The sequence below is a fragment of the Rhinolophus hipposideros genome, assembly GCF_964194185.1.
Source record: "Rhinolophus hipposideros genome assembly, chromosome: 2".
Classification (NCBI taxonomy): Eukaryota; Metazoa; Chordata; class Mammalia; order Chiroptera; family Rhinolophidae; genus Rhinolophus; species Rhinolophus hipposideros.
This window is the reverse complement of record NC_138048.1, coordinates 8,527,494-8,599,582: the sequence shown is the minus strand read 5'-3', so window position 1 is coordinate 8,599,582 and position 72,089 is coordinate 8,527,494. Positions and strand designations below refer to the sequence as shown.

At 40.2% G+C, this 72,089-nt stretch overlaps 1 pseudogene across 1 annotated transcript; it reads right to left on the bottom strand.

Annotated features, from left to right (window-relative positions):
- Positions 1-35,939: 35,939 nt before the first annotated feature.
- Positions 35,940-43,676, bottom strand: LOC308506436 (olfactory receptor 5AC1-like; annotated as a pseudogene). Its single transcript has 3 exons — positions 43,535-43,676; positions 37,179-37,887; positions 35,940-36,079 (listed from the first exon to the last, which is right to left on the bottom strand). The product of its transcript is annotated as an olfactory receptor 5AC1-like (transcript).
- Between the last annotated feature and the right edge of the window lie 28,413 nt (positions 43,677-72,089).

Here is a 72,089-nt window from a genome sequence, read left to right as displayed (position 1 = left end):
GGATTGATGTTAAACACTCAAAATGGCTGTGAGATGCCAACAGAGGGAAACTCTAAGATGAAGGGGGCAGGGTGAGGGCACCCTAATTCTATTGCTCTGTCCCTCTGGGGTGATGTGTCCTAGAGTATGCCACATCTGTGCCCTGAGACTCTTTTTCCGTCTCTTTACAGTCGTCAGTAGTGTCCTTCTTGAAGGTGCCTCAGGGAGGATGAGGAAGGGGACGGGGGAGCAAAGTAGTTGGGGTTCGCTAGGGGTTCCCACTCCTGTTTCAACCTGAGCAGTGCAGTTTTATTCTATTTTATGTGTTCGATTTCACGGTAAGATCTTATTTGAAGAAAGAATAGATCTTGTTTGATCATGCAAAATAAAACAACACAAAAAAAGCCTTTTGAAAATCATTAGACTAGATTTCTAAATTTCCTGGTAGCTGTACAATTGTACAGCAGTCAGAATAGTGGTATTTGTTGCTTTCCTGCCCAGCATGCATGATGAATTGCTTCTGATTCTCCTGCAATCATCTTGTGATTATTACAAGAAAGCCTGAAGTTGCCGAAGGCTTGACCTTAGGCATCAAGCCAGTGCAAAGGCAGCTAAACAGAGGTGGGTCTGGTGGCAGCCTTTAATTTCAGGATGAAGCCTCACCTGTGGATACACTGTCTTCCAGGCTTTTCAATCATGTGTCACTAAATTTAACCCCTCTCCTCACCCCCCCCTTTTTTTTCTGAAGCCATTTAGAGTTGAATTTTCTGTCATTTTGCAACCAAAGTTTCTAATCAAATCAGGTAGTGTTAAAAAGACAGTCAACAAATGTTTTATTGAGATGTCATAGAATACAAAATAGTATATCCCTGAGATACCGATCAAGGAACTCTGTCTGTCAGCAAAAACTTAATTTTAATATGGTGTCCTTTGTGTATGGAAATCACTCCTGGTTTACTATCAATAGGACATTCCCTTTGATTTGTTTACTTAACTAGTGATACAACTCTTACTTTGTGAAGCTTTTTCTCACTAACATGTTGGGACCATCTGAATTTACATGGAAATAGATAAACCTGAGAAATGTAAAAATCTATAAAAACAGAGAATTGCAAAATTACAAAGCACACTAAAGGAAACAGGGCTAAAATCACCCTTCTATATTGTTTGGTGAGCGTGTACATTGTAACAAGTCTTTAAGGGCAATTTGACAATATTACCCAAAGCCTTAGAACTGTGATCCCACTTTGATTTAGCAATCTCACCTGTAGAAATTTATCCTAAGGAAATAACTATGGATGTACACAAAATCTTAGATACAGAGTTGTTCATCATAGCATTGATTATAAACACACATACACACAAAGGAAAACATTCTAAATGAGGAGCAACAGGGGATGAGTTCACTACGTATGGCTCATCTGCACAATAGAACCCCACTCATACGTTTAAAGTAATATAGATGAATACTGTCATGGAAAGCTGTTGTCGATATATGAGGTCTGACAATTAAGTTCGTGAACTTGTTGCAACGATGTTGCTAACCTTTTTGGATATCAGAGTGATTATTCATTATGAATTTGTACCAATTGGGCAGTTAACCAAGTTTACTATTTGGAAGTGCTGAAAAGGCTGTGTGGAAAAGTTAGATGACCTGAACTTTTCACCAACAATTCATGGCTCTTGCATCACGACAATGCACCAGCTCACACAACACTGTCTGTGAGGAAGTTTTTAGCCAGTAAACAAATAACCGTATTGAAACACCCTCACTACTCACCTGATCTGCCCCCATGACTTATTTCTTTACCTGAAGATAAAGGAAATATTGAAAGGAAGACATTTTGATGACATTCAGGACATCAAGGGTAATATGACAACAGCTCTGATGGCCATTCCAGAAAAAGAGTTCCAAAATTGCTTTGAAGGGTGGATTAGGCTCTGGTGTCGGTGCACAGTTTCCCCAGGGGAGTACTTCGAAGGTGACTGTAGTGATATTCAGTAAGAGGTATGCAGCACTTTTTCTAGGATGAGTTCATGAACTTAACTGTCAAATCATTAGGTAAAGTAGATTATCAAACAGTATGTATAATCCTATGTGTGTAAAGTATTTATGTGTGTGTATACATGTTTCATGGATATTTATTTGATCTAAGAGATGATACATCCCTTTGCTTAGGAACTTAAAAAGTGGCACTGCTTGTAGCTGGTTCCAAGTGAACATTAAAAATCTCCACAGAACATACACAACGCTCAGATACAAACAACGCTCAGAAACAATGCTCAGTCAAGGCCATTCTGACCATGTTTGGAACAAGATGAAGACAAACGCATTCTACAACCACAGAAATGACTAAATATCTTCTAACACAGGTGACTGGTACTTTTTTTTTGGGGGGGGGGAGATACTGGCGAACAGTGTGTTTCTCCAGGACCCATCAGCTCCAAATTGTTGTCCTTCAACCTAGTTGTGGAGGGCGCAGCTCAGCTCAAAGTCCAGTCTCCATTTTCAATCTTAGTTGCAGGGGGTGCAGCCCACCATCCCATGCAGGAATTGAATCAGCAACTTTGTAGTTGAGAGCTCATGCTCTAACCACCTGAGCCATCCGCCTGTCCCCAAGTGACTGGTATTTTCTTTGTTTTGAAACTGATGATAACTTTCACCCAAGGAAAGGTCTTTCCTTGCAAGATAAAAAATTAAGATATTCATCACCAAATTGTGCTTTCTCGACAGAATCCAATCCAGATTTGATCCCTGTGGCCCTAACTTCTCCTTAAAAGCATCCATAAAAAGCCCAAATCCTATAAGAAGCCCCTCCCACTCTTTCTTCCTGAGAAGTCCCACAGGTGTCTTTCTGGTCATTTTGGTCAATGGGCTTTAACACTTTTAATGAAATAAATTTGGCCCCCTACCACCTGCCCGAACTGGCTGGAAATTCCATCTCAGTTGAATTTTACATGGTATGTAGCAAAGAGAGAAAAGACAACAATTGTGCAGGTCCCTGTGGGAGCCACGTAGGTGCTTGCTGTCGTTTCCTCTGTGCCAGGCTGGGTAGAGACATCTCAGGCTGCAGGATAAGCCAAAGATTTTCGGTTCAGTCCCTTTTCCCCAGATGCCAGGCCACTACTCCAGTGCTCTCTGAGGCTGGGTCACTGCCACAGGCCTCCTCCTCCCTGACGAAACTTCTGTCCTCCTGGTTCAGGCGTCCACTCTCAGCACCAGCCTCCTTCTAAGTGGTTGAGGCATTAGCCTTCTCGAGTCTCCGAGCTTCTATTTCCAGCTCTGCAACTATTAACACGTATTAAGCCCCTGAGGCTGAAGCTCAGGCTCTGAACACAAAGTGCGTTTGGAAATAAGAGAAAAAGAATTTCTCATTCCTTTACAGCAGTGAGCTCAGCACACATCGATCTGTGGCACACACTTGACAAAGGGTTCTTCATGTATATCCTGACGTGTTAAAAGTGGTTGTCTCTCCACGGTTGTATTATGGACCTTTAAAAATGTTTATGTGTATTACTTATATTTACTTTCTGATTTTTCTTACATTGAATATGTACTTTCAGAATAAGAAAAAAGCACATCATTTATTTTTAACTAGTGAAAGGGAAAAACAGAAACTAAGAAGAAAGAATGAAAGAAGAAACCAGGACCTTCTATAGTGGGTGTATATGGATATTGGTATAGTACGGGTTTAGCACAGCCCTGGAGGTTGGCAGTCCCTGGAATTGTGGAGTCTAGACATCAGCTTTTTGGCTTCAGTCTGTACTTGTGAAAATACTTTAATAAGCTGAGTGTCTTTTTCATCCCCTATCAGTGAATACGAGGAGGTTATAGGGGACAGTGGGGATTCCTAATTGGGGAGAAATGTCTTTTGAAAGGGAAATGACATGATGGTTTTACCCAGGTGTCATATTAGAATTGCTGGATACTCAGGCCCCACCCCAGTGATTTAGTTTATTATTTATTTAAAAGATTTTTTTTTATTAAACTATCGCTAACATACAGTATTATATTAGTTTCAGATATACGCCATTGTTGTTCAACATTTATATACCTAAAGAAGTGATCACCATGATAAGTCCAGCAACCATCTGACACCGTACCATGCTATCAGAATATTATTAACTATATTCCCCATGCTGTACATTACATCCCTGTGACTTATATTTTATTCCTAGAAATTTGGACCTCTTATTCCCCTTCACCTCCCTCCCCTCTTTTTAAAATTTTCAGTAACAATTGACATTCAGTACCATTTTATGTTATCTTCAGGTGTACAGAATAGTGGTTAGACATTTATATAATTTAAGAAGTGATCCTCCTGACTAGTTTAGTACCCACCTGGCACTATACATAGTTATTACTATATTATTGATTATATTCCCTATGCTTTACTTTACATCCCCATGACTGTTTTGTAACTATCAATTTGTACTTCTTACTCCCTTCACTTTTTTCACCCTGTTCCGTATCCCCTCTCCCATCTATCATCCCAATAAATCTAATACCCCTCTGACACCATACATATAGTTATTACAACATTATTGACTATATTCCTTATACTATTCCCTACATCCACATAACTACTTTGTAACAACTAATTTGTACTTCTTAATCCCTTCCCCCTTTTCACCCATTTCCAACCCCCCTCCCATCTGGCAATCATCAAAATGTTCTCTGTATTTTTTGATTTTGCTTGTTGTTAATTTTGTTCTTTAGATTCCACATATAAGTGAAATCACATTGCATCTGTCTTTCTCCATCTGACATACTCCACTCAGCACAATGCCCTCCAGGTCCATCCACGCTGCTGCAGATGAAAAGAGCCCATTCCCTTCCCTGGCCAAGCAATATTCCACTGTATATACGTACCACCTCCTCTTTATCTATTCATCCATTGACAGACACCCAGGCTGCCTCATTTTGGCCATTGTAAACAATGCTACAATGAACATATGGCTGCACGCATCCCCTTGAAGTAGTGTTTTCGGTTTCTTTGGGTAATTACCCAGAAGTTGGATTACTGGGTCTTTTTTTGTCACTTGTTATAGCCTTTGTTTTAAAATCCATTTTGTCTGGTATAAATATTGCTACCTCAGCTTTTTTGTTTTGTTTCCATTTTCATAAAATATCTTTTTCCTATCCCTTTATTTTCAGTCTGTGTGTGTCTTTCGATCTGAAGTGAGTCTCTTGTAGATTGCATCTGTAAGGGTCTTATTTTCTTGTCCATTCAGCTACCCTATGTTTTGATTGGAGCATTTAATCCATTTACATTTAAAATTATTATCGATAGATGTGTAGTTATTGCTATTTTGTTATTCATATTATTTATTTATTTGTTGTTTGTCTTAAAGAAGTCCCTCTAACATTCCCTGTAATACTGGTTTGGTTGAGGAACTCTTTTAGCTTTGTCTTGTCTGGGAAGCGCTTTATCTGCCCTTCAATTTTAAATGATAGTTTTGCTAGGTAGAGTAATCTTGGTTGTAGATCCTTGTTTTTCATCATTTTGAATATTTTGTGCCAATCTCTTCTGGCCTGTTGAGAAATCAGCTGATAGTCTTATGGGAGCTCCCTTGTAGGCAACTAATTGCTTTTCTCTTGCTGCTTTTAAGATTCTCTCTTTGTCTTTAACCTTTGCCATTTTAATTATGATGTGTCTTGGTGTGAGCCTATTTAGGTTCATCTTGCTTGGGACTCTTATGTGCTTCCTGACCTTGTATGTCTATTTCCTTCTCCAGGTTAGGAAAGTTGTCAGTCATTATTTCTTCAAATAGGTTTTCAATTCCTCGCTTTCTCTCTTTTCCTTCTGGTACCTGTATGATATGAATATTGGTACACTTGATGTTGTCCCAGAGGGTCCTTAAATTATCCCCGTGTTTTTTTTTTTTTTTTTTTTTTTTTGATTTTCTTTTTGCTGTTCTGATTGGGTGTTTTCTAAATTGCTGATTTGATCCTCTGCTTCAGCTAATCAGCTGTTGATTCCCTCTAATGTATTCTTCATTTTGGTTATTGTAATCTTTATTTCTAACTGCTTCTTTTTTATGCTTTCTATCCCAATTTTTATGTTTCCTATCTCTTTGTTGAAGTTCTCCCTGAGATCATTGAGTATCTTTATAACCAGTATTTGGAACTCTGCTTCTGGCAGATTGCTTGTCTCTGTTTTGTTTAAGTTCTTTTTCTGGAGCTTTGTTCTGTTCTTTTATTTAGGACATGTTTCTTTGTGTCCCCATTTTGGCTACCTCCCTGTGTTTATTTTTATGTAGGGCTGCTATGCCTCCTGGTCTTAGAAGAGTGGTTGTATGTAGTAGGAGTCCTGTGGGACCCAGTGGCACAGTCTCCCTGGTCACCAGAGCCAGGTGCTCCAGTGTGTCCCTTGTGTGGGTTGTGTGTGTTGCTTGCACATCAGTGGGAGAGATGAACCCTCAGGCTGGTTGTGAGGACTGGCTGTGACTACAGTGGAGGAGCTATTGTGCATGGGCTGACTCTGTAGTGAACAGTTTGCTCTAGCAGGGCTCTAGTGCCTGCCCAATCTGCCCTTTGTGTATGTTGTCCTTGGAGGTGGCAGGTGATGCTCTGGCCAGTCTGAAGATGGCCACTGGGTCTACCAGCCCTGGGGCCTCCTGGGAGGGAACCCACTGCAGGCCAAGTTCAGACATCTCAAATGAGCCACAGAGCAATCCAGAGATGGTTGCCACCTGCCCTGTGGTTGGAGCTGCCTTGAGAGGCCAAGCCGTGAACAAAGGCTGGCTGTCACTGGTGCTGGGCTTAGGGCTGCTCGGGCTGAGGTATGGGACAAACTAAAGCCAGATGCTGCTTAGTTGGGTTTTGTGAACCTTTGAGAGATTTTAGGAAAGTCTGCAGCATGAGCCAAGGCAGACCGTTTATATGGAAAAGCCACTGCATTGTGAGTGTGCCGGAAAGTTGGGTGGGGTGTGGTCTCAGGAAATCACGAGAGAAGGGCAGACGAAAGGTGATATCCAGTTGGATGGAAACTCTGATATGGCGGCCACCTGTGTCTGCATGCAGGGATGGGGAGGGCTCAACAAAGAAACAAAACGGCTTCTGCCAGCTCCTGTGTTCGGGAGAAAGGGGCTCCTCCAGTCCTCACCCTGAAGATAGACAATTCAGTTCCTCCCTCTATGTCCCTGGTGCCTTTTGAGCTGCTGCCCCAGCACTGGAGCTCAGAAAGGAGTGAGTCTATCAGCAAGTAAGTCCATGTGTGGTCCTTTTGAGAGCTCCCAGGAGTGCAGCTGCCCTCCGTCTCACTCAGCCACAATCTCTGCTGGTTTTCAAAGCCAGAAATTATGGGAACTTCTCTCCCTGGCACTGAAACTCTAGGCTGAGAAAGGGCTGGGACCCTTCATTCCTTAGGAGGTGACCTCTGCCAAGATATCCCTCTCGATTTTTAATGGTCACACACAGGTATGGGACCAGCCCATTCTTCATCTCTGCCCCTCTTCCCAGTCTCGAGGTGGCTTCTTCTGCAAGTCCTTAGTTCAGTTAGACTTCAGGCAATTCCCAATGATGGTTTTATTGTAGTTTAGTTGTAATTGATGTGGTTCTAAGAGGAGGTGAGCACAGTGTTTACCTACTTCACCATCTTGACCAGAAATCCTAAATTGAGTTGATTATTGATTAAAGGAAGGATGGGATGCATAAAGAATGGAGACTCCAATTTTTGTACAATTGAGCCAATTGCCTGAGGCCAGCCCACTCATCAGAGGTAGTGGCCACTTGTTTTTACCTGCTTCCAATCTGAAAAATTCTACTTACAGATTCCTAGTCAAATTCTGAGAATTGAACTCCCCAGTACAAAATTCTTCTATTCACAATTTCCCTTAGGGCCATCTTTGGAAGGGGAGGTAAGATCAGATATTATTTTCTTGTTAAGATTTCTCAAGTATTGTAGGTGTACCCCACTGGTATAGAAACTATGCTTATTGTTACAGTGAAAAGCTTTTAAAAACAATATTTAATGGTGTGTATTTGTTGTATTGAGTATTAGACAAAATATAACATATATCAAAACTGATTTCACAGTAGTGGTATAATTAAAAAAAAACAAATTTCATTTATGCAAAAAAGCAAGCCAATTAAAGCATTCCTTAGGTAAATTGCAGTGCAGGTGGTACATAATATGACAAAAATCATGATGACATGTATGACTTTAGGCTGGGAAACACTGGCAAAAGGTACTTTATCAGACCTTTCTGAAAGAGGTGAGGTTTAAGCTGCAATTCAGAGCAGTTCTTCAAACATTGGGCTGAAAATACACAGGGCTGGCTGAGAAGTTGTGGAAAATAGAGATTCCTGGTTCCTGCCTAGAGATTTTAGTTCAGGAAATCTGGAATGGGGTTCAGGGTTGTTTTTTTTCATGATGCTTTCCTGGTGATCCTGGTGCAGCCAGGTTTGGGAAACTTGAAAAAGGGGACAATACCTCCTTGGGCTTAGAAGATCAATAGTTCTTGGTAACTAAACTATTTTAAGTATTTACTGGCTGTGAAGTCTATTAACTGTTGTTGACTATCATCAGCATGGCTTTGAAAACTTTTAATTTTTAAACTGTGCCTTCAGGTCTCAGCATTGGGGGTGTGTGTGTGCATGTGTAAATTAAAAATACACACCAATGAGCATACTATAGTCTGACCCAAAACACATTTTAATCTTATTTAACCAATTAAACAAACAGGAGTGAATTATGCCATTAGGCTCAACAGGGCTTCCAGGGCAAACCCACAGCGTGGTGCAAACGAGGCTTGGGAGTTATAAAGTGCATGTTTCTAAGAAAGGAGATGCTGGAGTGGGAGCTGTTTCATGGCGAAATTCATGTTTACTTAGTGAGTTTCAGAAGAATCATTGCGAGGCAGCTGGGAGGGAGGCTCTGGGTAGGAAGACTCTGGGTTGGAAACCCTGGTTGGGGCTGCAAAAGTCCTGTGAGAAGGCAGTCAAGAGGAGTGTGGATGAGGAGGGTCGGGAAACAGAAAGCTGCAATCATGCCAGGCAGGGACGAAAGAGTAATAGAAGCTGGTAGCACCAGAGAGGCATCGGGACTTTACTGAGGGGCTGGTGAAATCCTCCTCCTGAGTAACAACAAACGGTTGCTCCTGGGGGGTGGGTTGGGGTGGGGGAGGGAGCAAAATGTTATCCCAGAGGACATTAAGAAACAAAATGGATTCTTTATGAAAATCAAACAGGACAAATATGATTTATGTAGTTACAGCAAGTGAGTAGCTTGAATTTCCTGAGTTCAATGGCTCTGTTTTATATAGTCTCACTGGGTGTTGGGTTATATGCTCTGATTGTAGGGTCATAAAAAATGATAAAAGTATCTGGGGTTAGAAGCGCAAAGTGGCATCCAGACGGCTCTGCTCCATGTAAGCTGGGACATATAAAGTGCAGCACCTCACAGATTCAAGGCAAGAGCAGAGTCCTGGAACCCAAAAGGCAAAGGGGCCAATTGCTTCAGGCCAGGCCATTCAGAGTTTCCAGAGGTAGGGGCCACTGTTTTACACTTGCTTCCAATTCGAAAAGTCCTACTCACAAATTCACATTAATATACACCTGAAGTATATTCAAGAGAACAAAATTCAAATTGTTCTCTTTCTATCTGATGGAAAATTTTTATACCATGCTAATTTTTATACCATGCTAAAGAAACTTGGGACAAAGACTTGTTTCCTTATCAGTTTCTTCATATACATATATATTTTAAAACTAGTTCCGTTCTGTCAGTCCCCTTTTGCTGTTTCTGTTATACAGATTGAAATTACAGGATTTTTGGTTCAATTTTCAAAGACATTGACTTTATGACCGCTTGGCTATACTGTGGAATAATTTTATAAAATGAATTTTATTTTTGGAGGGGGACAGAAATAGAGTTTAGCCAATTTTGTCCACTAGGTGTCACTCTTGATTCAATTAAACCTGGCTAGCGATTTTTCTTTTTCTTTTTTTTCTTCTCTTGCCACTTTTATCTTTTTTAATTTTTAATTTATTGGTAAATTTAATTTAATTTAATTTAATTTTAATTTATTAGTAAAATTACATAGATTTCAGGTGTACAATTCTGTATTACATCATCTATAAATCCCATTGTGTGTTCACCACCCAGAGTCAGTTCTCCTTCCATCACCATATATTTGATCTCCCTTACCCTCATCTCCCACCCTCTCCACCCCCTTACCCTCTGGTGCGATTTTTCAATAGAAGTACATCTACAAATATTTCCTTGGTTACGTAAACATGAATAACAAAATGTCCCCACCTGTTAAGTCTCTTCCTGGTGATCTCTGTCATAAAAGGCGACCGACAATACATCAGTTCTGTGGAGGACTAATTCCTATCACAGAGCCACTTCTATTATGAGACCTCTTCCGTGGTTCAGGCTGGCCGCCTGATTCCGAGCCTCCTCGATTCACTTATTGCTTTGTGTGACTCAGGGCCCTCCCGACCCCTTCGGAGATCACACTGGACTCTCCTGTGATTAGAGCGAACGCTTCCAAATGTCCCATTTCTGCTTGCTGCTCCCTGAAGTGCTGTCTCCGGGTCTTTCCAGGCGGCACTTTCACCTGCTCCCACGGCCCGCAGCCTGCCCAAAGCCGCTTCCACCTAACGCCTAATAGGGAGGGCGGGATGGAGGGCGACTTCCAGGGACTCTCAGCTGGGGCGAGGGTGGGTGGAGGAAGACTCCACGCTGAGGCAGTGCAGGCAAAATCGCAGCTAGCAGTTTTGAATTTCGGAATATGGAATTATTTGGTACAAGAATTGGCAAATTCTGTTGGTTTCTCTTTTGCACTGCCTTCAGGGATAAAAATGGACGTACAATTTGGAGTCTATAAGAAAGCAACAATCTTATTCAGAGAGATTGCCTGTGATTCTGATTAAAAACAGATTTTATTATTATTTTCTTAAAAAGTCTATCTCTAAAATAGAAGGAGTTCATCTTCAGAGAAGAAATAGGGCAATAATAACTAATGTTTACATAGCACTTTCCAGTTCAGAAAGCTGTCTCAAATCCATTGCTTGGAGTTATGGTCAGCACAACCTTGGGAGATGGGTGTTATCACTATCATGTTTCTGACTAAGCCCACAGCTGTAATGCCCCATGCTTACCAAACTGGAATTTTAATCCAGGTGATCTAATTCCAAAAGTGATAATATCTATAAAACCAGTGGTTCTTAACCAGGGTGTGCATCAGATGTCCTGGTGAGCTTTTCAATAGAAGTACTCCCAGACAGACCCACCCTGAACCTTTATCGTTAGAATTCCCTGAGTGATACTGGGTTCATTCAATAAAGAAACACAAAGTAGGTGAGGGACTGATGTTTCAGGAAGAAGATACAAAGCAGAGTGAGGTAGTACAGAGTGATAGGAGGTGCTATTTTAGAAAGGGTAAGTGACGGAAAACCACTCTCTCCAAGGAGGGAACATTTGAACTCAGACCCTAATGAAGTGGAGTAGTGACCTTTGCATATGTAGGTGGGAAGGGTATTCTAGCAGAGGGAATAGCAGATACAAAGGCCCTGAATCAGGACAGTGCCTGGTGTGGAGAAATAGCAAGGGGACCAGTGTGGCTGGAGTGGAGCTGATGAGGAGAGAGTACTCAGGGACAGGTCAGAAAGCAGTCTGGATGGAGCCAGGTGTTAGCTCTGCAACTGCTATTGCACATTTTTGGTTTTTCTGCATGCTCATTTTATTTATTTTTATTTTAAAAAGATTTCTTACTAAAAATGTAGTTAGCATACAATATTACATTAGTTTCAGGTATACACATTAGTTATTCGACTTTTATATACCTAAAAAAGTGATCACCATAAGTCCAGCAACCATCTGACACTGTACCACACTATCACAATGTTATTGACTATCTTCCCCGGGCTGTACATTACATCCCCGTGACTTATTTGTTTTATACCTGGAAATTTGGACCTCTTATTGCCCTTCACCGTTTCTCTCCTTTTTTAATTTTTCCATTATAATTGACATTTAATATTATTTTATATTAATTTCAGGTGTATATGGTTAGACATTTACATAATTTAAGAAGTGATCCTCCTGACTAGACTAGCCCACTAGGGCCAGACTATCCACCTGGCACTATACATAGTATAATATTATCGAATATGTTCCCTATGCTTTACTTTACACTTCCATGATTATTTTGTAACTACCAATTTGTACTTCTTAATCCATTCACCTTTTTCCCCTTTCCCCTTAACCCCTCTCCCGTCTATCAGCCCGATAAATCTAGTCCCCATCTGACACCATACATAGTTATTACAACATTATTGACTCTATTCTTATACTATACCCTACATCCCCATGACTACTTTGTAACAACCAATTTGTACTTTTTTTTTTAATTAAATTTATTGGCGTGACAATTGTTAGTAAATTTACATAGATTTCAGGTGTACAATTCTGTATTACATCGTCTATAAATCCCATTGTGTGTTCACCACCCAGAGTCAGTTCTCCTTCCATCACCATATATTTGATCCCCTTTACCCTCATCTTCCACCCCCCACCCCCTTACCCTCTGGTAACCACTAAATTATGGTCTGTGTCTATGCGTTTTTGTTTCTCATTTGTTTGTCTTGTTCTTTTTGGTTTATATACCACATATCAGTGAAATCATAGGGTTCTCTGCTTTTTCTGTCTGACTTATTTCACTTAGCATTATACTCTCAAGATCCATCCATGTTGTCACAAATGCTCCTATATCATCTTTCCTTAACGCCGAATAGTATTCCATTGTGTATATGTACCACACCAATTTGTACTTCTTAATCCCTTTCCCTTTTTCATCTACCCCCTTAACCCCCTCCCATCTGGTGACTATCAAAATATTCTCTGTATCTATGAGTTTGTTTCTGTTGTGTTTGTTTATTTTCTTCTTTAGATTCCGCATATAAGTGAAATCACATTGCATCTGTCTTTCTCTGTCTGACATATACCACTAAGCACAATACCTTCCAGGTCCTTCCATGCAGCTGCAGATGGCCAGAACCCACTCCCTTCCACGGACAAGCAATATTCCATTGTACATATGTACCACCTCCTCTTTATTCATTCATCCATTGACTGACACCCAGGCTGCCTCCACATTTTGGCCATTGTAAACAATTTTGCAATGAACCTGTGGGTGCACATATCCCCTTGAAGTAGTGTTTTGGGCTTCTATGGATAAATACCCTAAAGTGGGATTACTGGGTGCTTCTTTGTCTCTCGTTATAGCCTTTTAAAATGGCATTCATTTTATTGTATTAATTCTTTTTTTTAAATTTTATTGGGAAAGGGGAACAGGACTTTATTGGGGAACAGCGTGTACTTCCAGGACTTTTTTCCAAGTCAAGTTGTTGTCCTTTCAGTCTTAGTTGTGGAGGGCGAAGCTCAGCTCCAGGTCCAGTTGCCGTTGTTAGTTATGGGGACATAGCCACCATCCCTTGGGGGACTCAAATCAGCAACCTTGTGGTTGAGAGGACGCGCTCCAACCAACTGAACCATCCAGGAGCTCAGCAGCAGCTCAGCTTAAGATGTTGTGTTCAATCTTAGTTGCAGGGGACAGAGCCCACCATCCCTTGTGGGATTCAAGGAGTGAACCAGCAAACTTGTGGTTGAGAGCCCACTGGCCCATGTGGGAATCGAACCAGCAGCCTTTGGAGTTAGGAGCATGGAGCTCCAACCGCCTGAGCCACCGGGCCAGCCTAGCCTTTGTTTTAAAGTCTGTTTTGTCTAGTATAGGAATTGCTACACCAGCTTTTTTTTTTTTTTTTTTTTTTTTTTTTGGTTTGTTTCCATTTTCATGAAATAACTTTTTCCATCGCTTTATTTTCAGTCTGTGTGTGTCTTTCAATCTGAAGTGATTCTCTTGAAGGGAGCATATGTAAGGGTTTTATTTTCTTATCCATTCAGCCCTCCTATGGTTTTGATTGGAGCATTTAATCCACTTACATTGAAAGCAATTGTTGACAGATGTGTAGGTGTTTCCACTTTATTATTCATATTTTTAATCTTTTCCCCCATCTCAAAAAAGTCCTTCTAACATTTCTTGTAATACTGATTTGGTGGTGAGAAATTCCTTTAGCTTTTTCTTGTCTGGGAAGCTCCTATCTGTCCTTTGATTTTAAATAATAGCCTTGCTGGGTAGAGTACCCTTGGTTGTAGGTCCTTGTTTTTCATCACATTGAATATTTCCTGCCAATCCCTCTGGCCTGTAAAGTTTATTTTGAGAAATCAGCTGCCAATCTTATGGGAACTCCCTTATAAGTTACTAACTGCTTTTCTCTTGCTGCTTTTAGGATTTTCTCTTTGTCTTTCACCTTTGCCATTTTAATTATGTGAGCCTGTGTGGGTTCATTTTTGGAGGGACTCTGCCCTTCCTGGGCTTGCATGTCTATTTCCTTCACCAGGTTAGGAAATGTTTCAATCATTACTTCTTCAAATAGATTCTTAGTCCCTTGCTTTCTTTCTTCTGATACCCTCATGATGTGAATGTTGTTATGCTTGATGTTGTGCCATCATTTTTTTTTTCTGTTCTGATTGGGTGTGTGTTCTGCTACCTTGTCTTCCAAATCATTGATTTGATCCTCTGCTCCATCTAGTTTGCTGTTGATTCCTTCTAGTACATTCTTCATTTCAGTTATTGTATTCTTCACTTCTGACTGCTTCTTTGTATGGTTTCTATGTCCTTTTTATGCTTGCTACCTTTTTGTTGAAGTTTTCTAAGTTCCTTGTGCATCTTTATAACCAATGTTTTGAACTCTGTATCTGGTAGGGTGTTTGCCTCCATTTTTTAAAAATTATTTTTCTATAGTTTTCTCCTGTTCTTTCATTTGGGATGTATTTATTTGTTTCCTCATTGTGGCTGCTTCTCTGTGTTTGTTTCCATGTATTAATCAGATCTGCTACATCTCCCAGTCTTGCCAGGTGGCCTTATGTAGTAGGTGCCCTATGGGTCCCAGTGGCACAGTCTCCCTGGTCACCTGCTCTGGGTGCTCCAGAGTGTCCCCTGTGTGGTTTGTGTGTGCCTTCTGTTATAGTTGAGTCTTGATTGCTGTTGCCATGTCAATGGATGGTATTGACCCTCTGGCTTACTGGCTGTGGGGTTTGGTCACATCCATAGCTTATGGGCAGCTCTGTGGGGGGTCTTACCCCGCAAAGTGGGATTTGCTGAAGTGGGCTCTGGTGCCTGTTGAGACTGCTTTTTGTGTGTGCCACTTGTAGGGCTAATTGGGTTGTGCTTTGCTGTGGTCTGAAGCCAACCTCCAAGTATGTTGGTTCTGGGGTCTCTTGAGAGGGGCTCTGGTGTAGGCCCAGGTCAGCCACTGCTTGTGAAGGGCTGGGGAGTACCTGGTAGGAGCTACAAAGTGATCCAGCATTGGTCATTGCCTGCGCTGACCCTGGAGGCGTGTGGGAGAGGACATGCTGCAAGCCTAGCATCCCTCCCGCCAGTACTGAGTCTGGGGTAGCTCCACAGAAAGCCAGGATAGTCCAAGGCCTGCTGCCACCTGCGGGCTCCCATAAGTGTCAGCCACTGATAAAGCCTCCTCCCCCATGCAAAGTTGGGGGAGGCAGGGTCTCAGTGAGTCATCAGGGTGGAGCAGCTGAGCTCACCAGGCCAACCAGATTCAGATTTGTTCTGTGGGGGTGGTTTCAACACAGGAAAGATGGCGCTAGCCTGCCAGCTGCATGGGAGAATGACCCTACACAGGAAAAATGGAGACTGTCCCTCTAGTCTTCTCCCTGAGGTTACACAACTCAGTCTCTCCCCATATGTCTCTAATGTCCCCAGAATCACGATCCCTCCTCCAGAGCCCATGGTGTGTCTTTGTAGGCCCTTTAAGAGGATGTCTGGGTTACCTGCAGTCTTCTGTCCCACCCAGATGGTCGGGATCCCCACTGTTTCTCACAGCCAGAAGTTGTGGGGGCTTCTCTTCCCAGCATCAGTACTCTGGGCTAAGGATTCTGGGGTCCTTCACTCCTTCATGGGGAACCTCTGTGGTTGAGCTATCTCTCCCAATTTTCAACCGCCACACATAGGTGTGGGACCATACCAGTTTGCATCTCTAGCCCTCTAGCAGTCTCAACATGGCTTTTTTATATCCTTAGTTATGAAATTTCTGTTCAGCTAGACTTCAGATGATTCTCCAGGTTGATCTATAATTTAGTTGTAATTTTGATGTGTTCATCAGATGAAGCAAGCACAGTGTTTGTCTACTCTACCATCTAGGATTTCCTCTGTGGTGTTACACAATTTTTAAAACAGGTTCAGGCACAAGTTCTTACTCCTCAAATATTTTTCTTCTTTTTCTTTTACCTTGCCAAGCAATGAAAAGGAAAAACAGAGAAGATAAAAACACAGCTAAAATACAGCCGTGATGAGCTGCCACCATCGCAATCATCATGAAACTGCAGTTCAGGGCTGTTTGAGAGACCAGGAAGACTGAAAATGGTTAGTGGTGAATGAGTAGCTGCTAATTTGATAATCACCGTGAATCCGAGTGAAACAGATTTGTTCGCCTCACTGTCTACAATTTACTTTTATTTGTGATTGAATTGTAATTTCCATTTAAAATCATTATAAGGAAACAATACGTTCCCATCACGCTCACTTAAGTACCATCCTGGAGTTTTTAGTTTTGCTTTAACATTAAATCTGGTCATGGTGTCTTTCATTCCTACCATCAAGGCTTTCTGTTAAGTAGATGCTGTTCTTTTCCTTGTTGTGTTTATAACATGGGGACAAACTACACAGGCCTGGAGAAATGAGTGTGTTTTGTTTATAAGAGAAGTGCAGATTGGTTACATTTGAAATTTTCTCTCAAGAAAGTTAAATATCTCCCATAATTTTAGGGAAAAATCTTTCATATAGATATAATTTAAAAATACATTTATTAAAGCAGAAACAGAATATCATATCCACAAAATTGAAATCCAGTACTGTAGTGGATCTTAAACAATTAAACAACTCACCCTGATAAATATATTTGCATTAGACAACATTAATATTAATTTCTTTTCCATAGGCTCAGAATTATTTGTTTTAAATATCATATGGCAAATAAAATGATATGCTATGATTGGTCACTTGCAAGCCCGCTGGAAAAGTCAGATGAGAGAGGGCTCCAGACAAAAATGCAGGTAACATTGCCTGTCCCAGTAGTCACAAGCCTGCATTCTGAGTGACTGAGACACATAGGTGAGGAGTGACTTCAGAAAACATGTACCCTGTCATGACCTTAGTGAGGTACCAGGTTGTGAAACTGGACGCAAAATGCGATCCTCTATTTGTTAAAACAAAATCCTGTACTTACCGATGTCTTCCACAATGTCTAGGATGGTATATTCACAACATTGCCAGTGGTATTCCTTTGATGGAGGGTCGTTTCTGGGTGATTTCATTTTTATTTTGTGCTTATCTGTACTTCTTAAGATGGACACATACTTGTGTAATGAAGAAAAACTCAGACAATAAAGTTTTATACTTTTATATTATAGAAAAAAAAATCACTAAAAGTTATTTTTTCAAAATTACATGTTTGTTGCATGATGTGAAGACCAGTTTCTGGTTTCCTCCCAGCCTTGTTGGTTGCTTTATATCTCACCAATGAATTACTGACTCCTTCCTACTTATTTCACTTCAACACAAACTTTGCCTTCTGCACTAGAAAAACATAGCTTTGTTCCTCTGTAGTTTCTCCTATTATTATTATAATCATTCCAACTCAACATCACAGAGGAAGGGACGATTTTTTTTTGTGGCTGTTAACTGTTAACTGTTTTCTGGAGTTGGGCCTCAGGGAGCTCTGGATTCTGGACCACACTGACCACTCTACCCTTTCTGTCCACTAGAGGGCAGCGGATGATAGGACTCAAGGGCCATTATAACTTCCCGTGTTGACAGCTTTTGGGGAGACAAGAGAGAGATGGTTCAGGCATAGCTGGCTGGGAGTCACAGTGACTCTGTCATTCAGAAAGCCATAGAGTTTATTTGCATCAGTGCAAATTAATAACAGAATGTTTCCCTGTCCTCTGAACTATGGGGATGCAGAATATTAACGCCTGCCGCATCGTTAGGCGTTTCTGAAGGTGCCAATGACACAAATCTACATGCAAGGAATGGGACTTACACTAAATAAGAGTTATTTTATAAGACTTGGGAACTATACACTGTGTATTCTTGGAGGTTCTGGTGAACTAAATTTGAGATAGGGGCTGATATAATGTTGGGATATAAAACATAGGTAAGTTGTTCTTGCCTTCAAGGCATATAAAATACAAAAGCCAGATAATATGGTACAAATTCTACATGCAATTAAGGGGATATAAAGGAATGGTGATTAGTAAAGAAAATACTAGGGAAAGAAATTTGACATTGTGAGGATTTGACGAAAGTAATGTCTACCGATCAGAATTGATAGTACTTTGTTTGATCAGTGGCATGCTTTAATTTTTTAAAATTTGAATTTATTTAGGTGGGACATGCACTTTTTAGTTTGCTGCACTCCACACCATTCCCTATCATTGTGTACCCAGCCCTTTACATATTTGTTTTACCTTCAGAGCCCCAGAAGACATTTAAATTGCAGCCCCTGGCTTAGAGGAACTGGGGAAATGGGGACACGAGAGGGAGAAGGCAGAGAGGCATGACTACTGGGCCAGAACTGGGAGCACTAAGTTAGGGGGGAGGGTGTGTGTGGGGGTTCAGCTGCTATATTTAGACTGGATTGACTCAGACCAAGCGGCTATGTTGGCAGATAGGTTACCAGGAGTTGAGGGTGGTGATTTGAGGAGTAGTTTAGGTCTGATACCGCTACAGAGAGCTCTGTGAGTGCTCAAGGATAAGAGAACCAGAAAGTCCTGGAAGAAGATGCAGAAATCCAACTGGAAAAGTGCTGGAGATTATATTTCCTGTTCACTCTCATATCTCTTTTTGCTGTGGGTTTTGATGACTAAAACTGCTCTGCTGAAAAAACCAAACAGTGAACTCTGGAGTCAAGCATAATTGAAATGTAGGGGTGCTACCCCTCACCACCCCTTCAGACCTCACCTACCTGTGTGTCCCCAGAAAAGTTGGGGGCTTGAGAGAATCAGCTCCCTACATGCGGGACACGAGTCTCTCCTTGCACGAATTTGGTAGCACCAGGACGTGCCAACACCCTGCACTGGAGTCAGTGCTGGTCCTGCTCCTGACATTCACTCCATGACTCGCTAGGGGCACAGTTACTTCATCACCGCACTTTAGTTTTCTCATAATAATTTAAAGGAATTGCATGAGATAGCCTCAGAAGATTCATTCAACGTTAGTTTCCCATGACTGGAGCTCAGAAAAGAAATGGAGACCCAGCTCCTATAAATACTCCAAGCTGTTAACCAGGCACGCGGGCTCTTGACAAGAGCACCACTCGCATTGCATTGTGGGAGGAAACAGTCGGGGGAGGGGTGAAGGGGGACAGAGTGTGAAGTCTACTAAGATTAGACCGGGGTTCCAATTCTAACTCCACCTTTTCCTAACTGAGTGACCTCAGGAAAGCCATTGAACTTCTGTGAGCATCTGTTTCATTTGGAAAATGATGACGCTGAGATGTATCTGGCAGGGTATTTTTTTGGAAATTAAATGAGACTGTGTAAATGCCTGGCACATCTTTATTCCTACTTCATTCCATGTGGAAGTCACATCCTACGTGGAATCCTGGAGTCCTGTGTGGGAGAGGCACTCTCAGTGAGAAGGAGTGGTGTCTCAAGGACACCCACCATTAAGAGTTCATCTGTATGTACAGAGAGAACATGTGCTGACGTTTTCTTGATGAACTCAGTTAAAACTCTGACCAGTTAAGATGCTGTTTTCAGGCAGTTTTGATTACCCACAGCATTTTTCTGTTGCTCTCTTATCAAAAATAATCAAAGGAAGAATAGCATTCGGGATCCAGAGGCTGCTTCTAGAGGAAGTGGGTAAAGTGCTGTCTGCCCACTCTGGAGATCTGGTGGGTGCTGAAAAGGAGCCTCTGATCAAGAAACAGCTTGGCCTACGTGTCGCGGAAGCCTGCAGGACTTCACTGGAGCCTTGTTGCTTTGATGTAAGTCATTTTGCTACTCCCAGAATTGTTTGGCCACCTCCAGCAAAAGCCATGCTTTTCAACACACCTGAGGGATAGGATACACCCTTCTGCTGAACATTGCAGTTGTTTGTCTGTAGGGAAGGAAGAAAGCTGAGGGGGGAGATGGGATGGCTTTGGATGGTTGAAGCAAACCCCCAGCAGGTGCCTTGGTGATATCACAATTTCCTCTAGGAAACCTCAGTCAGGAATCTAAACTAATAATCTAATCAATAACTAATTAGAAAGGCCCATGTTAGATTTTAGCTCATCTCTAGATAAAAATCTGTTTTGGATAGAACTTTGGATGGTTTGTAAGACATGATGTCACTAAATGTGGTTTCATAGTATAACAAAGAAAATTTCTTTGACTGATTGTTTTTTTTTTTTCTTGAAATGAGGCCTAGCACTACTCATTAACCTCTAAAATTCTTGGTGGCCTGTTCAAAACTCAGCCATAAATTCCTAAGGACAGAAGCAGCTTGGTTGAGGGAGGTGAGGGCAAAGCTTGGGGTGGTGTGGGAAGGAGTGGAGGTGTAGGGTGGAGATTCAGAAGGGAAAGAAGCCACAGAGCCTGGCTTTCAGGTGGAAGTAGAAGTAGGGGGAAGAGCACAGAGATTACTGCCAGGGTGGAAAAGCACCAGTCCTGCGAGCTGGGGGCCGGGCTGGGGACTAGGCTGAGGTTGTTGAAGCACCCAGGTGCTAAATTTAAGGAGGCACTTGCTGTCCGGGTCATGTGAGTGCACGGCGGGTGCTTGAGAGTGAGCATCTCCGTAAATTTTGCATCATAGATGCTTGGTTTGCTCATCCTAGTCTAGGCCCTGGACTGAAATAAAAGACATTTTGGTTTCTCCAAGACAGTTTCAAATTTACTTCCTGTTTTGATTACCCAGAGGTTCTGATAAAAATCTAAATAGCACAATTTTGGGGAAGAAAGTCTCAGATGATTATAAAGCTTATACTGTAGTAGTAAACAGAGCGCAGCTTCACAGATGTAAACATTTGTCATTTAAGGTAAAAAATTAAAAAAAAAATCTTTCTCCCTATTAGGGTCCGTTTATATTCCAGGTATAGGCATACCTTGTTTTATTGCTTCACTTCATTGTACTTCACAGATGTGTTTTCTGCTAACAGAAGGCAAGACCCTCACCAGCAAAACGACTATGACTGGCTTTATTGTGATGCTTGCTTTACTGAGGTTGTCTCAGTAAAAGACAACCCCCTCGGTCTGGAAGGGAACCTATGACGTCTCAGAGTCATGCCTGGATATGGCTGGGAGCTGAGATGTTCTTCCTTCTTTTCCTTCACCTTCTTTTCTCTTTCAGGTCTTTCCTTCTATTCCTTTCTCCTCTTTTCCTTCTGCTCTGTGTGATACTACTGAAGTGACTGCCCTTCTTTTTTTTTTCCTTCCTCCTTCCTTCGCTTTTGTTGCTTATAACAGATTCTGAGGGAATAAAAGAATCAAATATCTGTTTCACAGCCATTTCATAAACAATACAGGCTCCTTTCTTTCCATACCACCAGGCAATGAAAAGCACTGTAGGAGGACATTTGTGACAGTAGAGTGATGAATTCATGATGACTTAGAAGCGTAGACTTGGAACGGGTCCACTGTGTTTCTCTGCATTTAGCCGAGACCAAACCAGAATGAATGCTCATGGGTGCTCAGCTGGATACATGAAACAAAGAGGTTTTCTATTTTGTGATGAAAGGAAAATAATTTGGGGGCGGAAAAAAAAACCTACTCCAACCAGAAATTTAGTTTGTGTTTGTTTCAGCCAAATCGCTGTAAGCCCTGTCATATATTCCTGTGGCCCTCAATTGTTGAGGAAATGTTTTCAAAGCCTTTCGGGTGTTGTTAAACCTCTCCAGAAATTTATTTCAAAATGAGGGAGTTACTAACACAGCTTTTCCAACATTAGATCACAGTCAGCATCTTTTACTTTTAAACAACTTCAACTTTTTGGACTAAGTTCCTTTCTTTTTTCAAATTCCGTTTTGAAGTAGTCACATCTCGTGTGAAATAGATTTCAGAAATTTATTTTAAACTCTGACAAGGATTGAAATATTCTAATCTGCCACAACAGGAGGAAGGATTAACATGCCTTATGCCATTCTCCTTATTGCTGTTGAAAACTTTTCATGATAAAGAACACGCAACATATTACCTAAAGACGAGAAAACCAGCTTTCAGCCAGAGCTGGAGGCCTGATACGTGCAGTTTTGTAGGAAGCACACTGCACCATCCTGGAGACTCCCTTCACATCACAGCCATTGTAATTTCCTAGCAAATCACTTAGAATTGTTTTGAGGAAGGAGCTCCTACTTTGCCTCCCAATTTGAAAAGGTGCTATCTGGGAAAGCAGTGGCCTTGATGCTGAGTTAATATTTAAAAGGTTTAGTTTGCTCCTTTGGTCCTAGGCCTCCAGCTGAATTGAAATGATTAATCTGGATTGGTTGTATCCTGCTGTGCTTAAACTTAGGATGTTCTCCCAACTTGATCATTCCAAAAGTAAGAAACAGACAGACAGAAAGACAGACAGACAGACAAAACATGGAGTATTTGCATTCTTCAGTTCCCCTTGTTTTTACTTTCTTCCTCTTGGGCCTGTTTCTTGCTGGTTCTTCTCCTTAGTCCTTCCTTTATGTCGGATGCTGTTCTAAGCTCTTGGTGCATGGTGGCTCACATAGTCATGTGTTGTTAAACTTTTTTGAAGGATGAGGAAGCTGAGACCCAGAAAGGACAAGTAGTTTGCCTGTGGTCACACAGCCAGTTAGTGGCAGAACTAGGATTCGAACCCAGGCAACGCGGCATCAAAGTCCCTACTCATAACACTCTGTTCTTCTGCGTCTCCTGCGTTGGTCTTTTCCCCTGAAACTGGCGCCACTGTCTGAAGTCCTATTTTAAATAGCTCTGACCACCCACTGTCTGTCAGCGGATATCCCCCTCCTTCACTGTGCCATTCAATCAGATCTCCTCTAGGTACTGTCATTTGGTGCCTCACCAGAGCTCCTTGAGGACCATCCCTAATCTGGATCAACTCCCTTAGCTCTTTTTCCCTCCAATTCCAATCTTTTGCCATTCTCTACTGATCCACAACTGAGGTGCCATCATGCCGTGTGACCCCATCCACCCTGTGACAGGTGAGGACAGAAATGGGCAATTGCTATTGAGGGCTATGTGATTTGGGTCGTTCTTTACCTATCAGTGTGACAGAAACCTCAGGAGTTTGATAGTATGCTGCCTTGGCCAGGGTGTGGGGAAATGGGAAGTCTTCTTTGTTGGTGGGAAGATATATTGATGCAATCACTTTGGAGGGCAATTTGACAACCTTTAGCATTTAAAACATAGCTAGACTCTGACCTCTTTTTAGTACCTCTGTTACTGCCATCCAGGTCTGAGCCTCCACATTTTTCACCATCTCAATGGTCTCCCTGCTTCCACTTTTGCCCCCTCTGCCACCACCCCCAAAGTCTATTCTTAAGACACAGTCAAAACATTTTAAAACAAAAAGCAGATCAAGTCACACGTCTTTCTTAAATCCCTCCATTGGTTTCCCATTTTATTAATAGCAAAAGCCAGAATTCCCACAGTGGGCTATAGGACCTTATATAACTTGGGTTGGGCACTTCTTTGCTCATCTTTTATTCTGTCTTTCTGCTTCCTCTCTCCAGCCACACTGGCCTACTTGCTTTCCCTTGAACACGTCAGTGATCCTTCCGTTCCAGAGCCTTTGCTGGCATGTTCCCACTGCCTGGAACAGTCTCCCCTACATAGCTGCAGGGCGGAGTCCCCTAGCTCCTTCGGTCTTTGAGGAAACATCACCTTCTCCACGGGGCCTCCATTGATCACTTGACTTAAAATTGCAACCTCTTGATCCCATTCTCATTTACTCTTCTCTACTTAATTTTATAGCTGTTACCATGTTTCCCCCAAAATAAGACCTAACTAGAAAATAAGCCCTAGCATGATTTTTCAGGATGACATCCCCTGAACATAAACCCTAATGCATCTTTTGGAGCAAAAATTAATATAAGACCTGGTCTTATTTCGGGGGAAACATGGTATCTTCAACATGCTGTATGGCTGACTTATTTATTATAGTTTTTTCTGTTTCTTTTTGTGACAATGGAAGATCCACATGGGCAGAAATGTATTTTTTCTGTTTCGTTTATTGACAGTGCCTGGCAAGCTGTCAAATAAATATTTATTTATAAATGTATTTCTAGAATATTAAATGTTTTTTGAATTTAATAAATGGCATTTGACTCAGGAATTCCACTTCTAGGAATTTATTTTATGCCACACTTATCCAGGTACGCAATGCAACATAAACATGGGTAGTCATTGAACATCGTTTATTGTGGCAAAAGTCTGAGCAGTTATCCCAAAATATTAAGCATTACCTGAAGGGGCTACTTACGGGATTGACCAATGTCTCAAGCCAGATAGTAATAAAAATGGATTTGTGTTCCACTACTTCCTAGAAAGTGGGGACTGACATTGAAGACCAGATCAGTTATAGTCACAACTTCATTTTCTTTGCACCTCTGAGTAAAAACTTGAAATATTTACATATGTGGAGCTGTACTTTTCCCATTACTCCCAAATTGGTAAATAAATTTCAAAGTTGAGAACAAAGAGGTGTTCAGTTCCCACATACTAAAGAGAAGTGCCAACAATTAAGGTGAGACACTTCCCTTTGGGCTTACCAAGAGGTGCTAAACTGGTGCTGTCCCCTCAGTCACCTCTTCTGCCTCCGTATGCTTATATAAAAAGGTTATGGAAGTCCAGTGGTCAAGGGTCAGGCTCCCAAGATATAGTGGGAGGTGCTCCAGAAGACTCACTCTTAGGAATAGGGGCTCCTGTGAGAAGTTGGGGGTGGGTTGGCATTTCCTCTCCTGGCTGGATGCAGTTCCATTTGGAGGCACACTGTGGTATTGTCAATCGAGTGGAGTTTACTTCTTGGGAAGCTTGACAGGTGCTCCTGGGGTTTGGAGGTAATCTGAGCCCAGGGACTACTTCTTATCTTGGGATTTCTGCAAGTAGGAGGCCAGCAGGGGTCACCCACTGCAGAGAAGAGATGGGGAGGCAGTTTGTGCAGGAAGAGGAAGGGGGCAGCCCCACCTGTAACTCCCCATGTCCTTCAGGAAAGTGAAAGATTTAATCTGCAGGATACGGGATCTATCTTGATATAAAAAAAGAATGAGGGAGAGAGTTGAGAGTATAGCCCTGAGGTTATCCAGGCAGCCTCTGGCCCAAGTGAGTGTATAGGTTTTGGGATCTGTATTAGTTTGCTAGGACTGCCATAACAAAATACCGCAGACTAGGAGGCTTAAGCAGGAGAAATTTATTTTCTTACAGTGATGAAGGCTAGAAGACCAAGGGTGTTGGCAAGCTTGTTTTCTTCTGAGGACTCACTCCTTGCCTTGCAGACGACTGGTTCCCACTGTGCCCTCACACGGCCTCTACTGTGTGTGTGTGTGCAGCCCAGGCATCTCGTTGTGTGCCTCAATTTCCTCATTTTAAAAAGACACTAGTCAGATTGAATTAGGGCCCGCCTTAAGAGCTTCATTTTAACTTAATCACCTCTTTAAAGACCCTATCTCCAAATATGGTCACATTCAATATATGAAGTCTGGAGGCCCATAACAGGGACCTAGACATTTAATGGGACTGATGGGAGACAGAGCTGCCACTTTCTGAGATGGTTCTCAACAACGGAGGAAGACCTGGTGAAACTGAGTACCATTCCAAGAAAATAACCCCACCCATGAGGAGACCGCTCCATCAGCAGAGGCTCCCAGTAGCAGGTACAACTAGATTGAGAACTAGATTGTTCTTTTATTTGGTTCTTTTATTTGGACAACCAACCCACTTTGGTTGTCTCCCTGTGTTTGTTTCTATGTATTAGGTAGGGCTGCTATGTTTTCCAGTCTTAGCAGAGTGGTCTTATGCAGTAGGTGTGCTATGGGATTCAGTGGCACAGTCTTTCTGGTCACCTGAGCAGAAAGTGCTCCAGGTGTGTCCCTTGTGTGTGTTGTGTGTGCCCTCCTCTTGAAGTTGAGCTTTGGTTGATAACTGCACATAAAGGGGAGGGACTGACCCTTGGGCTCACTGGTTGTGAGGACTGGCCTTGACTGCAGTGGAAGAGGAGTTGTGCAGGGGCTGACCCTACAGAGCAGGATCTGCCTCAGCAGGACTCTGGTGCCGCTCAATCTGCCCCTTGGGTGTGTCATGCTTGGAGCTGGCTGGATAATGCTCCAGCTTGTTTTGAAGCTGGCAACTGGGGGACGCCAGCCCCAGGACCCCCTTGGAGGGGATCCGCTGTAGGTCTACTTCAGCCACAGCCTGTGCCCCATCCAGGGCCACATAGCGGGAGCCAGAAAGAAATCTGCAGATGGTTGCCACCTGTGCTGTGCTTGGAAGGGCCTTGAGAGGCCAAGCCATGAACCGAGGCTGGCTGCCTCTAGTGACAGCTTAGGGCTGCTCAGCCAGAGGTACAGGCCACACTCAAGCCAGATGCTGCTTGTCTGGGTTCTGTGAACCTTTGAGAGGCCCTAGGAAAGTCTGCAGCTTGAGCCAAGGCAGGTGGTCTGCACAAAAATGTCACTGAAAGCAGCCTGGGTGTGCCTGAAAGTTGGGAGGGGCCAGGTCTTGAATTGCTAGGGTGTGGCAATCGAACTGAGGAGACTCAAATGGAGTCTCAGATATGGTGCCCACCTGCGTCTGCACGTGGGGAATGGGGAGAGCTCAACAGAGAAACAATCTCCCCATCTAGGAGAAAGCTGCCTCTCCAGCCCCCATCCCAAGTCAGACAACCCAATTCCCCACCATGTGGCCCTGCAGCCTTTCCAGCCGCTGCCCCAGAACTGGAGCTCACAGTAGGTGATTTCATTGGTGAGTAAGTCTGCCCACAATCCCTTTAAGAGGAATGCCTGTGAGTGCAGCTTCACTCAGTTTCACTCAGTCACAATCTCCACTGTTTTTCACAACCGCAAATAATGGGGACCTCTCTCTTCAGCAATAGAACCCTGGACTGGGATGGGGCTGGGATTCCTCATTCCTTTAGGGGATGGGAGGACCCTCACAGCAGAAATAGCCCTCCTGATCTTTAATGGTCACACGTGGGTGTGGGACCAGCCTGTTCCATATCTCTGACCTTCCTACCAGTCTGGAGGTGGCTTCTTCTGTAAGTCCTTAGTTTAAAGGCTTTGGTTCAGCTTGATTTTAGGCGATTGTCAGTAATGGTTGTTTTGTAGCTTAGTTGTACTTTTGATGTGATTGTGAGAGAAGGTAAACACAGCGTTTACCCGCTGTGCCATCTTGGTTGTCTCTATCCTTTGCTTTAAAGTCTATTTTGTCTGGTGTAAGTATTGCTACCCCAGCTTTCTTCTTCTTCTTCTTCTTTCATTTCTATGAAACATCTTTTTCCATCCCTTTACGTTCAATCTGTGTGTTTTTTTCAATCTGAAGTGAGTCTCTTGTAGGCGCCATACGTATGAGTCTTGTTTTCTTTCCATTCAGCCACCCCATCTTTTGATTGGAGCATTTAATCCATTTACATTGAAAGTAATCATGGATGTAATTATTGCCATTTTATTACTCATATTTTTGACAATTTTTTTCATCTTTTCTTTTTAAAGAAGTCCCTTTAACATTCCTTGTAATACTGGTTTGATGGTGATGAATTCCTTCAACTTTTTCTTGTCTGGGAAGCTCTTTATCTGTCCTTCGATTCAAAATGATAGCTTTGCTGAGTAGAATAATCTTGGTTGTAGGTCCTTACTTTTCATCACTTTGAATATTTCATGCCAATCCCTTGTTGCCTGCAAAGTTTCTGTTGAGAAATTAGCTGACAGTCTTATAGCAGCTCCCTTTTTGATAATTACTTTTTTCTTGCTGCTTTTAAGGTTCTTTCTTTGTCTAACCTTTGGCGTTTTAATTATGATGTGTCTTGATGTGGGCTTATTAGGTTCATCTTGTTTTGGACTTTCTGCACTTCCTGGGCTTGAATATCTCTTTCCTTTGCCAGGTAGGGAAGTTTTCTCTCATTATTTCTTCAAATAGGTTTTCAGTTCCTTGCTCTCTCTCTTCTACCTCTGGTACCCCAATGATGTGAATGTTGGTATGCTTGATATTGTCCCAGAGCCCATTAAACTGTCCTCACTTTTTTGGATTCTTTTTTTCTTTTAGCTGTTCTACTGTGTTTCCCTAAAAATAAGAGCTAGCCAGACAATCAGCTCTAATATGTCTTTTGGAGCAAAAATTAATGTAAGACCCAGTGTTATTTTACTATAACATAGGACCGGGAATAATATAATATAATATAATATAATATAATATAATATAATATAATATAATATAATAAATATGATATAATGTAATCCTGGGTCTTATATTAATTTTTGTTCCAAAAGACGCATTAGAGCTGATTGTCCGTCTAGGTCTTATTTTTGGGGAAACACGGTAATTGGGTGTTTTTTGCTCCCTTATCTTCTAAATTGCTGATTTGATCCTCTGCTTTCTCCAATCTACTGTCGATATATTTTTCATTTCAGTTATTGTATTCTTTATTTCTGACTGGGTCTTTTTTATGTTTTCTATCTCCATTTTTATGTTTCCTATCTCTTTGTTGAAGTTTTCTCTGAGATCACTGAACATCTTTATAACCAGTGTTTTGAACTCTGCATCTGGTGGATTGCTTGTCTACATTTTGTTTAGTTCTTTTCTGGATCTTTATTATGTTCTTTTATTTGAGACATGTTTCTTTGTTTCCCCATTTTGGCTGCCTTCCTGTGTTTGATGGGGCTTCTATGTCTCCTGGGTTTAGGAGAGAAGCCTTATGTATTTGGTGTCCTGCCGGTCCCAGTGGTGCAGTCTCCCTAATCATGAGTTGTGTGTGTCCTCTGTTGTACTTGAGCCTTAGTTGCTGTTTTCACGTCAATGGGAGGGATTGACCTTCATGCTCATTGGTTGTGAAGACTGGCTGTGATTACAGTGGAAGAGTTGTGGTGCAGGGGCAGACCATATAGAGCAGGATTTGCTTTAATAGGGCTCTGGTATCTGTTCAATCTGCTCTTTGGATGTGCTATCCTTGGAGGTGGCCAGGTGATACTCTAGCTTTGTTTGAAACTGACTACCGGGTGCACAAACCCTGCGGCCTCCTGGGAGGAGACCCATGGTAGCCAAGTTCAGCTGCAATCTGTGCCCTGTCTGGGGCCATGTGTCATGAGCCATAAAGCAATCTGCAGATGGCCACAGTCTGCACTGTGCTTGGAGGTGCCTGGAGAGGCCAAGCTGCGAACCAAGACTGTCTGCCACTAGTGCCAAGCTTAGAGTTGCTGAAGCCAGATGCTGCTTGTTTGGGTTTTGTGAACCTTTGAGAGATTTTAGGAAATTCTGCAGTAGGATTCAAGGCAGGCAGTTTGTATAAAAAAGCCACTGGAAGCGATGTGGGTGTACCTGAAAGTTGGGTGTGGCAGGATCTCAGATTCACCAGGGCATGGCTAACTAATGGTGTTAGCAAGGTTGCTGGAGATTCAGATATGGCAGGCACCTGAATCTGCATGCTGGGAGGGGGAGGGTTCAACAAAGAAGCAGTGGCTTCCACCAGATCCTTTGTTTGGGAGAAAAGCTGCCCCTTTAGCCTTTACCCTCCAGCCAAACAACTCAGTTCCTTCCTATACTGGATTCTTGGTTGACAGTTTTTTTCACTTATTATTTAAAGCAGTGGTTGTTTTAGTCTGCTTGACTGCTATGACAAAATATCATACACTGGATGGCTTAAACAACATATGTTTATTTTTTTACAGTTCTAGAGAATGGGAAGTTTAAAATCAAGGTGCCAATGATGAAGTACTGTATTTGCCGGCGTATAAGACTATTTTTTGGCCCCGAAAAATATGCCTCCAAGTGGGGGGGTCGTCTTATACGCCAGGTACACTTCAGATAGACTGCCCATAGTGCTTGCCCCGTGCCATAGTGGCCTCCCGATGCCCGCCCACTTCATTCCACATACCGTTCAGGCATCAGCAGCGCTGCTGGGTGTATGCTCGGCTGTTATGCGATTTTGCTGTTATGCGATTTTACCACACTCGCAAAATCGCACACAGCCGAGCATACACCCAGTATGATAGCGCAAAATCGCGAATCGCGATACCATACTGGGTGTATGGTCGGCTGTGTGCGATTTTGCGAGTGTGGTAAATTCGGGTTACCGTATATTTCTTTACATATGCATTGAAGATTCGCGATTTTGCGCTATCATGGTGCCTGTTAGAATGTTGAAGAGCTCGCACTTGCAAACTAGTGAGGTCCCAGGGAGATGCTGATGCAAGGGTGGACCAGACTGCTATAGTGACAGGGCGGGCAAACAGGGAGCAGGGACCAATCAAATCAGGCTTTGTATACAGCCAACAGCCAACCACAATACTGCACCATTGTACAGTACAGCATAGAAAATGTCGACCAGTCAAACCCCTATCATCCCTATCATGGCACCAGCCAAAAGAAAGAAGTATGATGCAAATTTTAAACTGAAAGTTATTTGGTGTGTGGAAGGTGTGCGGAAGAGGGGGTAGTCTTATACGGCGAGTATATAACAAACTCTGTATTTTGAGTGGAAATGTTAGGGGGTCGTCTTATACACCCAGTCGTCTTATACGCCGGCAAATACGGTATGTGGTGAGAGCCCACTTCTTGGCTTATAGACAGCTGCTTTCTCACTATGCTCACATGGCGTCTCCTGGGTGAGCGCTTCTGTCTCTTCTTCTTCTTACAAGGGCACTAATCGCATCAAGAAGACTCCACCCTTATGATGATCTTAGCTAACCCTAATTACCTCGCAAAGGCCCCACTCCACATACTAACACATTAGGTGTTAGGACTTCAACATATGATTTTGGGGTACCTAAAATTTAGCCTCAAACAGTGATTCAATAAATATGGTCCTAAACAATCAGCATTAACATTACTGAATCAGAAACTATATTGGTGGAGCCTATCAATGTATTTTGACAAGCTTTCAAGGTGATTCTGAGCCCATTAAAATACGAGAACCTCTTTTTTAAAAGAACTGAGAAAAAAAGATAGAACAGAGGTTTTGAAACATACCTAAGATACACATCATAAGATTCTGCCATAGTCAATCAACAAATCAGAATTTAGAAATATTAATACTATTCTAGTTTTGATTGGTGTTTTTTGTTTTTACCTAATCCAATACTTTTGTTTCTTTGAACATGTTTGATAATTTTTGTCAGCAATTTTCTAAAGTAGAAGGTATTATAAAATGATGAAAAGAAATATATACATATGTATACACACATATATGAAGAGAGAGGAACTATAACTTCTTTTAAATCTCCAGGTTAAAAAAACAGATTGCACTTTCATAATAAAGAGTATTTCATGTATATTTTTAGTATTTCTATGGGATGGTTTAATCAAACATCACTAGTGTTCCAGACAACTGAGTGAACTTAGTAACATATCATTTTTTACACTTAAATAACCATTAGGTAATACATATGTAATTTCAGGTTTTTTTTTAAAGGAATCAGCAGAGTATCTTGCCCAAAATGTGGTTTCTGCACAAGTGTATATTTTACCTCTTTCCCAACATGCCACTGAAATGACAAAAATGAAGTACAAAAATGAAAAATATCTATAATAGAAGTGAGAACGGAATCACTTCAGTGGACTGGGGTTTTGGGTGGATTTCTGGAAGGCATAAAGTAGTTGGGATTCCATTGAAGAACAAACTAGAGCAGGGGAATCTGTAGACCAGACGTGTACAAGAGAAGGCTACACAGGAATTCTGAGTTTCTGAGAAACTCTCAACTATTTTTCATAGCACCCAACCTAAAGTAAGACTTGACAGGTAACAAACACTGCTCAGATATTCATAGCTTGATGTTAACTTTCTGATTCAAGGAAAAGAACAATTATGGAACCAGATCATTATGATGGCAGAAGTTGTTTGTATTATCAATCTAGTTTTGGTGTCATAATAATGACTGAACAAGTAAAGATCAAGACAATTGACAGAAAACCATCAGTACACTGAGAACATTATATAGCAACAAAAATGTAAAAAACTACAGGCATATCAACACCATGGATTTTCTGGGGAAAAACCATAAGAAAATCTGCACTGTGATCCATTACTCCCTTTCCTAGGGCTTTGGGATATACCTCAGGGGAACAAAAAGAGAACAGATGACCTGGTCTAATCTGTGACGTAGACCTCCAGATTATAGAATAATTATATTTTGAATGTTTATCTATTTTAAACAATGTTTATCTATTTTAAAATGACCAATATTTAAACCCAACATCTAATTAAATAGCTTCTTTCTGATATTTTGTTATATTCTATTTCAGAACCCAATCCTAGCAATAAGAACAAAATTGATTTACTTTTAAGTGTATAATACTTGTGATTGTCATGAAAGAAATTTAAGTGAGTGAGCTAACATGCAGCATCCATCCAAGGCACCGCAATTTCCTGGGGCTTATTATAATATTGAAAAAGATTTAGGCACTCTTACTGTATTCTATGTATTTGTGCTGTCAGATTCAATTCAATTTTACAAATATTTCACAAATACTTAGGACCTTAGGTGTAGTGCTTGTGCCAAGCACTACAAATGATGGAGAGGGACGAGAACATCAAATTTATAATAAAAAAGGTTGTAGCTCCCAAAATAAGTATTATGCAAGGCCAAGAGTGGCCTAACAAGAATAAATAAACTGCTAAATGTTTCAGATGAGTAAGCATTACTATCCTCATCAAGATAGACTGGAAATGCATCATAGAATCTGTAACATTTGAGACAGACCTTGAAGAAATGACAACATTACAACTGTAAATAAAAATGCAGGCAATTGTAGGGGGCATGCATTCTTTGTGGAAAGACCCTTATTAGCAAAAGCATGTGCCCAAGTAAAGCGTGTCTAGAAAGGTTTCTGCAACTCATTCTGGACATAACACAGGGTCCATTAGAAGAATTCTGGAGGAAGAGACTTCAGAGCTAAACCAAGATTTTATTTGAAAGGAACACAAATAATGTCAGGCTGAACAAATAAGGGTGAAGAAGATAGAAATGGAGACGGAGATGAAGCTGGGGGTTATAGGTAGGTATGGATATAGGTATAGATGTGTATACACACACAGACACACACACACACAGACACACACACACACATACACACACGAGGTATGATAAAAAAAAAAATATGGTGAATGCTGCTGACGAGTGCCATCCAATGGAAAGGCAGGGATCTTCAATACGGGAAGCAGCGCATCGAAACTTAGTAACAGTGTGTGACAAGTTTCAATTTGTTCAGTGCAGTCAGTTGGGTGTAAGCTACAGTTGAGAACTTTTTATTTATTTTTTATTTTTTTGAGAACTTTTTTTTTTTAATTAAAGTTTATTGGGGTGACAATTGTTAGTAAAGTTACATAGATTTCAGATATACAATTCTGTATTACATCATCTATAAATCGCATTGTGTGTTCACCACTCAGAGTCAGTTCTCCTTCCATCACCATATATTTGATTTTCTTTACCCTCATCTACCAACCCTCTCCCCACTTACCCATAGACATAGACAATAGTTTAGTGGTTACCAGAGAATGTGTGTTTTAAAGTGTGCCATATACCACCCTCCATCATGACAATGCTCTGTGTCACACACACATCGCTTCTGGTATATGGCAATTTCTGTCAAATGAAAACACTATGGTGTGTCCTCATCCACCTTATTCACTGTATCGGGTACTGTGCGACTTCTGGCTCTTCCCCAAAGTCAAAATGACCATGAAAGGTAAACGTTTGAATTGATTCAGGACATCAAGGCAGCTATGAACAGCACAACTAAAGACACTCATGAAAGAGGACTTCCAGAACTGCTTCAGAAAGTTACAAGAATGATGGGATAAGTGTGTTCGAAGCGAGGAGGAATATTTTGAGGGGAATTAATGGCAATGTGTTTTTTACTATAATAAATTTTCTTTTAATTTAAACATTCAATGTATTTTTTGATCACACCTCATATTCACTCCCTTTCCTGAGAATAGTGGGAACCCCTCAGGGAAACAAAAAGAAGGCAGAACCTGTCTAATCTTGTGAAGTAAATTTTCAGAAATATAGATTAATGATATTTGTTTTAAATACTTGTATGTTTTGTAACCTTTAAGCCAAATGTCTAATTGAATAGCTTTTACCTGACATTTTATCATAGTGTATCCTTAGAGCCAATCCTAGTGATAAGAAGATAAAAAATAATTCACTTTAAGTGTCTGGTGCTTACAATTGTCATTAAGAAGTTTATGAAGGTTAGTTGACATGCAGCAGTCATCTCAGGCCAGAAATCTCCCGGAGCTCATTATAAGACTGAAAAGTAGTAAGGCGTGTTGCTGCATTCTATATACTTGTGCTGTCATATTTATTTCAATTTCACAAACATTTCACAAATATTTATTTAGGACCTCATGTGTGTAAACTACTGTGTTAAGCACTGCAAAACATAAAAAGAGTACTAAGACTTCTAAATTCTAATCTAAAAAGCCTGAAAAAAATAGTGTTACATAAAGCTATTGTGTCTTAAAAGAATAAATAAACTACTGAATATTTCAGATGAGGTAGCATTCTTATCCTCTTCAAGATAATCTGGAAATGCATCATGGAGACTGTAACTTTTGAGATAGATTTTGAAGAAAGGAGAGCATTAAATGGTGAGAGAGAAAGGGCAGATGTGGACATGAAGACAGATCATTATTCTCAGACTATGCAGTGTGACAAAAGCATTTAAGAAGTTGGGGACACAAACCATCCACAGTTTTGCTAATTTTGTTGTTTCCAGATACTCACTAACCACTATTACATTATATCATCTTAATATTATTTGAACTTTGGTAAGATGCATTTGAAGCCTGTCATTTTCAACAAGACTTCCCAAATATCTTTATATATTACTGTATTACTTATTGCTTTATGTGATAATTTCCTTCTTTCTTAACTCTAGGAAGATTGAAACAATTTCTTTCCTATTCTACCACTTCCTTTTCCTCTGCATGCCCATACCAATTAAATTCATCGATCTCATCTCTTAGCTGAATTAGTAAAGCATTTCATATTATCCTACAAAATACAAACAGCTGGAATGGGCCTGTCAGGGCATCCTAGATAATGAGAGACAACTCCCTCTTCTTGTTACTTATGGAAGCTCACCAGAGTAAGTGCATCCTCTTATCATTTAGCCCAACCTTCACTGCCTGAACTCTATTCTCACTTTTTCCTTCATTGCACTCCCATTATTGTTTATTTCTCTATGTGATGTAGGAGTTGAATCCCCACCAGAAATGAAATTCACCATTTCCCAAATACATTGGAATGAAAGACCTTTTGATGAGTAGCAGAATTTCTGGTATTTGCCTCTGTGCACTCAAACACAATCCTGCCTCCGCCGTGGATTAAATGTGACACAAGTCTTCAGGCTGCACAGCTGTATAAGTATCAACATCAACATAATGCTTAGAGGAACTCTGCTATTTCAGTGCTTAATGCATTTATGAAGCCACAATGAGAACATATAAGCATGTAAAATATTTTATTTGTTTTCCTCTTTATTTTAGTATGACTAAATTTGTTTAGTATAAATTTTTTCCTATGTTTTTGAATAACATAGGCACATACATTAAGGAGTTTGTTATAATAGGTACTTCCACCTTAAGTCATTATAATGATAGAGCAATTATATCTGCAAAAACTTGGAACACCAATCAAATCAGAGCTACATCTAATCTGTACAATATTTTGACTGTTTTAATAAAAAGAGAACATAGTCTGAGATCTAAGCATTTCTCTTTAACATTTTTGCCAGTGAATCTGTAACTTTCTTATTTTTCAGACTGTAGATAATTGGATTTAACAAAGGAATGAGAATCCATCATATCTTGGTTATGCGCTTGTGCAGATCCAGGGCGCACATACATGAAGAGAAGAGAGCGATAGTATAACATAAAGATGCAGATAAGAGATGAACTCCACATGTGGAGAAGGCTTTCCTTATGCCTTGTAATGACTTCTTTTTTAAGATTGTAAAGAGAACAAGTGAATCTGAGACAAAAACAGTCAGGATTGTGAACACCTGTATTGATCCAGAGACAATGAAAACCATCAGAACATTAACTGAAAGGACAGTACTGTGGTACCTCGGTTTTCGAATGTAGTCTGTTCCAGAAGACAGAGTTCTGAAACCTTTGAAAACAGCCAACAGCTAGGCCTCAGGACCTTGCACTCAGAGGAAGCTGCGTGACATGTTTGACTTCTGAGGTGTGTTTGAAAACCAAAGCATTTACTTCCGGATTTACGGCATTCGTAAAGCGAAATGTTCATCAACGGAGATGTTCGAAAACCGAGGTACTACTGTGCAGGGAATCTTAAACAACGGCAGGATATCACAGTAAAAGTGATGTACTCATTTTGTGATCCCTGTGTGGCCATATGCAAACCACTATTTTATCCAGGGATTATGACCAATAGACTATGCATCTGGATCTTCTTCTCATTTGCAGGTGGTGTTCTTCATGCCTTAATTCATACAGGTTTTTTATCAGATTAACCTTCTATAATTCTACTATAACTTGTAATCTAGAGTGAATTTACAAAGAGTTAAAATTTGCAAATTCTAAATGCTTAATTTTCAAAAGGATATTCTATTTTTCATAAAAAAATCAGTTTTATGTGATATGATCTTCCATTAAAACAAAAATCCATTGAAACTGACTTTCATCACACCGCACTCGTCAGCTGCCATAGACACTAGCTCTCTATTAAAATTATAAAGCCTGAGCTGATATGAATAACTCCAGATACCTCATAGGGTGAAAAGTTTGAAAAGAACAAGTTTGAAATTTGCTCTAAAAACTGTTTATTTATTTACTATTCTTCTCCAGGCACCTATAACCTCTTTGTTCCTCAGATTGTAAATGAAAGGAGTTAGCAGGGGAATTATGATTGTATAAAATAAAGGATACATTTTTTTTTTTTTTTGTAATCTTCAGCAGGGCCAGACCCAGGACACGCATACTTGAAGAAGAGAGTGCCATAGAACAAGGAGACGGAGAGCAGGTGGGCACTGCACTTGGAGAAAACTTTGCTCCTGACCTTTTCAGACTTCTTTTTCAGGATGGCAAAGAGGACATAGGTGTAAGAGACCATGATGGTTATAAAACTGAAATCTTGTATGAAGACTGAAAATATAAAAATCAGGAGCATATTAACTCCAGCGTCAGTACAGGAAATCTTAAACAGTTGTAAAATTTCACAGTAGAAATACTGTATTACATTGGACTTGCAGGAAGTTAATTTAAATGACAAACCAACGTGCATCATGGGATGAAGAAACCTAGTAATATATGAAACACCTAATAATTGAATGCAGAAGATATTGGACATCACTACTGGATAAAGCAAGGGGTTACAGATGGCTACATAGCGGTCATAGGCCATCACTACTAGAAGAAAACATTCTGTGTTTGTACTGGAAGCAAAAATATAAACTTGCGTGATGCACTCAACCAGGGCTATCATATTATTCTTAGATACACAAAAAATTAATTAGCATCTTGGGAGTCACCGAGGATGAAGAACAGGCATCTGCAAAAACTAAACTGCTAAGGGCGTGTGCAGGTGGGGGTCCCTCCAGAAGAGCAAAATCAGTCCCAGGTTGCCCACCATGGTGTTGAGATAAATGACCAATAACACCAGGAACCGAGGGACCTGCAGCCCTGGACGATCTGTGAGAAGAAACTGAGTCACCTGGGTTTTGTTTGCCTCCACTATATTCACTCAGGCTGATCAGTGCCGTGAAAGAATAAGTGAAGAACACAGTTATAAATAACCTTGAAAATAATAACAATTAAAAAAAATGCATATTCTTTGTTTATGTATCCCTTTAGTCGGAACATTTACCTTTACCCTTAAGTAAGAATTCTTTACAAACAATAATTATCTGGCCCTAAAAATTAGGAGAAAATATATAAAATGTAAATATTTTTAATTTGGAAAAATTGATTGCAATTTAAAAATTATTTTCCAATTTTAAAATCCTTAAAAATAGAAATAAAATTAAGCTTTTAAAATATGCTAAAGATTAGCTATCAAAACTAATAGCACACATTCTAATAATAATGCATGTCTCTTGAAGTTAAGAACAGAGTGTTATATTCACTCTATTATTATACAGTATTATTTTAGAAATTGTAATACATCTAAGATACTAAATATAATAACATAATAATGATATAAAATATCATAAAAATTATAGGACACAAATTTATATTTTGCTGATATTGTTATAATAAACAAATAACATGATTTTAGTAAGTACCAAATGGAAAATGAATATGTATATAATCACTAGACTTTTTTCTATGAGAACGATAACCAACAAAAAAAGAGAAATAAAAGAAAAATGTATCCATTAGACATAACCCTTTAAAATATATTGAAATAATTTTTAAAATATGTAAGACCTATGTGAAGAAAAATTTAAAAACTAACAAAAGGGCATTATACAATTTCTGAAGAAATAGGCAACCAAGATATGTTCTTGGATAAGAAGACTTAGTATTATAAGTATATCAGTAGAATTGAAATTAATTTCAATTAGAATATCACTTTTTAATGTAGTAGAATCAGCATAAAATCCATGTAAAATAAAATTATTTTGAAGAGACAATGAAAACATGAACAGTAAGAAAGTCAAGTGTGTAGCAGTAAGTGTTAAAACAAAGCTATTCAACAGGATATAACATGGCATGGAAACAGAAGAACATAATAGTGAAACCAAATAAAGACTCCAAAGACAGATTCAAATGTACATTGGAGTTCAATATATTACATGGATGATTTTGCAATTGAGAAAAATGATCATTTATTCAATAAATATTATGGCTGTATTTGCCTATCTGGAAAAAAATAAGAATGGTTAACCCTTTTCTATGCCTATTTTAGGAAAGCTGCTGAATCAAGGACTTGAAAGTAAAAAATAAAATTAAAAAAAAGCAATTAAAACATTGTAAGATAATTTATGAAATAAATATAATTTATTTCCCATCTTCACTGAGAATAGGACAAGAAAAACTTAGCTTTAAAATTTTATCTTTTGAAGTACCATGAGGAGCCCTGGAAATACAACACAAGCAGCAAGAAGACTAACTAATATATCTCTGCTGAAAACTGACTGGGGACTCTGAGGGCAATCACTGCTTTCGGAGTGGAAATTTTGTCCTGAATGAGCTTACCCTGTCTTCTTGCCAAGTCTAAATGCATAATTGATATTTCTAATTTTCATAATTAGGTCAAGGGCTATTAGGCATTTGGGATCTTACACACACACACACACACACACACACACATACAATCTCACCGTAGTTTTTAACGAACCGAAGAAAGTTATTACTGGTGACTTTAGTTCACCTTCTCATGACTTCACAAATAAATCAAAATTTTCTCTAGTTAAAATAACCTCTGAAATTTTTGAGTCATTATCATTATTTTATCCATTTGTGTCATTCTTCTATTATTCCAAATTTACTATTAAAAAGATATCTTATTATGCATGTCTCCACAACAGTAAAATATCTAGTATTTATGAAGAATTTTCTGACCTGAAGAGAGATAGAAAATCTCATAGGATTGCCAAAATTTTTATTTCTTACCTAGACAATGATAATCAAACTGAAAAACTGAAAAATAGATTATCAAACTGAAAAACTACAAATAATAAAAACTGGGCAGGTCTTGATGTCCTCACTGAGTTCCTGTAAGTCTTTGGGAGATTGAGAAAATGGTTGATTTTTGAAGTAAGTCATTGGGTTTTCAAAGGGAAAAAAATGTATATTTCCCTCTACCATACTCAACACTAGGGCCAGAGTCACTTTATAAATTGCCAAACTGATGAGGCTGCTACTGCTCTCACATCCTTAGCTGCATCTCCTCTTAAAACCTTTATATGAAGAAAAGTGGAAGGTGCAGAATGAAGCAGTGTTTACCTGTGCAAAGATTTTCCTTGGAAACTTCAATGGCAGGGACATACTTATTTGTGCTCTTTCAAATCTATTCATAAAAACATAAAAAGAGCGTTAAAATTCCCTCAATGGAAGTTAGCAACGGATTCCCTGTAGGATGAAGGCAAACTTGTTCTACTGGGCATGGTGAGCTAATCTTCGAATCACCCCAGAGACGCCCAAGTGTAACAATTAGAACCACACTTTGTATCATTAGGGTTCACTGTGAGGGCACCTTGAAACTGCTCTTGCTCAGTTTTTAGGACGTATTCATTTCTTATGACTCTTGATGTTGCCACATTCCAATTACCTAATAGTTTCTTCAGACATCTCAAAGATTCATCCACTTCAACAGGTCCAAATCCAAATGGAACCTTTTCAAACCCTATCACTAAACCTGGACCTCAGCCTGTCTTCCCATTCTCTGTTAATGGCATACCCCATTTGTAAAGAAATAAACCTGAGAGTCATCCTTGATGCTGAGTTTCTCCCACCCCAAACCCTTGTCAAATCCATTATCAAATCTACAGCTTGTATCTCTTTAACATTTGTTGAAACCATCCACTTCACTACAAATTCAAGAAAACTCCATCTCCTGCGTGGAACACTGACATACCTTTTCATAATCTACATGTATCTTTTAATATTTTCTCATACTGTTCTCTACATTTGGGCCAATGTCATCTTTATAAAAAGCCAAACTACTGAGATTCACTGTTCTCACACCCACAGCCACAACTCCACTTAAACCCCTAAATAACTCCCATGGCTCTTGAAAGAAAGATCAAAATCCTTAAGCCTATATATATATCCTTCCTCTCATCCTAAAACATATCCTATAATCATCTATACAAAGTTTCTGTTCAGTGCAGTTAGTACGGTAGATTTTTCAGGGACATGATTCTGATATTTCTTTGACAATAAAATGGATCTAAGAATTTAAGTTAAAAATCAGAATTTCACTTGTGACTTCTGTATGTGATATTGCTAACAAAAAAATTCCTTTGTTAATCCTTTGTTTTTATAATGTTATAAGACTAAAAAGTGGTCTCCTTGAAAAGTGGCAAAGTTACCTGTATCTCTTCAGGCCCATTAGGTTTCTGCCTGATATGCTGGCCCTACGAGAAGAGGAATACACATGCTTTGTGAGTCAGGCTGACTGAGCTCATGAACCCAGGTAGAAGCCCTGAAATTGCCAACTGTTGGTACCAGTACTCAGTGTCTTCATTCCAACTTTTTTAAAAAAATTTTCAATTGGGGAATATTGGGGAACAATATCCAGGGCCCATCAGCTCCAAGCTGTTGTCCTTCAATCTAGTTGTGGAGGGTCCAGCTCAGCTTCAAGTCCAGTTGCCGTTTTCAATGTTTAGTTGCAGGGGGCGCAGCCCACCATCCCATGTGGGAATTGAACTGGCAACCTTGTTGTTAACAGCTCTAACCAACTGAGTCATCTGGCCGCCTCCTCTTCTTTCCAGCTTTTGACTTTTGCTGCAGTTGACTTGTTTCACCATTTCTCCTAACACAAATCCTGAGCCTAATGACTTCCATGGACCCTTGAACTCTGATATTTGATGGTGTCTCTTCTTCCCAGGTGGTGGCTTCTTGAATATAGAGATGTTAAAACCAGCATTGAAGTGATAAGGAGCTGCCTCTGTTAATTCTGAGTGGTGTAACAATAACACTCCTCACTTGTAAACAACGAAGATGTTTGGCTGGAGGATCCTAATTCCTTTACAAATCTACTCTCCATTGGGCCTGGAATTATAAGGATTTTTTTGCTTGTGTAGTAGAGGACTGATTCCAGGATCAAACCGCAAACATTGATTTCCTGGCCCTGGCTTGGGTTATTCAGAGAGTTTGGGATCTCTGCAGGAGAAGCGAGTTCACCAGCACTTCATCAGGAGTCATATTCCCATGTTAGGCATCACTCCACAGAGCCTTCCTTTGTGTTGGGCTGATCAGGAGGGCAGCGCTGAGCCTCTGAGAGCCTCTCAGCAGAGGCTGGAGCCTGAATTCTGCCCACATTACAGTGTCCTATCTGAGGGAGCAACGATGCGACTGTTGGCCTCAGATTCTCTGCCCTCCCTGAGCAGAGGACTTCTGACTGAGAATACCAAGTGTGGACCTCATAGAAAAAACCCTCCCTGAGTTTTTCAAAGAAGGGAAAATTGAAAACATTTTGAACACATAAAAATGGATCAAAGGAAGAAATACAGAGTTTTAGTAATTGAAATAGAATCATGTTATTTTTGGATCATAAAAGTCTAAGTTTCCTATGAAGAGAAGTGACAGAAATGATTCTCTGCTTTTTCACAGCACCAGGCAGAGCCAAGAAGAAGGAAAGGTGGGACACAGAACAGTAGGGTTTTGCCTCTTTACCTGCACTCTCCAAGGGTGGCCTTTTCTGTCCTTTCCATGAGGTCCTTGGTCCATTATCTCTGAGGCCATCTGTCGCTAGATACAGTCCCTGTCTGAAAACAGAGCTCTCAGAAGAGAGGCTCCTGGGAAGGCAGTGAGACCCTGAGTCACTTCTCTGGTCCCTGCTCTGCCCTCCCTGGGCATGAGCAGTGATGGACCTGAGCAGGGGACATTGCACAATAGATGTTGAGACTCAGGACATCTGTCTCTGGACTTTAAGTACTTTGACATCTTGTGTGATGGATTCATCACTGATGTAACCACTGGCCACTGTGCTTCATAGACTGCTTTTCAGCATCAAATGACATAATGTTTGTGAAAGTAATTTACAAAAAAAGCAACAGACACATGGGAACCTTGTTCGTATTGACATGGACCACTTCACTTCATCGGCTGATTCTTGGGGCATCACAGTCTAGTATCACAATGGTTTCCCATAGAGGGAGTCCTGTATACTACCTGTGCTTCTACCTTCATCCCACATAACTCACTCTCCTGGCTTCCCAGGTTGGAGATATTACAGGAGGACAGAAGAGGAGAAAACACAGCTGATTTCTATCCACAAAAGGTGAGTAGTCTTCCCTCCCCTTCGGTGATCCCTCTTTAGCATGTTCTATGTAATCCCAGGGACACAGTGCAGCCTTCCATAATCATGGGATGGAGTAGCCATAGGAACGGGGATGGGCATGAAGGCCGGGGGTGAGTGCTATTGGGTGTATTGTGAAGTCAGGGATGTGGAGCAATGTGAAGGGCAGCAGGCTTCTTTCAGGTGGCCCCACCCCCACAGCACCATTAGGGCCTCCTGTCTGTTCTGGTCCTGGCTGTAGCTCTGCACCTCCTGTCTCTTGCAGCCCCTCGCACCAGCATCATGATACCACCTGCTTTCGTCAGTGGTTACGTCCAGACCCCTTCTGTCAGGTGAGCAATAATGCAACCACTGTGGTCAATTGTCTACCATTTCCTGAGGCCCGGGAAGATGCTGCTGCCTCAGTGTCCACTGTGGCTTCCACAGATTCTGTGATTGAGTCATCCTTCCCTTTGTCTGCCACCTTCTCAGGAGTACATTCAGGAAAGTCTCTGCCTGACCCTTTTCCCATTGTCACCGTCAATTCTCTCTCCTAATCCGGTAACCCTCTACTCTGACTTTCTTTCACCCTCAACACCGGGTCACTCTTTGCCACCAGAGCCATTTCCTCCTTTGGAATCTGTATTCCCAGTGAATCATTCCCCACACCAATCCCTTGTCGCCCCACCACATGGCACTCCAAGAGCAGATCCTCTTCTCCAACCAGATGCCCCTCTAACTCTGAATACCATCTTTCTTAACCCCTCCCTTTCCCAAGACATCAACCCCTTACCAAATTTGTCCCAGGCAAGGAGTCCAACTAGTTCATTGGCTTGGCATCAGGTACCACCAATGCTGTGTACCTCACCACCACCAGGTTACAGTTTCACTGTGACTCACTCTAAATAAATTTCCATCCCATGGAAGCATGATGCAGAGACTGCATCTCCAGATAGCCCCGGTGCATTGTCCACTTCTGTCCCAGCAGTCACAGGCATTGACTATTACAGCCTGTCACTTGCAAACCTTTTCTGGTTTAGACTAGCTCATGCCAAAGACTCATTCCATTTCCCCCTTGGCACAATGTGATTTCAAGCAAGAGTTTCTTGCCTTCTATTCTTTACAGGACTCTTTTGGGTGAGATCCTGCAACCAACTTTGTAGGGTGCGGTTAACTTATGTTTCTCAGCCCAGATACCCTGGCATTCCCAAGAGATGAGTCCAAAACAGGAGTCCTTTTCTGAGGTGGAAGGGAAAAGGGAAGAAAAATGGATATTTCCCTAAATAGCATTGGCCAGACTACCACCTAAATTGTTCAGGAAAAATGTGAGAGTCAACGTCTGATAGGCAAGACTTGTTAGTCACCCTTCCTTTCTGGAGAAACAGAGGAAACCAATGAAAGTACATGCCCATAAATAGCCCTCACATCCTAGGACCTGGCAGGATTATTGGGTGGAAAGTCATATCCAGCTTTCCTGGGTTTTTCCATCTGTGCCAGCGAGATCTTTCATTTTTCTGTCCATGTCTTGAGTGACTATTCCTCAATCTTTCTGTAGAATCACAAATGCTCCCACCAGCCAATTATACACAGTACTTTTCAATACCCAACCTCCATCCTTGCTGGGGGTCCAGCCTCATCCCTTTCCTAAATCCCTGCACTAATCCCAGCTCCTATGTCTCAGTCGGATCCGACATCTACTCCACCTTCAATGCACAATCCCTAATGTACCATCTGGTCCTATACCCCAGATCGGGATCTGTGGAGTGCATTTCCATCACCTCCACAACAAATCAGGTGATTCCACCTCATCTGTAATTCAACACCAGGGGTGGAGCCTGTTGCTCCACCAATGTGAACATTTGTTGGGTTTATCCTCTGTGACCCAAAGTTCTCAGGAGGACTTTTGTTCTTCTGGTCCCAACTCTGCTAACCACCAGCCCTCCCAGGCCCAGGTTTCAATTTCTAACCTCCCTGGAACATTTTCTCTCAGTAATGAGGTTACCAAAAAATGTAGAACATCACCATAGAAAGGAGTTTATCCAACACCAGTGGGGCCTGCCTCACAGAATCCATGAGTCTTGGTCACTCATGAGGCCTCCGAGTGATTCTTCAGAGATATCTGAGCTGGAGAGCAACTATGCATGTCATACATCTCTGTATGGAGCAGCAGCAGGAGCCTCAGGGCCCTAGGCGGGTCTTCAGGTGGTGTCGGAAGAAGATTCTCCTACAAGCACGTAAGACAGTGAGTCCTCAAGGCCCCACATCAGCAGGGCTTGCTGGAGGTGATCCGGGGTTGGGAACATCCCAAACTCGATATTTGGGATGTAGTAAGAATGATCCTACTCAGGACGTGGCATTAGAGGAGGTGCTTGGGAGCAAGTCTTCCCAGACCACGTCACACAAGGGGCAGTCTGCTCCTGAAAGACCGTTCAGGAAACAAATGAGACGCTTGTTTCCTTGTCTTCATCCTGACAGAGAAGGCAAAAAGCAAGAAAATCCCCAGGAAGTGGGCAGCCCCGTATCATGTGCACAGTGCAAACCTTGTGCACTATATTGCTGCACGTTAATCACACAGTAACTGTACTAACATGTAAAAAGTATAGAAGGAGAAATCTATACAGCTTCATAGGACTTGGTATTACTGTATGTGTTTCCAAATATTTAGAAGTAAAATTTTTTCATGTCACACATTAAAATTGAGATAAACAGAGTAGATCAGACACACTTATCTCTTCTACTTCAAAAAGGGCCACAAAAAGTAAAAGATTAGATGAGAAGATGCTCAACATCATTAGGTATCAGGGGAAATGCAAGTCCAAACCACTATGTGATAGGACTAACACACACACACACACACACACACACACACACACACACACGGCTAGAATCAAGAAGTCAGATAATAAGTGTCACTGAGAACCTCGAGAAAGTGGAACGCTCATACACTGCCGGTGGGAATGACAAATGGTGCAGCCGCTTGGGAAAACAGTCTGGTGCTTCCTCACAATGTTCGACATCAACTTATTATATGACCCAGCAATTGCGCTTCTAAGTATATATTCAAGAGAAATGAAAAGATGTCCATATAAAACTCACAAACCAATATTCTTAGCAGTGCTATTCCTAGAATCAAAAGGTGGAAATAGCCCAAATGTGCATCAACTCATGAATGGATAAATAAACATGGTATATCCACACGATGTAACATGTTTTGGCAATAAAAAAGTACTAACACATGCAACACAATGGATGAAACTTGAAAACATTATGCTAAGGGAATGAAGCCAGTCACAGAGGAGCACGCATGATCCCATTCATATGAAATGTCCACATAAGGAAATCTACAGAGACAAAGTAGGCTAGTAATTGCTTAGGCCTGGGGAGTGGAGGGAAGAGGTGGATGGTAGCTACAGGTCATGAGGTTTCTTTTTGAAGCCACGGATATTTTAACATGGACTGTGATGATTCCCACGTCTGTGAATGTAAAACATACACGGAATTTTACACTTTAGGTGGGTGAGTTGTGTGGTATGTGTAGTATAGTTTCAATCTAGCTATTAAAACAAGTACAGAATTAAAAAGAGTAAGTGCTTAAGAATGATAAGAAAGGGTGAGGATAGGACAAAAGACATCAACATGTTTTGGAAAGATGGAAATCCCTGGAGGAGTGGAAAGTGACTGGCAGAGCAGAGGAAGTGCTGACAAAGCAATTCACACTGCAGAACCCAGAAGATGGACAACCTGGTCGCACCAGGTAAGAAAGAAATCAGGGGTTCCATGCTATAAACGTCTTCGATTTAGGTTTCTTTTATATTGTACATAATATACATAATATACTTGTATATACATAATTTAAAATAAAAGAAAAACATTTTTGGAGGTGAGGCTGTCATGATGGAAAACCTTCCTTATCCGGGAGGGAAAGGAGTGGGTGTCTGGGGCCAAGACTGAGTCATGAGACTCAGAGAGGGAATGCAGGCAAAGAAAGGGAGAAAAGGACCCAGGGCTTCACTTCGGCAGTTTCTTGTGTAAATAATGAATCTGCAGGGGTTATAAGTGTTAAGTGACCAGCTGGCACGGGGAGATGAAACAAGTTCATTTACACCATCGCAAATTACTTCATTGTTTCCAATGGTATAGAGATGCCAATAGAAATTTTGGAGAAACGGTAAAAGTAGATAGGAAAAAAATAAAACTTTTCATGGCAGAGTAACCAAAAGTGTGATACAAAAAAGCCAAAAGGTATTGCTAAATATAATTACAACTGTGCTCATTAGATCTTATGCTAAAGAGAAGCCCCCTGCATGAAACACCAAGATGAGTTGGTCCTGTGGGGTGTGGGCCAGCACAGCTGCAATGTAACTATTTTCATGCAAAGACAGGTTTCCGGACAGAGAAGAAAGGGTGAACAGCAGGGTGGGACACTGTGTAGAAGGGGCTGAAGAGCCTAAAATAGATGTTGGGAGAAAAGATAATGAAAGATTTTAGTTATTCGTCATGGGCCCATGGGGTTGCCAGGTCCCCATCTCCCTCCTTGTCATGCTTTCTGTTCCTCACTACAGGCCACTCTGCTCTCTCATGCTCTTTGGTGAATGTGGTTTCTTTGGGGGAGGATGTGGGGTTGGGGCTGTTGCTGAGTATATTCCCAGGTTCATACAGGTAAACAGACATCATGGAGAAGTGGAAGCTACAGTTGAGGACAGAGTGGAATTTGGGAGTACAAATCCACGGGCACAGCAGGCTTTCAAAGAGAATGTGGGGTCCAAATGGAGCTCACCAGGTAGTAAAAGGTTCTCAGGTATTATTTGGGTAACGGGCTGAATAAATAGAAAATTTCACTGAGACAAATACAATATGTGGCATGGCGAATGGGTGGAGATGGACTTTGGCTGGAGGGATCTAAAGAGACCTGGAGAGATGGACCCAGCTGCTGGGCTGGAGGATGGAGGGAAGGGATTGGGGTTCATACCCTTTGAGGCGTCCCCTTTCCAACCCTCAAGAACCTTTGGTGTCTGTGCCTCAGGTCTGTGATGTGGGCCTGGAACTCTAGTCTAGAATGTGCACTCAGTGCACAGCTGCCTGAGGCAGCAATCCCTTCCCACGATGCACCACGTCCTCTGTCTGAGGAGCCTCACTGCACCTTGGCCGAGCTCCAGCTCCTCCTTCTGTCACTGAGCTACCGAAACAGGAATCCATGTTTGCCGGGACTTTGGAAACACAGACGTCAATCAGGTAAGTAAACCAGAGTCCCTCAGAAATATTACATCTTTCTTTCCAAATAGATGAATTCAGTACTATCAGTTATTCTCTAAGTACTGCTTTGATTACATGTCACAAATTTTAAGTTGTATTTTTGTTTTCATTTAGTTTAAAATTTTTCCTCCTTTGAGACTTCTTCCTTGACCCTTGTGTTGTGGTATGTTATTTCATCCCTATTCATTTAGGGATTTTCCAGCTATCTGTCTGAAATTGATTTCTTATGTAATTCCGTTGTAGTCTGAAAACATGCTTTGTATGACTTCTGTTCTTTTATATTTATTATGGTGTGTTTTGTGGCCTAGAGCAGTCAGTTCTGCTGAGTGTTCCATGTGAGCTAGAAAAGAATGTGAATTCTGTTGTTGCATGAAGTATTCTATCAATGTTAATGAGGTCCAGGTGACTGATGGTGCTGTTTGGGTCAACTATATCCTTACTGATTATCTGCCCGCTGAATCGGCCCCTTTCTGATAGAGGAGTGTTGAAGTCTCCACTCACAGTACATTCTTCTATTTCTCCTTGCAGTTGTAGCAGAATTTACCTCACATATTTTGACACTGTTGTTAGATGTGGAGGACTGCTGTGTCTTCTTGGAGAACTGAGACCTTTGTTGCCTCTGTAATGCTGCTCTTTTTCACTGATAATTTCTCTTGTTCTGAAGTCTGCTTTGTCTGATGTTATTATACTTACTCCTGTGTTCTTTTGGTAAGTGTCAGTTTGGTTGATTTTTCTTTGTCCATTTTCTTTTTATCTATCTTATTTTAAGAATGGGTGTCCTGTAGACAAATGTAATTGGTTCTTGGTTTTTTTTTTTTTCACGTGCTCTGACAGTCTGTGACTTTTAATTGGTGAATTTAGCCCATTCACATTTACTGATTTTTGTCATCTATTTGGATTGATACTGATCATGCCGTAACTGTTTACTTTTCATTATATTGATTGCTTTTCTTCCCTTTCTTTCTGCCATTTGTGGTTTTAAGCAAGCATTTCATATGATTTAGTTTTCTCTCTTCTCTTAGCATAGCAATTATTATACTTTAACAACAATTTTGGAAGGATCTCCCGACTCTATCTGAGCTCTCTAAGGATATACCTTCGTCTCCTTTAGATGAGGTCCCAAGGTCATGGTCTCTGAGGACGTTTGCTGCTAAATACAGTCCCTCTCAGAAAACAAGAGCCCTTAGAAGAGAGGCTCATGGGAAGGCAGTCCGACCCTGAGACTCTGCTCAGATTCCCTGCTTTGGCTGTTGCTGGGAATGAAGCAGTGATAGACATGGGACATGAGCATTGCCCAAAGGGTGGCCATGTGAGATGTTGAGACTCAGAACATTTGTCTACTGACTTTGTAAAAGTGTTTTGAGGTCCTGGCACTCAGACTCCTCTTTGAAATAATCTCTTTGAGATTTACCAGTGTTACTCACAGGGTGGATTTTGAGAGTCACATGAGATAATATGTATGAAAGCCCTATGTGAATGAGAAAGCAACATTCGTCTGAGCCTATTAGTATCATGGACCATGTGACCTTGTAATTGAACTCTTAAGGCTCTCCAAGTCCAATCCACCAAGAGTTACCTCTAAAGAACATTGTAATGAGCCTCCTCTAAGATCACTTTGCTTCTACCTTCATCACTCTCCTGATGTCCTAGCTGGAGAGCTTACCAGAGCAAAGTAGAGGAGAAAAAGAAGGTGCTTTTTCTTCTGCAAAGGTGACTAAACATAACCCCTTAGTTCTCTAACCTTTATTTAGCACAGTCTATAAATGTCTATGGCCTCAGTGAAGCCTGGATTGGACATGGTTGGTGAAATTTCCATAGTCAGATTGTGAAAGTCTTTAGGAGAAGGACAAAAATATATACTGTGAGATTAAGGCAGCAGGGAGATATGAAAAGACAGTACGCATTGTGAGGCTCTTCCTTTGCCAGACCTCCCCAGGTCCTATAGGTTTGTTGTGGTCCTGGGTGTAGCCTTGTACCACCTGTCCCCTCTGGCCCCCTGGGCCAGCGTCATGATATCATGTGCTTTCATCAACTGTTATATACAGAGCCCTCATGTGAGTTGTATAATAGTGCAACTGCTGAGGTCAATCCGCTGCCATTCCCGGAGGCCTTGGGTGATGCTTCTCTGTGTCCCTTTGGCTTCCACAGCTCCTGTGACTGAGTCATTGTTCACTATGTCTCCTGCGTTCTCAGGTGTCCCACCAAGATATCCAATCCCCGCCCTCTGGTGTGAGCCTTTCCCACCACCACCCCAACTCCCTTCTCTGATCCAATGACTACTCAGCTGACTTTCATTCACCTTCACCACCAGCTCACGCTCTGCCACCAGAACCTATCCCTACATTGAAATCCAAAATCCCAGTGGACCGTTTCCTAGACTACTCCTTTGCCTTTGCCCCTCCCCTATTGCAATACTCAGAGTGTGGATCTTGTTGTCTAACCAGAGGCCACTTTGTCCTGATTACCATCTTTTAACTTGATCTTCCCTCTTTCTAAGATATCAACTCCTTACCAGGTTTATAACAGACAATGAATCCCACTGTTTCATTTGCTTATCATCACAAGCCACCAGTGCTGTCTATTTCATCACCACCAGACTGCACTTATCTGTGACTCAATCAAAGTCGATTTCTGTCTTATTGAAGCCTGTTCCAGAGCACTCATTTCCACATAGTCCTGGTATATTGTCCACTTATTTCCCAACAGTCAGAGGCACTGACCTTTCAACCTGTCAATTTCAGACTTGTCCTGTTGGCAGGTATATACCTAGAACATGTTCCTTCCCACATTACCACACTCTGATTATTAGTAAGGGCAAGTTTCCCTCCATGTCCCAGAGACCTCTCTCTGGGGAGACTGTTCCAAAACACATGGAGGCCAATAGCTATTCTTTACTTGGCCTTAACATCCAGGTACACCTGGAGAGACAAAGAAAAAAGAGAATGGCTTTTCAGATTTTGGAGAAGAAAGACAAGGAGGAGGGATCATTTTCAAAACATATGTGATAGAATACCTATGGACATCTTAATGAATTTCATTTTAGTCACAGCTCCCCAAACTGGCTGGAACAGCAAAAACATACCAGAGCACATTGGCCAGCAACTCTTTTATGTCAAGACTCTGCGGAAAAACTTGCAGCAGAAATACAGCCAGGTCTTTTGGGATCTTCCTTCTTTGCACAGTGAGTCCCTAGTGGCCACTCTCCTGGTTTTAGGAAGTAGCTCCCAATGAGAGTCTCACTGTGTCTTGTTTAATGGATTATGTAATGCTTTTGCAGGGAAAATGTGGCATCAAGGATCTCCACCAGCTCCTCATTTGCATGTCCTTCTCTTACTCAATTTATATCCTCAAATTTTGCCCTAAATCATGCCCCCATTCCAATCTATGACTCAGGGCCAGCCACAGGCCCACCTTCATTTCTGACTCACAAACCTTCCATCTTCTCCTCCATTCCAAATTAGGGACTATGGAGTATTGTCCCATAGAACCCTGAATCAGTTGGACTTTAATATGTTGACTGAATATCAACACTGTAATGGAATGTGTTGCAAAAGCAACAGGAAAGTTTTTGGGGTTTAGTCTCTATTCCCCAAAAATCTCAAGAGGCCACTTGTCCTCAAGCTCCCAACATTTCATTGGTCAGCATGTTGTCCCAGGCCTGTGTCCCGTGTCTGTTCCACCATCCTGGTCATTTTCATATCACCAGTGAACCACAGGGAAAACTGTAGCTCCGCGTTGCAAGGAGGATAACCCCATGGTGCTGTCTGCACACCTGTAGGAATCTACTCTCCAGCACTGATGGTGCCTCAACGTAAATTAACAGAAGTATCTCAGCAGAAAGTCAGTCATGATTACACCTCCCTGAGCTTCAGGGCCAGCATTTCAGAGATCTATCAGGACTGAATTGAGTCTCTCAGAAGGTCCCATGAGAGCATCTCAACAAAATTTCAGCTCAGAAACAACATGAAGAGGAATTTGGGAATATCCTAGGGAAGAGCTCAGCAACCAGCCTATAAGAGGGTCTCAGAACACTAGGGGTTGCTATAAAGGTTGCTTCAGACACAAAAAGTAACTGTATGTGTCACTGAAGGAATTACATAGGGAACAAATTATTTAATGTCTCAATAAATGGCATAGACCAGACTCAAGGGAAAACCATTCTTAAATTCCATCTGAGTAAGCAGTTTTGGCAGATAACTATGGTGGGATCCCTATAGGTGTGTGTTGTTCATGGCTGGCTGAGGACAAACATTGCCTCCTTCTGGGAGTTTCCACCCAATACTGAAAACACAAATTACCCAAAAAAAAAAAAAAAGATAATCCCATGGACACCATTGGACAGGTCCTCCAGAGTGAAAATCAACACAGAAACAGTGGCCTTAAATGACATATTACACCAGTTGTATTTTTAGAGCATTTCACCACAAAGTAGCAGTATATGCATTCTTCTCAAGTGCACATGGAACATTTTCCAAGATAGACCACATGCTAGGCCACAAAACAAGTTTCAATAAATTTAAGATTGAAATCATATCAAGTGTATTCTCTGACCACAGTGCTATGAAAACTGGAAACCAAATACAAGAAGAAAACTAGAAAGCACACAAATATATAAAGGCTGAATAAAATGTTAATAAATAGCAACTGGGTTAACAAGGAGATCAAGGAAGAAATCAAAAGATACCTTGAGACAAACGAAAATGAAAACACAATGACAATGACCCAAAATCTATGGAGCAGTGGAAGATGTCTTAAGAGGGAAAGTCATAGCAATGTAGGCCTACCTATAGAAACAAGAAAAATCTCAAATCTGTAGTCTATCTTTGCACTAAAGGGAACTTGAAAAACAACAGCAAAATAAGGGAGTACAAGAGAGGAAATGATAAAGATCAGAGCAGAAATAAATGAAATAGAAACCAAAAAAACAATAAAAAAACAGATGAATGAAACCAAGAGCTGATTTTTAGAAAAGATAAACAAAATCAACAAGCCTTATGCCAGATTCATCAATAAAAAGAGAAGACCCAAATTAATAAAGCCAGAAATGAGAGAGGAAAACTGACATAGAAATACAAAAACAATTTAAGAAAATACTACGAACAGATGACATCACAGAAATGGCAGCATGAAGTGAGCCTCTTGAAATCCCCCTGGAATTTACAACAGATGGAACAACTATAATTCCACAAAGGACTCCCTGCACAGCAGACAGGCAAGACTAAGCACATGCAAGTGAAATCATTTAAAGGTGGGCAAATAGGGCGAGTGGGGGGAGATGTGGTCCGCAAGGGCACAGGAGTGCAGATGGATCTAGGAGGTCCAACTCCCTGTATTCTGGAGCTACCATAGTCACCAGAGAGAGAAGAGGTTAGACGGCCAGTACTCTCCTATGGTCCACAGTCCCAACTGAAGGATTAACATATAACACAGCTGAACACAACGCTCAGGGCAGAGACATCAAAGCAAAGACTGAGGGAAGAAGGGTGAAAATGTAGGTTTAAGCCCTCATTGCCCAGCAAAGGACAGAAGGCTTAGGCTAGGAGCCTATCTGACCCCTCCCTACCCTCTCAGAGCTCACCCCATCTGCACATGCTCAGTGCTAGAAGCAGAACAGTAGCAGTGTCAGATCAAAAGAACAGAATATTAGCAGTTCCGATAACTGTGACCCTGCAGCCACAGACTGACAGCCCAATTAGTTGTGGAGAAAGGGAGGGAGCCTTGGGTGCAGGACTGTCTATGCTGGTGGTCACCACCATTGCTCTGAGCCACCTCTCACAACCCAACGCGCCTCTGTCCCCACCTATCTGGGTGGATCCCTGCAGGAGTAAACTGAGCCGCTGAAACACACAGGCTCTGAACGTGGTGCAGGAAGAGTATGGATCTTCAGAAGCTTTCCACATTCCCCCATGGAGGCAGTGCTCTGTGACCCAGGAGTACTGTTCATAGAGAAGAAGCCCACCTTCCAGGGAATCCCCTCATTGTGTGAGAAACCAGAAAAGTACAGAGAAAATATAACACTATAGCATGAGAAAATAAACGGCAGCAGCCAGAAAGAAAATAAAACATTCTACCAACACCTACTGGAAAACAATAGAAAGACCTCTTTCTATCAACCTGTTGCAGAACCCACTCCTGTAGATGTCTAGGAAGAGAAATAATAATTCATTAATTGCCATAAATAACCAACTTAACATGATAGAGCTCAGAAAAAAAATGAAAAGTGTCGAGAAAATGAACTTAAAGATATGGAAATGTGTTACTTAAAAGACAGAGAATTCAAGACTGCAGTTTTGAAAAAAATTAAGAAGATGCAAGAAAACACAGAGAAGCAGTTTACTGAACTCAGAAACACAATCAAGGAAAAAGAAATAAACATTTTTACCAAAGAGACTGAAATTGTAAAATACAACCAAATAGAATTTCTGGAGATTAAGAACTCAAAAAAGAAATGAAGAATGAAATAGCCAGCTTAGGTAGTATAATTGACCAGAGGGAGGAAAGAATCAGTGACATTGAACACAAAAATCTGGAAATGACACAGATAGAAGAAGAGAGACTTAAAAGAAATGAAAGAACTCTATAAGAACTTTCTGACTCCATCAGAAAGAGCAATGTAAGAGTAATGGGCATACCAGAAGGAGAAGAGAGAGAGAAGGGAATAGAGAGTATATTCAAACAAATAGTCAATGAGAACTTCCCAAACTTCTGGAAAGAACTGGATCCTCAAATCTAAGAAGCAAATAGAACACCTAATTACCTCAATCCCAACAGGCCTTTTTATAGGTACATTGTAGTGAAGCTGTCAAAAATCAACAACAAAGAAAGAATCCTCAAGGCAGCCAGGGAAAAGAAGATGGGAACCTACATAGGAAAGCCTATTAAATTATCATCAGAATTTTCAGCAGAATCTCCAAGCCAAGAAGGAGTGGAATCAAATATTCAAACTATTAAAAGAGAAAAATTATGAGCCAAGAATAATATATCTAACATAGATATCCTTTAAATATGAAGGAGAAATAAAGACCTTTCCAGACATAAAGAAGCTGAAGGAATTTTCTAACTAACAAACGACCTGTACTACAAGAAATACTGAAGGAGGCTATTTGACCTGAAGCAAAAGAATACAAAACTATTAGTAGTATTATGAACAGGCAGACAGAAGCAGAAAATGACAATCCCTGTACCAAATAAGACACTGTACACTTAATCATAACATACAGGGTAAAGAAAAAAACAAAACACTTAAAAAAAGAGGAAATAGATAACTTGATACTGCAGTGCAGAAATCAACTCACAGCATAAATAGGGATAATCTGTGACAACAAAAGATAAAAGGGGAGAGAGTAAAGGTCTGAACTGACACAAGGAAATCAAGAAAGTAAGCATGCTGAAGAAAATAGAATGCACTAAATATGAAACTTTCTTTTACACAAACTTAATGGTAACCACTCAAAAAAAAAAAAAAAATATCCAGATGTGGTGCCCAGACGAGACACAGAAGGAAGGAAACCAACATACAAGCCCAGGAAGTACAGAGAGTTCCAACCAGGATAAACCCAAACAGGCCCACACCAAGACACATTATAGTTAAAATGGCAAAGCTTAAAGACAAAGAGAGAATCCTAAAGGCAGCAAGAGAAAGACAGAGGGTTACATACAAGGGAATTCCCATAAGTCTATCAAATGACTTTTCTACAGAAACATTGAAGGCCAGGAGGGAGTGGCAGGAGATACTCAAAGGTCTACAATCTAGATTGCTTTATCCAGCAAGGCTATCATTTAAAGTTCATGGAGAGATAAGGAGCTTCCTGGAAAAGAATAAGCTAAAGGAATTTATTACCACCAAGCCAGCATTGCAAGAAATACTAAAAGGACTTCTGTAAATAAAAGAAAGATGAAACCAATCTAACTACAAATTTAAAAGTGGCAATAACTATGTACATATCAATAATCACTTTAAATGTAAATGGATTAAATGCTCCAATCAAGAGACATAGGGTGGCTGAGTGGATAAGAAAGCAAGACCCAGGTATATGCTGTATACAAGAGACTCACTTCAGATCAAAAGACACACACAGGCTGAAAGTGAAGGGTTGGAGTAAGATATTTTATGCAAATGGAAATGAGAAAAAAGCTGGAGTTGCAATACTTATATCTGACAAAGTAGACTTTAAAATGAAGAACATATTAAAAGACAAAGATGGGCACTTTATAATAATAAAGGGATCAATCCGACAAGAGGACATAACCCTAGTAAACATCTATGCACCCAACATAGGAGCACCTAAATATATAAAACAGATATTGACTGACATAAAGACAGAGATCAACAGTAACACTATCATAGTAGGGGACTTCAACACACCTCTGACAACAAGGGACAGGTCTTCCAGACAGAAAATCAATATGGAAACAACAGCCTTAAATGATACATAGGACCACTTGGATTTAATCGATATTTTCAGAGCATTTCATCCCAATGCTGCAGAATACACGTTCTTCTCAAGCGCACATGGAACATTTTCCAAGATAGACCATATGTTAGGCCACAAAACAAGTTTTGATAAATTTACAAAAATTGAAATCATACCAATTGTCTTCTTTGACTACAGTGCTATGAAATTAGAAATGAACTACAGGAAAAAAACTGTAAGACACACCAATTCATGGAGACTGAATAACATGTTACTAAATAATGAATGGGTCAAGCAGGAGATCCAGGAAGAAATCAAAAGATATCTCAAGACAAACAAAAATGAAAACACGACCACCCAAAATCTATGGGATGCTGCAAAAACAGTCGTAAGAGGGAAATTCATAGCATTGCAGGCCTACTTAAAGAAACAAAAAACATCACTAATCAACAGTTTATCTTCACACTTAAAGGATCTGGAAAAAGAACAGCAAAATAAGCCCAAAGGGAGCACAAGGAAGGAGATAATAAAGATCAGAGTAGAAATAAATGAAATAGAAACCAGAAAAACAATACAAAAGATCAATGAATCCAAGAGTTGGTTCTTAGAGAAGACAAACAAAATTGACAAACCTTTAGCCAGACTCCTTGAAAAAAAGACAGAGAGGACTCAAATTAATAAAATCAGAAATGAAAGAGGAGAAGTGACAACAGACACCACAGAAATACAAAAAAAATTAAGAAATCACTATGAGCAACTATATGCCAACAAATCTGACAGTCTGGAAGAAAGGGACAATTTTTTACAGGCGTACAACTTTCCAAGGCTATCTTAAGAAGAAACCGAAAACCTGAATAGACTGATTAGCACCAGGGAAATTGAATCAGTAATCAACAATCTCCCAACACACAAAAGCCCTGGACCAGATGGCTTTACAGGTGAATTTTACAAAACATTCAAAAAAGAATTATCACCTATTCTCCTCAAGCTCTTCCAAAAAATCCAGAAGGAGGGAAGACTCCCAAACACTTTTATGAAGCCACTTTCACCCTGATACCAAAATCAGACAGAGACATCACAAAAAAAGAAAACTACAGGCCGATATCTATAATGAACATAGATGCAAAAATCCTCAACAAAATATTAGCGAAGAATTCAGCAACACATTAAAAATATCATACAGCATGATCAAGTGGGATTCATCCCTGGTATGCAAGGGTGGTTCAACATCTGCAAATCAATTAATGTGATACACCACATTAACAAAATGAAAAATAAAAACCACACGATCATATCAATAGATGCAGAGAAAGCATTTGATAAAATCCAGCAGTCATTTATGATAAAAAACCCTTAAGAAAGTGGGAATAGAGGGATCATATCTCAACATAATAAAGACCATATATGATAAACCCACAGCTAACATCATACTCCATGGGTAAAAGCTAAAACCATTGCCCGTAAGATCAGGAACAAGGCAAGGTTGCCCACTTTCTCCACTTCTATTCAACATAGTGCTGGAAGTTCTAGCCACAGCAATCAGACAAGAAAAAGAAATAAAAGGCATCCAAATTGGCAAGGAGGAAGTAAAATTGTCATTATATACAGATGACATGATACTATATATAGAGAACCCTAAAGACTCCACCAAGAAACTATTAGAACTGATAGATGAATTTAGTAAAGTAGCAGGATACAAAATTAATATTCAGAAATCAGTTGCATTTGTATATGCCAATAATAAAACATCAGAAGGAGAAATTTAAAAAGCAGTCCCATTCACAATTGCACCAAAGACTATAAAATGCCTAGGAATAAATTTAACCAAAGAAGTAAAAGATCTGTATTCAGAAAATTATAAGACACTGAAGAAAGAAATGAAAGAAGATACAAATAGATGGAAACACATACCATGTTCATGGATAGGGAGAATTAATATAGTTAAAATGTCCATACTGCCTAAGGCAATATACATATTCTACGCAATTCCTATCAAACTACCAACGACGTTTTTCACAGAAATAAAACATATAATCCTAAAATTTATATGGGACCATAAAAGACCCCAGATAGCCTCAGCAACCTTGAGAAATAAGAACAAAGTGGGAGGTATAACAATACCTGACATCAAATTATACTGCAAGTCTACAGTAATCAAAACAGCATGGTACTGGCATAAAAACAGACACATAGATCAATGGAACAAAACAGAGTGTCCAGAAAAAATCCATGCCTAGATGGCCATTTAATTTGTGACAATGGAAGCAAGAATGTACAGTGGGGTAAAGACAGTCTATTCAATAAATGGTGCAGGGAAACCTGGAGAGACACATGCAAGAAAATGAAGCTGGACCACCTCCTTACACCATATACAAGAATAAATTCAAAATGGCTTAAAGACTTAAATGTAAGATCTAAAACCATAAAATACCTAGAAGAAAATATAGGAAGAAACTTCACAGACATTACCCGGAGTAAGATTTTCACTGATACATCTCCTCACGCAAGGGAAGTAAGAGAAAACTAAACATGTGGGATTATATCAAACTAAAAAGTTTTTCACAGCAAAGGAAACCATCAATAAAACAAAAAGGGATCCTACTGAATGTGAAAAGATATTTGCCAATGATATATCTGTTATGGGGTTAATATCACAAATTTATAAAAAACTCACTCAACTCAACTCCAAAAAAACAAACAATCCAATTAAAAAATGGGCAGAGTACATGAAGAGACATTTTTCTAAAAAGGACATACAGATGACAAACAGACATATGAAGAAATGCTCAACCTCACTAACCATCAGAGAAATGCAAATAAAAGCCACAATGAGATACCACCTCAACCTAGTCAGAATGGTTATCATCAATAAATCAACAAACAACAAGTACTGGCACGAATGTGGAGAAAAGGTGCACTGTTGGTGGGATTGCAGATTGGTGCAGCCACTATGGAAAACAGTATGGAGGTATCTCAAAAATCTGAAAATGGAAGTATCTTATGATCCAGCAATTCCACTCCTAGGTATTTATCCGGAGAAATCCAAAACTCCAATTCAAAAATCTTTATGCCCTCCTATGTTTATTGCAGCACTATACACAATAGCCAAGACATGGAAACAACTGAAATGCCCATTGGTAGATGACTGGATTAAGAAACTGTGGTACATTTATACAATGGAGTATTACGCAGCCATAAAGAAGAAAGAAATCTTACCATTTGCAACAGCATGGATGGACCTGGAGCACATTATGTTAAGTGAAATAAGTCAGACAGAGAAAGACAAATACCATATGATTTCACTTATATGCGGAATCTAAAGAAAAGAATAAGTGAATGAAGTAATCAGAAATAGTTTTGGAGACAAAGAGGAAAAACTGAGGGTTGCTAGATGGGATGGGGGGTGGGGATAAGGGGGAAGGTGAGGATTTTAGAAAATAGTCGGTAACCACAAGATGGCCATGGGGTTTTGAAAATTAATTTGGGGAACATAATCAATAATGTTGTAAAGATTACAACATGTAATTACAACATGTAATGGCTCTGTGCGATGTCAGAGGGATAGTGAATGGAGGGAGGGGGTTCACACAGTGTGAGGTATATAAATAATAAATGTCTAAGTATTACTTTGTCTTATGCACCGGAAACTAATAAAAAAAAGATCCGAACTGAAACATATAACATAGTAAAAGAAGTAACAGGGAAAACAAATCAAGAATACCACCACAATGAAATAATAGACATCAACAAGAAGGCAAAGAAATAATGGAGACACAGTCCTACAAGAAAACCAAATATAGAATAATAGGAAATCCTCATATATCAGTAATCACCCTAAATGTAAATGGACTGAACTCACCAGCAAAAAGCAAGGAGTAGCAGATTGGATCAAAAAACTAAACCCAACCATATGCTGCTTCCATATGCTACATCTCAGCTACAAGTATAAATATAGACTCAAAGGGAAAGGGAGGAGATTGACACTCCAAGCAAATGGTATTCAGAGGAAAAAAGGGTGTATTCATACTTATATCAGATGAAACAGACTTCAGGATAAAGAAGGTAACAAAAGACAAAGATGGACTCTTCATAATGATAATGGGGACTATTGAAAAAGAAGACATAACAGTCATCAATATTTATGCCCCCAATCAGGGAGCACCAAAATATACCAAACAACTACTAAGAGTATTAAAGGAAGAAATTGAACAAAACACAATTATAGTAGGGGACTTAAATACATCATTGACAGCTATGGATAGATCATCCAAACAGAAAATAAATAATGAAATAGCAGCCCTAAATGACACATTATATGAAATGAATATAATTGACATTTATACAGCAGTTCAATCTTGAAGATCAGAATATACATTATTTTCGAGTGTACATGGAACATTCTCAAAAATAGACCATATATTGGGACATAAAATCATCCTCAGCACATTTAAGAAGATTGAAATCATACCAAGCATATTCTCTGATCACAAGGCTTTGAAATTGGATATCAACTGCGAAAAGAAAGCAGGAAAAAACACAAATACATGGAGATTAAACAACATACTTTTAAAGAACGACTGGGTCAAAAAAGAAATAAAAGTAGAGATGAAAGGATACATAGAAACAAATGACAATAAGAATACATCCTATCAAAATTTCGGGGATGCATAGAAAGCAGTTTTAAGAGGGAAATTTATATCATTATAGGCCTATCTCAAGAAAGAAGAAAAATCCCAGATAAATAACCTCATGTTACTTCTTAAAGAACTAGAAAAAGAAGAACGAATAAAACCCAAAGTCAGCAGAAGAAAGGAAATAATAAAAATCAGAGTGGAACCAAATGAAATGGAGAACAAAAAGACAATAGAAAACAATAATAAAACAAAAACCTGGTTCTTTGCAAAGATTAATAAAATTGATAAACCCTTGGTTAGACTCACTAAGATAAAAAAAGAAAAGACACAAATAAAGAAAATCAGAAATGAAAGCAGGGAAATTACTATGGATGCCACAGAAATACAAATGATCATCCAAGAATACTATGAAGGACTATATGCCACCAAATTCAATAACCTAGAAGAAATGGACAAGTTCTTAGAAACACATAGCCTTCCAAGGCTGAATCACGAAGAATTAGAAAATCTAAATAATTGATCACCAGTAACGAAATTGAATCATCCGAAACCTTTCCAAAAGCAGAAGTTTGGGACCAGTGAATTCTACCAAACATGCAAATAGTATTTAATACCTGTCCTACTCAACCTCTTCCAAAAAAGTGAAGAGGCTATACTCCCTAAGTCATTTTATGAGGCCAACATTACCCTGATACCAAAACCTGGTAAGGATAACACAAAAAAAGAAAACTACAGACCAATATCTCTGATGAATACAGATGCAAAAATCCTAAACAAAATTATAGCAAATCAAATGCAACAATGCATTAAAAAGATTATACATCATGAGCAAGTGGGGTTCATCCCAGGGGCACAAGGGTGGTTCAACATATGCAAATCGATCGATGTGATCCACCAAATAATCAAAATGAAGGACAAAAATCATATGATTATATCAATAGATGCAGAAAAATCATTTAACAAGATACAACATCCATTTATGGTTAAAACACTTAACAAAAGAAGTATAGAAGAAAAATACCTTAACATAATAAAGGCTGTATTTAACAAACCCTCAGCTTATATCATAATTAATGGTGAAAAACTGAAGCCCTTTGTTCTATGTTCAGGAACATGAGAGGGCTGTCCCCTATCAGCTCTGCTTTTGAACCCAGTATTGGAAGTCCTAGCCAGAGCAATCAGGTAAGAGAAAGGAATAAAAGGCATCCACATAGGGAATGAAGAAGTCAAATTGTCACGTTTTGCAGATTACATGATGCTATATATAGAAAACCCTAAAGACTTCACCAAAAAGCTATTAGAAACAATAAATGAATATAATAAAGTTGCCAGCTACAAAATCAATGTGCAAAAGGCCATTGCATTCCTATATACTAACAATGAAACATCAGAAAAAGAAATAAGACAAACAATTCCAAGACAAAAAGAACAAAGTACCCAGGAATAAACTTAACCAAGGATGTGAAAGACCTATATTCTGAGAAGTATTAGACATTTTTAAAAGAAATTGAAGAAGACACAAAGAAATGGAAAGAAATTCCATGTTCATGGATTGGAAGAATCAACATAGTTAAAATGGCCATACTACCCAAGCATTATACCGATTTAATGCAATTCCCAATAAAATCCCAATGGCGTATTTTAAAGAAATAGAACAAAAAATCATCAGATTCGTAGGGAACCACGAAAGACACCGAATAGCCAAAGCAATCTTAAGGAAAAGAACAATGCTGGAGGCATCATACTCCCTGACTTCAGCTTGTACTACAGGGCAACAATAATCAAAACAGTAGGGTATTGGCAGAAAAACAGACACAAAGACCAATGGAATAGAACTGAGAAACAAGAAATAACCCACATAAATATGAACATAATTTTTGACAAAGAAGCCAAAAGCATACAATGGAGAAAAGACAGCCTCTTCAATAAATGGTGCTGGGAGAATTGGAAAGCAAAGTGCACAACAATAAAACTAGACTGCTATCTGTCACCGTGTACCAAGATTAACTCAAAATGGATCAAAGACCTAAACATAAGACCTGAAACAATAAACTGCATAGATGAAAACATAGGTACCAAACTTATGGACCTTGGGTTCAAAGAGCATTTTATGAATTTGACTCCAAAGGCAAAGGAAGTAAAATCTAAAGTAAATGAGTGGGACCATGTCAAACTAAGAAGTTTCTGCACAGCAAAAAAACCATGGACAAAATAAAGAGGCAACCAACCAAATGGGAGAAGATTTTTACAAACAACACCTCCGGTAAGTGGCTAATATTCAAAATATATAAGGAACTCATAGAACTCAACAACAAATAAACAAACAATCCAATTGAAAAATGGGCAGAGGACTTGAATAGACATTTCTCCAAAGAGGGCATACAAATGGCCAATAGACATATGAAAAAATGCTCAACATCACTAATCATCAGAGAAATGCATATAAAAGCCACAATGAGATATCACATCACCCCAGTCAGAATGGCTATCATGAACAAGACAAATAATAGCAAATGTTGGAGATGCTGTGGAGAAAAAAGAACCCTCATACACTGTTGCTGGGAATGCAGATTGGTGCAGCCGCTATGGAAGGCAGTATGAAAATTCCTGAAAAAATTAAGAACAGAATTACCATATGAAGCAGCAATCCCTCTGTTAAGTATCTACCCCAAAATCTGAAAATATTTATCCGTAAAGCTGTACTTATTTGCTCTAACGTTCATTGCAGCTTTATTTAGGGTGGCCAAGACATGGAAACAATTGAAGTGTCCTTCGATAGATGATTGGATAAAGAAGTTTTGGTATATATACACAATGGAATATTATTCTGCTAAGAAAAGATAAAATAGTGCCATTTGTGACAACATGGATGGATGTTGAGATTATAATGCTAAGTGAAATAAATCAGACAGAAAAAGTCAAGAACCATATGATTTCACTAATAAAACTGAAAACAACAAATGAACAAGACAAACAAATGAAGAAACAAACACTGATAGATACAGGCAATAATTTAGTGGTTACATGGGGAAGGGAGAAGGGTGGTAGATGAGGATAAATGGAATCAAATACATAGGGATGGAAAGGGAACTGATTCTGGGTGGTGAAAACACAATGTGATATATAGATAATGCATTACAGAATTGTACAACTGAAATCTATGTAACTTTACTAACAATTGTCACCCCAATAAACTTTAATTAAAAATATATATGTTGAAATTAAATCTCAAAAAAAAAAAAAGAAATAAAAGGCATTCAAATTGGGAGGAAGTAAAATTGTCACTCTATGCAGATGACATGATACTATATATAGAGAACCCAAAAGATTCCACCAAAAACTATTAGGACTGATAAATGAATTTAGTACACTAGCAGGAGACAAAATTAATATTTAGAAATCAGTTACAATTGTATACACCAATAACAAACTATCAGAAGAGAAATTGAGAGAACAATCCCATTTACAATTTCCTCAAAAACATAAAATACTTGGAAGAAATTCAACCAAGGAAGTAAAAGAACTGTGCTCAGAAAATGATAAGACATTGAAGAAAGAAATTAAAGAAGACACAAATAAATGGAAACTTATACAATGCTCATGGATAGCAAGAATTAATATCATTAAAATGCCCATACTACCTAAGGCAATATATAAATTCAATACAATCCCTATCAAATTACCAATGACAGCTTTTACAGAACTAGAACAAATAATCCTAAAATTTATGTGGAATGATAAAAGTCCCCGAATAGCCATGGAAATCTTGAGAAATAAGAACAAAGAGAGAGGTATCACACTACCTGACATCAAATCATACTACAAGGCTACAGTAATCAAAACAGCATGGTATTGGTATAAAAACAGATACATAGATCAATTCCTATGTCGTCATTTAATCTATGAAAATGGAAGCAAGAATTTACATTGGGGTAAAGACTGTCTATTTAATAAATGATGCTGGGAATACTGAACACATACATGCAAAAAAATGAAACTGGACGACCTTCTTATGCCATATATAAGAATAATTTCAAAATGGATCAAAAAATTATTTGTAAGACCCAAATCCTAGAAGAAACTCCTAGAAGAAAATATTGGAAGTAAATTCACAGACATTCCCCTTAGTTATATTTTTATTGATATATCACCTCAGGCAAGGGAAGCCAAAAGAAAAAATAAACACTTGGGACTACACCAAATAAAAAGTTTTTCACAGTGAAGGAAACCATCAATAAAACAAAAAGTCACCTTACACAGAGGGAGAACATATTTGCCAATGATATATCTGATAAAGGGTTAATATTCAAAATTTATAAAAATCTCATACAACTCAATACCAAAAAAACAAACAACTCTATTAAAATATGGGCAGAGTCCATAAAGAGACATTCTCTAAAGAGAACATACAGATGACTAACAGACATATGAAAAAAAGCTCAATGTCACTAATCATCAGAGAAATGCAAACAAAACCACAATGAGATACCTCCTCAGTCCTGTCAGAATGGCAATCATCATTAAATCAACAAACAAATGTTGACCAGGATGTGGCGAAAAGGGAAACCTTGTGCACTGTTGGTGGGATTGCAGATTGGTACAACCACTATGGAAAACAGTATGGAAGTACCTCAAAAAATCGAAAATGGAACTACCTTATGACCCAGCAATTCCACTCCTGGGTATCTATCCAAAGAAATCCAAAACACTAATTTGAAAAAATATATGCACCCTAAATTTATGGCAGTGCTATTCACAATAGCCAAGATATAGAAATAACTGAAATGCCCATTGATAGACAATTGGATAAAGATACTTTTGTGCATTTATACAATGGAGTATTACTCTGCTATAAAAAAGAATACAATTTTACCATTTGCAACAATGTGGATGGAGCTTGAGAATATTATGCTAAATGAAATAGGTCAGACTGAGAAAGACAAATACCATATGATCTCATTTATATGTTGAATCTAAAGAACACAATAAATGAGCAAACAAAACAGAAATAGTCTCAGAGATATAGGGAAAAAATTGTTGGTTGCTAGATAGGAGGTGGAGGGGATGGGTGAGAAGGTGAAGGGATTAGAAAGAGCAAATTACTAGACACAATATAGTCATGGGGATATGAACTACAGTATGAGCAATATAATCAACAATGTTGTAAAGAGTATGTAAGGTGCCAGATGGGCACTGGACTTATCAAGGGGATCACTTCATAGATTGTGTAGATGCATGACGAATGTGCTGTACAACTGAAGCTGAAGTAGAATAATATTGTATGTCAACTATAAGCAAATACATATATTCATATTCAGAGGAGGTGGAGTATAGTATAAGACAGTGTTATTGTACAGGTAGAAGCTTGGGGGAGGGTGGTTATCACTTTGTGAGGTGTATAAATGTCTATTATGTTGCTTTGTACAAAGAAACTAATTAAAAATAAATAAAGTTATAAGAGAAAATAAAAAAATAAACAATGATAGGTAGAGTCTACTGCCATATTAGTATTCTAGAGCTTTCTTTTCCCGATCCCAACACCCGACAAGTGCTAGAATCCCATATAATAAGGTTTCGCATGAGTCAGAGGTGGCACCTAGCCCTTATGGTTGTTGAATCCATAAAATTCTATACGTTGAGAGAATTGGAGAGCTATACCCTGTTTCCATCACAGAATAAACATTTTCCTCCTGATAGTTACTTTGGAAAAAAGAGGAGGCAATTTTTTCACTGGATCCATTGCAAGAGAAAAATCAAAGGCCAGGAAAGTCCCTAGCAGAAAGCACAGGTGTTGTGAACCTTCCCGCATCACTGAGACCAGGTGGAAGTGCTGTTCTCTTTGTGAGTTGTGGGCTTCCTGAAGCTCATGAGCACAAGCCAGCCACTGGAAAGATCCTTGAGGAGAAATTGGCCTGTAGGTAGAGACTTGAGACCTGGGAGGTAAGTCAGCAGAAAGAGGACCTGCTGGCCCAGGTAGAGCCTGAAAAAGGACATCCCTCCATCTATGAAGCTCTCTGTGACCCCCACTAGAGGAAGGGGCAAGTACCCAGTGTGGAATCAAAGAAGCCATCTCTGCTGACCAGAGCTGTGTCACAGATGTTGTAAGGAACAGAGTCAGAATCAGACATCACCAGAAAGCTTTGGCCTTCAACGACCAGCAATTATGTCTGAGTCATCACTCTTCCAGGGACCCTGTGCCCAATGAAGACCCACCTATACTCATCAAGTATTCCAGGTCTCTCCGGCCATGCTCACCGCTGATGAAGGGAACATGTTCAGAGATTTGACTCTTCTGTTCAAACAGAAAATGCTTCCCCAGCTCTTCCAGGGAGAAAACATTTCTGCAAAGAAATAATTCAGTCCTTGTTGAGAAAACTTCACAATTTTCAAGGTAACTCATCCCTGGTGAGGACAATCTTTCAGTTTCAATCTTAGCACAATCAAGATATTGATTCCTTCTCAATAAATGTTGCTTCTGATGGAGACTCGTGTTCTCTGTGTACTGAATTGGGGTTGTAGGTTTTCGATATTCCTTGACTTGTGCTTTGGGAAAGTAAGGAGTTAATTCAGCTTTTACAATTTTGCTCTTTTGGTTTCTAAAAGCTTTGCAGTCCTTTATAGAGAACCTGACATTGGCCTTCTCAGTTTCATACTGGTGACTTTTATTTGACCCTGCTTAGATATCCTGTATTTAGAACACTTTAGTGCTCACTTTGGCACCACATATACTAAACTTGGAATTATACAGAGAAGATTAGCATGGCTCCAGTTCAAGGATGACGTGAAATTTGTGAATTGTTCCATATTTTTAATTAGAATGCCAAAGGTTAAACACAAAGAGAGAATCTTAAAAGTAGGAAGAGAAAAGCAGTTAGTTACCTATAAGGGAGCCCCCATAAGACTGTCAGCTGATTTCTCAACAGAAACTTAGCAGGCAAGAAGGGACTGACAGGAAATATACCAAGTTATGAAAAGCAATGATCTACAGTCAAGATGGCTCCACCCTTTATAATTGAAGGACAGATAAGGAGCTTCCCAGGCAAGAAAAAGCTGAAGGAGTTCATTACCACCAAACCACTATTACAAGGAGTCTTAGAGGGATTTCTTTAATATGGGTGGGGGGTTAAGGATGGGTGAAAAGGGAAGGGATTAAGAAATACAAAGTGGTTGTCACACAGTAGTCATGGGGAGGTTATAGCATAAGGAATATAGTCAACAATATTGTAATAACTAGGTATGGTGCCAGATAGGTACTAGATCTATCGGGTGATAGATGGGAATGGGGTTGGGGGCAGAGTGAAAAAGGTGAAGGTATTAAGAAATACAAATTGGTAGTTAATGCAGTATGGGGAATATGATCAACAATGTTGTAAAGATCATGTAAGGTGCCAGATGGGCACTGGACTTATCGGGGGGATCACGTCATAGACGGTGTAGATGCCTGGCCAATGCGCTGTACACCTGAAGCTGAAGTAGAATAATATTGAATGTCAATGATAATCATATATATATATACACACACACATACATATATAGTCACGGGAGGTGGAGTACAACACAAGGAAGACAGTAAATGGTATTTGACAGGTATATAAAATGCCAGATGGGTAGTAGCTTGGTGGGTGGGTTATCACTTCATTAGGGTTTAAATGTCTAACAATTACGTTGCTTTGCTCACCTGAAACTAATAAAAAAATAAAACACTTTATTTTCCATAAAACTACAAAATGTTTACACTACTAACTTTAAGGCCATCTCAAAGTGAGAAAATCCCTTAAAGACCAGAAGTTGGCTCCAAGTCTCTTTTTATCTGTTCCCTCACTCTTCACAAGTATATAAGCTATAGGGTAGAATGAGGTACTCTTGCATAATAAAGCCAGAATTCCCCCTTGTTGCCTCCAGAAAGTTTTGGAACAGGAAGTGGAGAAGGAGAGTGTGGAGGTCCTTAGCTTAGTGGCAGGGAAAACCCTTCCTCTTGGACATCTTGGTGACAAATATATATCACGTGTTCCTCAGAGCTCCTCTCTCCCTCAGGAAGTTTGGATAGACCCCGTTCCCCTCTCCTTCCTGCACTATGATGAAAATGGGTAGCAGTTCACCCTTTCGTCCTCCTCTACCCTTCCTGGAGCAGGAGGCAGGACAGAACGTGCAGCTCTGAAATGACCTGGGACACAAATATTTTCCTGAAAACAGTGGCTTATTTTCATTTAAAAATAGTTCTTGATTCCAGAGTATGTCTCAGGTGGGTGGTCATTGATTAGGGTGTGTATAGATGCGTTTTGTGATTGTGGGCACTGAGTTGGCGAGAGGAGGGTCTAGGAAGTGGGTGGGTCCAGCTGGAGAACCTGTTATAAGTGCGGTGTTAATATGTCCGGAAGGCACATTCTGAGCTAGGCGATGAGCTCTTCCTGCTTGTGAGAGCATCTCACACGATGGGAAGCTGATCCTCAGGGAAATCCTGTCAGGGTATTGCAAGACCAAAGGATCACCTGACCATCCCTGGTAGGAATGGTCACCAGGCAACAACTAAGAATTTTGGGGAAAAGGAGACAGAGTAAGGAAAGTGTAATGGAGGAAAGTGTCAGGAAGGAAGAAAAAAATGAGGATGAGGAGAATGAGCTCATCATCACTAATGGTGACCCCATTCTGGCCATGCATTCCACCTGACACTTACCTTGGCCTCACCTCCTGGACACCAGTCAGGGCTTGGTAGAGCATGATGACACCTCAGCATAAGAGTATGTGGGATCATCACTGCGCACACGATGATATCTTCAGGGATGTTGTCAGAGAGCTTGTCCTCTTATTTGTGACCTGTCGTCCCAGCCATGTTACATCATTACATCCCAGCCATGTTGCAAGGTTACAGTTATTTTGAGGTGCTCTAATTATCTCTTAGTATGTAAGTGGTACCCCAAAAAGGGTGCCTTAGAAGACACATATTTAGTTATTTCACAGTTTTTGTAGGTAAAGAATCCAGAGAGAGCGTATGTGAGTTCTCTGCTTCAGAGTCTCATACACGGTCATAATTATGGTGTCAGCAGAGGCTGTAATTTCATCTCAAGGATCAACTGGTGAAGAACCCACCTTTGTGCTCAACTCTATAGCTGTTGGCAGGATGCAGTTCCTCGAGGCCTATTGGTCTGAGATCCTCTATTACTTGGCTGTTGGCTGGAGTTGGCTGGAGGCTACCCTCAGTTCCTTGCCATGTGGGCTTCTCCAATATGGCAGCTTACTTCATCAAAGTCAGGAGAGAGTCTGATAGCAAGACAGAATTTAGTCTTTTGTAAATTAATCATGGAAATGACATCCTATCACCTTTTGTTTATATTATCAGTCAGAAGCAAATCACTAAGTCCAGCCTACACTCAAGGAGAAAGGTAATTAGACGTCGGTGTAAATATCATGAGGTGTAGGAATAATTGGAACTTCCTTAGAAGGGTTAGTTCCTGGAAACCCCACTCAGTTCACTGAAGTAAAAGTGGCCAAAGTTGCCAACTGGATCTTTGTCCTCATCCATATCCATGTCATCAGGGCCAAACTGTTTAATGGCTCAGTGGAATGAAGAGAAAAACATCAGAAAGATTGGAGTATCCAATGAAGAAGGGAAGGGTGGCGTGGGGTAGAGGTGGTGTGAGGTTAGCTCCCCAGAGGCAATAGAGGGACTATAGAGAGAAGGTGAGTGAATGCTGGTGCCCAAACAAAAACAAATCAAAGCAGGTGTCCACATCCTCTCTCTCACTGCCACATTTCTGCCTCCTTGTCCAGAGCCATGCCATTGATTGAAGCTTAGAGCTGCAGGAAATGCTGATTCAGTGGAGACCTTGGGACAGGAAAGAGGTGGGATGGAGCCTTGGACAGAAACTGAAGTGGGAGGAATCAGTCAGAGGCCCCGACATCCATGTAGATAGACCATCCAACAATCTGGCCTCTCACTGTCTTCCCTTCTTATCTCAGAGACCCTTACCCCCATTCCAGTTCAGTCATGGACACATCCTAGAACTTATCACCAGGAGCACTTCTGTCTTCTGAAAAAAATATTATGATATTCCGTTCTTTATGCTTTATTCTTTCAGCTCATGCCCTCTGTATGCCAATCTCGCAGCCTCTTCCGGAACTACAAGCCACCTCATCCTTTCTCCCTGCTCATCTGACCACTTTGTCTCTTCATTTCTGGTCCGAGGAAGTCTTCCTGGTCCATCACTTAACCCCAAACCTAAATATCTCTACTCTAAAGAACCTACCCCACTCTCCTTCCATCAGTCCTGCCTAGAAAACTTTTAGTTTGCCTTCTTTAGATCTGCCTTCTTATGAGGTGGTGACTCATCTTTGACAAAAATCACACAATTAAGTATGTTTTTACCACCATAAATTTATCTTTATAACTGCTTGTCAGCCCCAACACTGCCTGAAACAATCCATTCATTCCTTCGACGTTTCATGTGTACTAGGCCCTCATCGAAGTGAAGGAAACAAAATCACCGTGTTTTTGGAGTTTATATGATTGTTTTCTTAGCCAAATCACTTGCCGAAGTACTTAAAACAAATTCACCATCCTAAAACTTCTCCACATTCGTCAGTCGTTGGTTATATGTTATCATATGTTATCTGGACCACCACAGCGAGATGAGAAGTCAGCAGATG